General features: G+C 49.7%; 1 protein-coding gene, 8 non-coding genes and 1 pseudogene across 9 annotated transcripts; 5 read left to right on the top strand and 5 right to left on the bottom strand.

Moving 5' to 3' along the window:
* Positions 1 to 20,538: 20,538 nt before the first annotated feature.
* TRNAS-GCU lies at positions 20,539 to 20,620 on the bottom strand. Its single transcript has one exon. It is a non-coding gene; the product is annotated as a tRNA-Ser (tRNA).
* A 7,281-nt stretch (positions 20,621 to 27,901) lies between these two features.
* Positions 27,902 to 29,209, bottom strand: LOC123361113 (uncharacterized protein F54H12.2-like). Its single transcript, XM_045001307.1, has one exon. The coding sequence runs from the start codon at positions 29,207 to 29,209 to the stop codon at positions 27,902 to 27,904; it is 1,308 nt and encodes a 435-aa protein (XP_044857242.1).
* Positions 29,210 to 34,085: 4,876 nt separating this feature from the next.
* On the bottom strand, positions 34,086 to 34,283 carry LOC123361115 (annotated as a pseudogene).
* A 4,532-nt stretch (positions 34,284 to 38,815) lies between these two features.
* Positions 38,816 to 38,888, top strand: TRNAQ-CUG. Its single transcript has one exon. It is a non-coding gene; the product is annotated as a tRNA-Gln (tRNA).
* A 5,561-nt stretch (positions 38,889 to 44,449) lies between these two features.
* On the top strand, positions 44,450 to 44,531 carry TRNAS-GCU. Its single transcript has one exon. It is a non-coding gene; the product is annotated as a tRNA-Ser (tRNA).
* Positions 44,532 to 46,427: 1,896 nt separating this feature from the next.
* On the bottom strand, positions 46,428 to 46,501 carry TRNAT-AGU. The gene has a single exon. It is a non-coding gene; the product is annotated as a tRNA-Thr (tRNA).
* A 4,807-nt stretch (positions 46,502 to 51,308) lies between these two features.
* Positions 51,309 to 51,383, top strand: TRNAT-UGU. The gene has a single exon. It is a non-coding gene; the product is annotated as a tRNA-Thr (tRNA).
* Positions 51,384 to 52,813: 1,430 nt separating this feature from the next.
* TRNAE-UUC lies at positions 52,814 to 52,885 on the top strand. The gene has a single exon. It is a non-coding gene; the product is annotated as a tRNA-Glu (tRNA).
* Positions 52,886 to 56,341: 3,456 nt separating this feature from the next.
* TRNAK-UUU lies at positions 56,342 to 56,414 on the top strand. The gene has a single exon. It is a non-coding gene; the product is annotated as a tRNA-Lys (tRNA).
* A 2,795-nt stretch (positions 56,415 to 59,209) lies between these two features.
* TRNAG-UCC lies at positions 59,210 to 59,281 on the bottom strand. The gene has a single exon. It is a non-coding gene; the product is annotated as a tRNA-Gly (tRNA).
* Positions 59,282 to 67,422: the final 8,141 nt, after the last annotated feature.

The following is a 67,422-nucleotide window of genomic DNA, read 5'->3' as shown; positions in this document are numbered from 1 at the left end:
GTCCTGGGCCCGCTGGGGGGACACTAGCAGGTTTCAGGGGGGCCGCCAAGCAAGGCCACCATTGGACTCGCTGAGGCCCAGGGCAGAAAGCTGAAGTCCCAGCGCATGGGGCTGAAGTCCAGGGCCCTGAGCCCCACCACCCAGGGCTGAAGCCAAAGTCTAAGCAATGTAGATTTGTGGGGCCCCTGTGGCATGGTACCCCGAGAGATGAACCCAGCTGAATGCTGGTTGTTCTGGTGCCACAGGGGTCTCTGGTGGGTGAAAGGCAGAACTGCAGCACTTCTCAGGCAGAACGTATCTTCTTCAAGCCAAAAAAAAGAAATTCTGCGCTGGACGTGAATTCTGTGCGTACACAGCGGTGCAGAATTCCCACAAGTAACTCACACCTGGCACAAACACAACCTGCTCACTCCCATCTCTTCTCTCTCTGTGTCGAGTCCCAGAGCTGCTGCTGTCATTAATGCACACAGGCTTTCACTCCCGTTAGTGCTGGCACGACCCAATCCAGTTACAGGATTGAACCCTTATTTTCCTATCACATGGGACAGTCTCACCTGAGGGGGAGGTGAGATGGGGATGGGGTTCAAAGGGGAAAGTTGTTGTACCCATGTTGGTCCCAGGATATCAAAGAGAGGTATTTTTAATTGGTTCTAAAAGAAATGACCTCACCCACCTTGTCTCTTCAAGAGATCTGAAAGTGGCAGGAGACAAACAGGAAGACACAGCTCAGGAGTCTAAACCAAACATTTCAAACCCCTGGAAGAAACTACATTTCCCTTCTGCCCCGGGTATGTTTGTATCCTATATGAGGGACCACCCCATTCCCCTCACAGCAGCAAAGGGAGACTGCAGCCAGCCCCAGATGGTCTTTCCCCAGCCTGGGATGTGTGTTGTGAGAAAGTGTGTGTGTGGTGTGTGCATGGGCTGGGTACAGCTAGACCCAGCTGCAGACTGGAAAGTCAGGGCAACTCCAGCACAGCTTGGGGGCTATGGGCAGGGGTAGCGGTTTTGGAGCTGGGCCTCTGTCCCCTCCAGGTCCCATGGCAGACGGCTCTGGCAGCATCAAGTGGGTCCATCACTGCAGGGGAAGGTGGGGGGTACTGTCTGCGATTGGGGTGAGGATTGGAGGGGGGTCCATGCTCAAGAATGGAATTCACCTCCCCACCCCTCTGCAGAGCCCAGCAACTAGGGATTTATCCAGTGAAGTGAATTTCACTCTGGGTGACTTTGAGCCGGCCACGGAAAGATCCTTGTGCGTTAGGTTCCACACTGGCCCCAGGAGTTTACTAGTACTCCCTCCCCAGACTGCCGGGGGCAGCCAGGGATCATTAGTGGGTTATGGGAATTAGAAGATGAAAACTCACTAAGAACAATAGATATTTGTGTGTTTTTTATTAAATCCCCAGACACCCACCAATCCCATGTCCGCCTTCCCATGATCTATAAATATCTAAGGGACTCAGCTATTGATCCTACAGTGAGTTCCTGCCCTTCCCCACTCTTCTAAAGCAGCACTTTTAAGAACAGGCCAGGGAAACATGCAAATACTTTGAACCAAATTCCAGAAGCTGCTGAGCATGGAGAAGTTAAAATTGAAACCAAGGTTCCGTCTCTCGCAAGGACCTGGCCCCTAGTGCAAAATTACAGACACTACCGAAACTCCCCAAAATATGAAATGCCACTTCATAACTGATAGAATGTTATTTTTATCTACTGACTTCAGGGAATCACCAAATGATAAAACAAAAACCTAGTGAAGGTGATATTCTGAGGGAAAGATTTCCACGTGTCTTTAACAACATCATTATAATTCTAATCTGGAACTTTAAAACACTGAAATGCCTAATATCGTATCCCTACGGCCAATTGCCAGTGTGTCCACTACAGGCAGAATAAGGTTGGTGCCTTAGCTGTGAATTTCGACATCCCCTAAGCATATTGCAAGTGCTGTAAGGTGGGTTTGATAACAGAAAGAAATAGACAAAATGAATGTTAATTATCAATTGACAGCGATATTTATTTTTAGAAGCCCCCCATTTTTCCTTTTCCCAATGTTATACAATTTCAAAAGTTTCATGAAGCTGTGGGAAGTTATGGGGGTCGTCAGACAACAATTATTTAATAACAGTAACTGTTGAGATTCCAAAAGCAAAATCATAGAACTATTCAAAGAGAAATTGTCAATGTCACACGCAAAATATACAGTGTAAATATCCTTAAATCAAACTGGACTTTCTCCAGAAGCATTTCTGTATATTACCTATAGAAATAGTTTTTCATCTGCGTGTGTACAGTGAAATCAACATTTACTGCAGCTTATTTCATAACAATCCAATCCTTTCAAACGTCATTTAAAGTGATGAAGTACTTGAATTCCTTCACTTTCTGGACTGTAATGCTTCATTTCAGGATAATTAAACCCTCCCTGTGATGTATTTTACTCTCAGTACCGTAACCCCCTCGTGATGTAGCTCCTGTCTGGGAGCTCTGCTGAGGGCAGTAGCATAATCAGAAGGTGACACTCTGACACACTCCCTGAAATCTAAAGAGCCCCAGTGTGAGACAGTGATTAACGCAGGTACCTTAGGGGCTGCAGCGCCAACCCCCTGCCTTGACGAGGGGGGTGAAGAATTGCAGTAGAAATCGGTTAGGCTGGGAGAGGGCACAGCTGATGGGGGACTGGGAGCCGATTTGTCCAACCGGACTGGGTAGAGGCACTTCAATGTATTTTCCCCCATTAAACACGCTGCCATGTATTTAATTTAGAAACTTTTCCTTCACATCTAAACACCTTGGAGCTAAGCTGGGTTGATGCATTTCCCACTGACAGTGGTACAGTTTTAATTAGATGCTTAATCAGATGCTCATGCAACACAAAGCAGTCCAATAATGGGTGAGCTTTCATGAATTAACTTGTCTGTGTGCTGTGCATCGCTTTAAAAAAAAAGATGGTGAGAGCGAGTGTCAAAATTTTAGGCATTAAGAAATGGAAATTAGGTATCAGTTCAGTTCTCATGCGTTTAGCCCTTTGGCCCTCAAAAGTGCATTTGGCTCTTTGGCATTGCTTTATCCGCGCCCACCAGAAAATGCTGTAGGTAACCAGGTCATTAACAGCCGACCTTCACGAGGTATCGTTCTACCAGCTAGGTGCCAAAATTCAAATGGTTCTGTTTGTTTTATCTTTCACTCAGCTTTGCAATTCTTAGATCCCATTTACAAACTGGAACTGAAATAACCAAAGCAAGTTAAGAAGGGAGTGGCATCAGGAACAGGTGGGGGTAAAACAATAAAGGGAAAGAACTGACTATGCAAAAAGGAACATCCCAAACTATCAGACCCCCAGACTCCCGTCCAACTGAACCCACCCCAGCCAGGCATATCAAGCTGGGCCCGTGAAAAATCGCCCAGCCCGTCTGGCAGCGAATGCTGCGTGTTCCAGACGGAGCTATGGTGTGTAGCGTCTGCTCTGCTGACGTGCTGCTTTGGTACGGAAGGCACCACGGCCACAGGGAGCAAGACATGGACTCCTACAAAACAAAATCCCAGATACACCTCAAATGCCACATCCCCTCCCCACCTCCCCACTGTCTGCCATCCCCCCCCCCACCACCACATGGCCATTCTCAGCCATTGCTGACAGTTCCTTCCAGCCTTCAGCACTATAAATAAATAAAACATGGTGTTACAAAACGGTTGATGGTGCCCAGAGAAACCTGGCATTTGATACAGGCATCTGATACAGTTCCACGTGGGAAACTAGTCATTAAAATTGGAGAAGATGGGGATTAATATGAGAACCGAAAGGTCAATAAAGAATTGGTTAAAAGGAAGTCTACAAGAGAGTCATACTGAACGATGAGTTGTCATGCTGGAGGGAGGTTACTAGTGGAGTTCCTCAGAGATCAGTTTTGGGATCAATCTTATTCAACATTTTTATTAGTGACCTTGGCACAAAAAGTGGGAGTCGGACACAAAGCTGGGAGGGATTGCCACTATGGAGGACAAGAAAATCATACCAGAAGAACTGCATGACCTTGAAAGCTGGAGTAACAGAAAATGGGATGAAAATTAATATTGCAAAATTAGGCACTTAGGGACTATTGAAAAGAATTTTTGCAGTGAGCGGGGAACATATCAGTTGGAAGTGATGGCGGAGAAAGACCTAAGTGCATTGGTTTGATCACAGGATAATTATGAGCTGCCAATGTGGTGTGGCCGTGAAATAGGCTAATGCAGTCCTAGGAATGCATCAGGGCGAGGTATTTCCAGTAGACACAGGGAAGGGTTAGTACTTCTGGCCTTAAAGTCTGCGAGTCTATAAACTGTGCCTTGCGTTGCACAGACACTGATGGAGATCAGGACCCCATCGTGCTGCGCACGGCAGAGACCCTGACTGAGATCAGCACCCCCACTAGTGCTGGGCACTGCACAGACAGGGAGGGACAGTCCTTCGCTCAGCTCTGTGAATGGTCTTACAAGGGGGGCTGGTGGAGTCTCTTTCCGTGGAAATTTTTAAGACCAGTGTGACGAAGTGGGGCTCTTCTTAATGTTTCCTCTGAATACTGTGTGGGTGCCTCAGTTTCCCCTAGGCATTTCTTAAGTCTCCAGTGTGCATAAATGGCCGACACTTTGTATCCTAGCAACAAATGGCTGGGGCCCTTCCCCCCTCAAGGGGATGGCTAAAGGTGAACAGAGAGATCAGGTGACCTCCTGCCCGGCAAAGAGACAAAGCCCAGAGGAGGAGGGGCTGGAGGGGGTTTCAGTTTGGGAGCTGGCTGGGGACGAGGCATGAGGGCAGACGTGGGGGTCTGCCTCGCTGGGCCCCAGAATGGACCTGGCTGAGGGGTCCAGTTCTCTGTATCTACAAGCTCAGTTTTAGAACCGTGTTCCTGTCATCCTAAATAAACCTCTGTTTTACTGGCTGGCTAAGAGTCACGTCTGACTGCGAAGTGGTGGAGCAGGACCCTGTGGCTTCCCCAGGACCCCACCTGGGCGGGCTCCGCTGTGGGAAGCGCACGGAGGGGCATATGTTGAATGCTCCAAGGAGAGACCCAGGAGGTGAAGCTGTGGGAGCTTCTTACCCTGGAGACAGTCTGCTCCAAGGGAGAGGAGGCTCCCCAAAGTCCCTGACTGGCTTCGTGAGGAGCAGTTCCAGAGCATCGCCCGGGGACTCCGTGACAAGCAGGTAGGACAAAGCTCTGTCAGAGAGAATCTACACAGACTTGGTCCTGCCTTGGCAGAAGAGAGCTGGACTTGATGACATTCTTGAGGTCCTGTCCAGCCCGACATGTCTCTGATCGCTATGAAATAGATACGTATAAAACACAACGTACAGAGGAAGTGAGCTGTAGCTCACGAAAGCTCATGCTGAAATAAATTTGTTAGTCCTCTAAGGTGCCACACGTACTCCTGTTCTTTTTGCGGATACAGACTAACACGTCTGCTACTCTGAAACATACAGAGTAAAACCCACAACATGTCAGGCAATTCAGGGGAAAAAAAGCAACAAAAACCACAGCATAAAATGCACAATACAAAGGAAAAGAAAACAACACAATGCTAACTAATACATCCTAGGACGAAATTACACAATGAAAAAGAGCTCAGCTCAACCAGCACAACACAGGCACCAAATACACTGAGGCAAAACAATGCACCATAAAACTATGCAACACAAGATGGTGCAGTCACAAATGGCACCATGCAAAACAGCTCAGCAATAGAACAGGACACAGCACAAAACAGAAATATTTCAGTGTAGGCCTGGAAGGGATCTTGAGAGGGCGTCTACTCCAGCCTCCTGTGCTGAGGCAGGACCAAGTATCCCTAGACATTCCCAGACTGGTGTATCTCTAACCTGGTCTTAGAAACCTCCAGTGAAGGAAATGCCACAGCCTCCCTTGGAAGCCAATGCAAGGCAGACACAGCCCAAAACAACCCTGTACACACACACACGCTGGGCTTAGGGTTAAGGGGAGAGGCAAGAATTCAAACAAGTTGGGTTCAGTTCCCAGATCTGCCCCCAAATTCTCCATGCAAACTTCAGCAAATTACTTCAGCTCTTGGAGCTTCAGTTTCCCCATCTGTAAAATGGAGAGTCGCCTCCCACCATTGGCCTATTTAGCCTTTGAGCTTTTGTGGCAAGGCCTCTCTGTCACTGTGGGCACGTTTACACTGCAGTCAGACACCGGCGGCTGGCCCGTGCCCGCTGACTTGGGCACACACGGCTCAGGCTGCAGGGCTGTTTAATGGTGGGAGTAGATGTTCCGGCTGGGGCTGCAGCCCAAGGTCCTGGCACCCTCCCACCTCGCAGGGTCCTACAGCCTGGCTCCAACCTGAGCCCAGACATCTACCCGGCAATTAACCAGCCCCTTCGCCTGAGCCCTGTGAGCCTGAGGCAGCTGCCATGGGCCAGCTGGGGGGGGGGGGGGCTTTAATGGTAGGGAAGAGATACCCTGGGTGTCTTTTCAGGACCTGTCACAATGGGGACCCTGATCTTGGTCAGTGTCTGTGCAGAGCCCTGCACAACAGGGGGCCTGATCTCAGTCGGGGGCTCTGCAACTCCCAGCATTACAGGATCCCGGATTTTGTTTGGGGTCCCTGCAGCACCTGGCAAAATGTGGGGCCAGGAGCTCTGTCAGGGTCTGTGCAGTGCCCAGTACAGTGGTATGACATGATTTGGGTTGGGATCAGTGCAGTGCGAGGCCCAACGGGGACACAGATCTCAGTTGAGGTCTCTGAAGTGCCCAGCACAATGGATGCAGCACTTTGAGTCGCAGTCGTGCACTGCCTGACACAAGGGGGGGGCCGTGATCTCGGTCCAGGTCTCAGTTTTACCTGGCACAACAGTGGGGTCTGATCTCACCTGGGGTCTCTGCAGCACCTGGCAGAACAGGGCCCAGATCTCAGTTGGGGTCTCTGCAGCGCCTGGCAGAACAGGGCCACGCTCAGTACGATAAGAGCCCTGATCTCAGTCACACACCTGGAGAGAAAAGCTGGAAGATTTTTGAGAATTCGATATCAGTATTTCAGAACAGAGGAGAAAATGGGGCACAAACTAAATATTTGCCAATATAAGGGACAAACATTAACATCTGGGGCAATTTTATGTCACCATTCAACCATTTAAGAGAAAAGAGGGGAAATTTGAGGGGATTATACAGTGATATTGAATCAGCAACAGAAATGGGATGGATTCTTCTTTCCTCACATTCCCATGACCAGGAGGGAGCCCTGGGTGATGTGGCTTTGACCGGGGAAAGGAGTGGGGCTGGAGTCAGAAGGTCGCTGGCTGTGGGGTCTGGGAATGTGACGTGTGGGGGGCTGCTGGGTTGGGCAGGGTTGGGGAGGGAAAGTAGCTGGGAGGGGAAACCTGGGGCTGGGCCGTCTCCATGGGGGACACTTGCTCCCCCCCCCCCATCCTGGCCCTTCCCAGGCCCCGTTGCCAGCAGAGAGAGGCCCCCCCCCAGAGGTGTCCCTGTCTCAGGCCCCCCCAGCCTCTGCCCATTCACCCTCCGCCCAGCTCAGGAATCACTCGGGGGAACCATTTCCCACCCGCACAAGGACAAATCCCTGCAGGGGAAATGGGGGGAAACCCCCCAAACCTGAGCTCTGAACTGGCCACTGGCGAAGGGGAGAGAAAATGGGGCACAATCGGGGGGGGGGACAGGGAACTTCTCAGGGGTTGGGGGGGGGGGGTCACCCTGGGGGCTGCTCGTGGCTCTCTAGGGAGAAAGGGGGCGGGGCGGGGAGGCGGGGGGTCCCCACGGGGGGGGCAGCGGTAAATCCGAGGGGATCTGAGCCCCCCCCTTTCGCTCCCCGCTCCTCGGGGGTCACCGGCTCCCCCCCCCGGCCATGTCCGGACTGCACCGACACTTCCCTCCCCGCCCCCTTCCCAGCTCCCCCGGGACCCCCCCGCCCGGTCCCCCGCCGGGACCCCAGTCACCGCCCGGCCCCGGCCCCGGCCCCGCCCTCTGGGGGGGATTAATGGCCCCCGGCACAGACCCCCCCCCCGCTGCCCCGCCCGGGCTCCCAGCTCACAATGGAGCAGCGCGCGGCGCTCACCCAGCAGCTGATCACACTCCGCCCCGCCCCCGATCTGCGCATGCCCAGAGCCGGGAGACACAAAACTCTTCTCTAGCTCCGGGAGAGGCTCCAACAGCCCGCCTCCGTTCGCGGTCCGGCTCCGCCTCCCTCGCCAACGTCACTTCCGGTCCAGGGAAAGTCAGGAACTACATCTCCCAGCCTGCCCCGGGGGCGCTTCCGCCCTCTCCAGCCCAGGGAAGGGAGGGGTCAGCAGCTGGTACTGCGCATGCTCCGTGCGAGCCCCGCTACCACTCATCCTTTCCCCCGGCCCCGCCCCCTCTCCCCGCCGGTGCCTCTTCGCCCCCCCCCCCCCCCCGCCTGTTCCCGGAGAGCGGCAGAGCCGGGGGGGGCTCGTGACCCCCCCGTAATAACCGGCCCCAAACAGCCCCCGGCCCCGGCCCCTCCCGGCAGGAGCGTGTCCGCCCCCCCCCCCCCGCGCTGCCCCCGGCCCCGGCCATGGCCCCGCTGCCGCACACAGGGCCCCTCGCAGGGGGGTTGGGACACGCGGGGAAGCGGGACCCGCCTCAGCCCGGAGGGGGCAGGAGAGGGGCTGGGTCTCCCCAGGGGAAAAGCGGGGGCGGGGGCTGGTGTAGCAGCTCGGCCCCTCCCGCGGTGCCCGGCTCAGCAGAGGGGTCAGCTGGATCCCAGCCGCTGCAGCCACCCCGGCCAGGCAGCTGGGAGCCGGGGAGGGGGGTTTGCAGGGCACGGGAAGGGGCTGGGGCAGCTGGGAGCGGGGGGGCGGGAGGAAGGAGGCAGGAGCCGGGAGAACACGGAACCGGGAGCATCAGCCCCCGGCAGCTCCGGAGAGACCAGACGCTGCTGCCTCCATCGGGAGCTGGGAGCGGAGCAGCTGCTGCTTCCCCAGCCATTAACCCTTCCGTGCCCGGCCGGGGGAGGTGGGGGCTTCTGTGGCTGCAGTGGGGCCAGCTCAGGTGGGGGTAATTGGGGGGTGGCTGGTGGGTTCCTGCTGGAGGGGGAGGGGCAGGAAATACTGAAGAGGTGGCAACTTCTGGGGAGTTAGGTCTGGAGGGGGCAGGGAATCCGCTGGGTGAGGAAAGGGACGGGGACAGAGTGTGACAAACCTGCGGGACTTGTTTAACGTGGGCCTAGATCCTCAGAACAAACACTTGGGTGTTGGGGGAGAAAATTCCCTAATTTGTGAAACAGGAAACAGACAAAGCAACCCCCTGGGCGGGGCTGGGAAAACTGACCAGACTCCCAGTGCTGAACCCCTCAGCCTGCGAGCCAGGGGCTGGTGTGACATGGAAAGGGGGCACCCACCAGGGAGGTGTAGGGAAGGTGTCCTGGCCCCTCACATCCAGCTGCTGGCAGTGGGGAGGGTGTTGGGTTCCTGCCATGGGACTGGATCAGCCTCTGGCTCGTAGCGGTGTGATGGATCTGCTGGCAGAGTCAAGGGGTCTCTCTTTGTTCTCTCACCCTGGTGCCCCCCGGCTGCTCTCGGCAGGGTGGGGATAGGACTCTGCTGACTGTCTCTGTCTCAGAGCTTCCATTTGATTGGTTCCTTTCCTCCATGAACAGTGGGGCAGCAGGTGTTGGACTCTTGCTCTTTCAGGGGCCGGTGACCTTCGAGGAGGTGGCTGTGTATTTCACCAGGGAAGAGGGGGCTCTGCTGGACCCCACTCAGCGAGCCCTCTGTGGAGACGTCATGCAGGAGAACTATGAGACTGTGACCTCGCTGGGTAAGGATTCCCGTCCCCTCCGTTCTTAGAAAGGGAAATGAAGAGTTAAGGTTCATGGCACCCCCACGATGCCACCTCTGCTCTGCCCTGTTTCAGCATCACCCCAACATGCCAGAGAGACACACACTGGCCCTCTCCCCTCCCCGGTGACAGAGCGCTCTGGGAACAGAGCAGTGCAGCAGAAAGTCTCACGACTTCTCTGTGCTAAGATGATATTCGGGTTCGTCTCCGTCATAACAAAGAGAAGCTTCCTCCCCCTGGCCTGCTCTCCAGTGCTGAAACCTCCTGCACACAGACCAGCTGAGACTCGCAGTGTTACCACCTCTTTGCCCTCAGCCTGCGTTTTCCCTTTGAGTCACTGCTTCACTTACCCCTCACTAACCCCACAGATCACTCGAACATACGCCGCCAGGGTGCTGACAACCCCCATGGCAAGAACACGCCCTTGGGCACCTTTGCTGACACAGCCTACAACACTCAGCACAGAACTGAGGGAGAATTGGCCCCTCAAGTTTCACATGCACCTCTCTGCATTGCACAGGCACAGTTCTGCCCAGCTGCTGCAACCCATCCCTCCGTCAGCCAGTCACAGCTCCAGCTGGCCCCGTGCACACAGCTGGAGGCATGCGGATAGATGCTGGGATTCCCACCTGTGAACACAGCACAGACAGTGGCACATTCTCTTAGTCTTTCCTCAGATCGATTATAGGTTCCTAGCTTTGAAGGCCAGATATGACTATTAGGTCATCTACTCTGACGTCCTTTATACCACAGACCATAGAATTAATCCTGTTACTGCTGCACTGAGCTGAATACCTGAGTCCCTGTGGCAGTTTGTTAACCTTTGCACGGCCCACACAGAACCATCCTCAGTGGTTCTTGCCAGCTGCAGGGTTAAGGGTTGGGGGCAAAGTTAAGGTTGCATTGGAGGGGGGGCGTTTATATTAACTTCTCATTTCCTGGTTCGCAGAGGTTTAAGTTTAGTCACCATCTATACCAGAGGTGGGCAAAATACCCTCCTGCCTCCCTTGTTTTCTTTCCCCTTGAGCAGGGTTTCCAGTTTCCAAACCCTACGTGATCTCCCAGCTGGAAGGAGGGGAAGAGCCGTGGATCCTGGATCTCCAGGGTTCAGAGGAAAGCGAGATCCTGAGAAGTCCCTGGACAGGTGAGGAAACATGAAATCAACCCAGAAACTGTCAGTGCCTGAGAGAACCAGCTGGGATTCCCCACACAGACTCTGTGAGCTCAGGACAGTCCCCAGCAGATCTCACTCCTGGCTTCCTACAGATGATGACTGGCAGCTTGGCTGGAGCTCCCTCCCTTCCTACTGAGTGTTTGGATGGGATGTGGGCAGGGCCGGCCTTGGGGAAATGGCACCCTGGGCAAACTTGCATTTTGGTGCCCCTGGCTCCCATGGGCATGGCACCCCCCCTTCCCTCTGTCCCCCATGGGCTCCCCAGGCTCCTCCCCCTCCCGCCCCCCCCAGCCCCTGCACTGTGCCCCCTTCGCTCCTAACTTCTGCCTCCTCCAGCCCCTCCCAACCCCTGCCCCCCCCTGTGCCCCTAAGCCCTGCACTGTGCCCTGTCACCCCAGCCCCTTCCCCTCCCTCATGTGCCCCTAATCCCAGGACTGTGCCCCCTTCACTCATACCCCTGCACCTCCCTCCTGCACCCTGAACCCCTGCATGGTGCATACCCCCTTCACCCCAAACCCTGCCCCCTGCACCTCAACACCTGCCCCTTCCTGAGCCCCCAGCCCCTGCACTGTGCCCCCTTTGCCCCAAATGCCTTCTCCCCCTCCTGCACCCCTAATCCCTACACCCCCCTCAATCCTAACTTCTGTCCCCCGCACCCCAACCCCTGCCCCTCCTGAGCCCCCAGCCCCTGCACTGTGCCCCATTTGCCCCTAACCCCTGCGTCCTCCTGCACCCAAGTGGGGAACCTGACCTAGATGCACAAAGCAGCTGGCATTGCTGCTCGCCCCCCCACTGGACTGCTGCTCCCCCGCCCCACACAGCCCTGGGGGGCTGGGAGAGGGGAGCAAGGAGCCACGTCAAGGCTTCCTGCACCCAGGTCACTTTCCCTGCAGGCTGTGTAAGGGGAGGGCAGGAGAGCAGCTGCTCCTGATGTCTCAGCACAGCCCAGGTGGTGAAGTGACCTGGATGCAGGGAGCCCTGGGGTGGGTGTGTGTGTAGAGGGGAGTGTGTGAAGGACTGTGTGTGTGTGTGTGTGTGTGTGTGTGTGTTGAGGGGAGTGTGTAAAGGACTGTGTGTGTGTGTGTGTGTGTGTGAAGGCAGCATGTGCCTGAGTGAGCGAGCGCGCTGTCTCTTTAAGAAAGCTCTCAGGGTCAGGAGCCTGAACTAGGCTTGTTCAGACACAAGCAGCTGCTGGCAGCTCCGGCCCCAGAGAGGCAGCAGCACACGCAGATTCCCCCTGTCCCGTCACCCCAGCTCAGTGGAAATCGGGTATCCGGGTGGGGGGGAGGGGGACACCCCCCCATCAATCAGCACCTCCCCCCGCAGAGCAGTCAGGAGGATGCTCCCCGTCGGGGGTGGACGGGGGCGACTCTGGGGGTGAACGGGGGGTGGGGGGCCAGGAACAGCAGCAGCTGCACACGTGGAGCAGGGCGGAGGAGGGGCCCCTCCGCTCCGGAGCAGTCACCTGGCTCTGACGGCTGGTCGTCCAACTTCCCCCTGCAGCTCGGCTCTCTCCCACTCCCCCACGCTGCTGATTATCTGCCTCCCGTGCCGCGTTCATCAGCCCAGCGAGCCTCTCGGCAGCAGGTCAGGCGGGAATCCAAACCCTGCGCCCGGCACCCCCTTGGGTGGGGCACCCGTACGGCCCCCCCTAAAGGCTGGTCCTGGGTGTGGAGCAGAATTGATCCCCTCCACTGCCCTCTATGGGGGTGAGTTTGGGGGAATTCAGTCCCCGATTTTTATTTTCTGTGTCCTCAGCACTTACTTGGGTTTGTTCTCTGCCTTTCCATCCCCAATTCTGAGATTTCTCCTCCCTTCTAGCAGGTGATGGGCTGGTGAGGGAGAGCGAGGAGCAGAATCCTCACCAGGAAGATGCTGAGCTCGCCGAAGCGCATGGGGAATTACCGCGAAGAGCCAAAGGGAGTGTGTCCCGCCCCGTGAGCAGGGAAAAGCTGGTGAAAGTTACCCCAGACCAGAGACAGAGCAGGGAAACCACTCAGAGGAGAGAGTGGATGAACCCATTAATTGTCAGGGAACTCACAGGGACCTCAAGGAAACTACATCCCAGGAGAAAATCCTCAGGGAAAAGAGAGAGACGACATGCAGTGAGTGTGGGAAAAGCTTCAATCGTACCTCAGCCCTTAGTAGGCATCAGCGAATACACAGAGGAGACAAACCCTATGAATTCTGTGAGTGCGGGAAAAGTTTCACTCAGAGATCAGCCCTTATCTCTCATCAGACAACGCATACGGGAGAGCGACCCTATGAATCTTGTGAGTGTGGGAAAAGCTTCTCTCGGAGCTCAAACCTTACTATGCATCAGAGGATCCACACAGGAGAGAGACCCTATGAATGCCGTGAGTGCGGGAAACGTTTCACTCACCTCTCCTCCCTTATCTCTCATCAGAGAGTCCACACGGGAGAGAGACCCTATGAATGCAGTGAGTGCGGGAAAACCTTCTCTCGGAACTCAACCCTTATTACACATTACAGAATCCACACAGGGCAGAGACCCTATGAATGCTGCGAGTGTGGGAAAAGCTTCACTCATAGCTCAGGCCTTTCTAAACATCAGAGAATCCGTAAAGGAGATAAACTTCATAAAAACCTTCTCTAGAGCTGTCAGAAGATTTTTTTTTTCTTGAATTCTTTTGACAGTTCCCAGATAGTGACTATTAAGGTATTTGCATCTTTTGCCCATTGTGGTCCCTCAGCTCCCACACATGAGTTGCCCAGTTAAAAGCAGGGCCCAGTGGTGCAATGGGTTAATGCCCAGTACTTACAGAGCAGTGCTGAGTGGAGTCATGGGGGGAGGGATAGCTCAGTGGTTTGAGCATTGGCCTCCTAAACCCAGGGTTGTGAGTTCAATCCTTGAGGAGGCCAGTTAGGGATCTGGGGCAAAAATTGGTCCTGCTAGTGAAGGCAGGAGGCTGGACTCGATGACCTTTCAAGGTCCCTTCCAGCTCTAGGAGATTGGTATATCTCCAATTATTACCTTAGTTTTGAAGCTCACCTGTCTTTGGGGTTATCCTGTGATCCTTTCTATCAACTCCATTGTCCTGCAAGTCATGGGAGTGGATGTCCTTTCTACCAGGAATGTCCGTCACCCCAGGTGAGGGAGATAGGGGGTGTCTTCAACCAGTTACATTGAGATAAAATCTACCTGGGCCTCATCACTATGGTTGCCATGGAGTTAGCTAGCTTGAGCTCACTTTCCTGATGTAAAAAGAGAACTATTCTTGCACTAAAGATATGGGCCATGGAAAGTAGGTGGAGTTATCTTGCACATTTCCTCCTGATCTGACCTAACCACCGTCACATTTCCTTGTCTAAACAAACCTGGAGATTCACATTTGTACTCCTCCTCCCAGTGCAAAGTTATTGTTCGAGTTGCCACATTCCTCTTTGAGGACAGATTTTCTCATTCCCAGTTGTTGTCACATTACCCTGGATTGTGCAGAACAGCAGTTATTTTGACTTTTTTTCTCATTTAAACTATATTTAAATATGATGAAGAGCTGGAGCAGTGTCAGGGAAATAAGTGCCATTTTAGGCTCTGTGACACTGGAAGGAGATGGGGAAGGATGGAATCTCTGAGTCACCCCATCACCCCAGAACTGTTACCTTGTGCCTGAGCCGTGCAGAGTTCACCCCTTCATATTCCTTCACTTCCCAACGTGTCCGGTGAGGTCATGTTCTTGGCTGTCACTTGGGAATGGTGCTTGTACGTCTTTGATCCTAAATCAGTCAGTCTAGCAGGAGGTGAAAGTGTCACAGACTTGGAAGGGGATTTCAAATGGATCCCAAGCACTGTTCAAATCCCCTTTTCCCTCTATTGGCAAAGCCACTTCTGGGAAGGTCAGCTGTTTTTTCCACCCATTATGAAGGTGCTAAAACTTCTGTAAATAACACTAATGAGACAGCTCTGGGTGAAGCAGGTTTCAGTGGATCATTGGAGAATTTCTCATACTGATTCTGAGACATCAGAAGTAACCTAGTCTGGAATTTCACTTTAAATTAAAATGAAAGTGTCTTCTACCTCTCTGTGATATGAGTTTTCCATCTTTCATGAAGGGTCCTTGGTCATATAACTGCATGTTAGTGGTGTTTGACAGATTGTAGCTCAGATTTATTGGGAAATTTCAGCCAAATGACCATCGTTCTTTACTTTAGGATTGTTTTTCCCCTATCCCTGCATGGTGACATGGAGAAAATTCAAATGCAGTTCAGTCAATAGGAGAGAATACTCCAAGCTGCTGGACATATTATCAGAGAAACAGTCTGGTTTTAAACCTCCAGTCTGAAAAGGTGAACAGCAGCAGACCCCAAACCATGTAACCGAAGGAAGTAAGTGCACATGGTCACAGGGTAGTTCGATTGTTTAAGTCAATATTGTCTCAGATGATCCAGGGATAGAATTCCACAGTAAGTGACTTGGAACTAGGCAAAATGCCCAGGTATTTGGTTCCCAAGGTATTTGTGACCCAGTCCCTACAGGAGGTTACTCCTGAAGAGATCTCCTAGCTAATCCCAAGATTTGGGAAATGCTGTCTGTGATGCGGTGTATCAACCTTGAACTGGCACTGCTAGGGTTAACTGCGCCATGTGGGCTGAAGAGGCCACACCCCCTCACCCTCTCTGGGCATGCGCCAACTGGAGACGGAGTATAAAAGGGAGCAGCTCAGCTCAGCCTGGGTGGCCTGAGGAGGAGAACAAACCTGTGTTGTGGGCTCCTGCCAGGAAGCTGCTGGACCCCCAGGCTGCACCATCCAGCCACCCTGAGGCCCCTGCAGACACCCAGTTGACCGCCAAGGATGCGACGCTGGATGCCGGGACATTACCGACTCTGGACGTAAGGGGGGGAAGTGACTCAGGGAACGGGACTGTTGCAGTGAGAGATCAACCCTGGACACAGGAGTATTGGTTCCTCAAGGCCCTGGGTCAGGACCTGGTGGAGTAGGGTGGTCCCAGGTCCCTCTTCCCCACACTGCGCCCACCACTGGATGGAGTCACCACCTGAAGACAAGCTGTCTTGACCCAGGGACAGATTTCTCCTCCCCCCTCCCCCCAAATCCCTGCCTTCTTCCGTACATGGCCACACACCCTGTGACAGGATGTATCAACTCCACGACCCTGTCCATAATGATGTAGATGTGGAGGAAACAGAAGTGGTGTTTTTGTTGAACTCACCATTTGTGAGTGATGGAACTGTGTGTAGGACGAAATCAGTGTTGTATGTGAGATGGCTGCATTTTTAATAGGAACCTCATCTCTGTTATTTTACAGAGATTCTGATCCAGGACTGTATCTAATCTAGGGGTGGGCAAACTACGGCCAGGGGGCCGCATCCGGCCCTTCAGACATTTTAATCCAGCCACTGGGGAGCAGGCTCTAGGGCTTGCCACATTCCAACACTCCAGCCGGGGAGCGGGTCAGGGGCTTGCCCCGCTCCGCATATGCTGTGGCTCCGTGCGGCTCCTGGGAGCACTGGCATGTCCCCCCTCCAGCTCCTACACATAAGGGCAGCCAGGGGGCTCCACACACTGCCCCCACCCCAAGCACCACCTCCACAGTTCACGTTGTCCGGGAACTGCATCCAATGGGAGCTGCCTGGCCATGCCTCCGTGTAGGAGCCAGAGCGGGGACATGCTGCTGCTTCCAGGAGCTGTTTGAGGTAAGCGACAACCGGAGACTGACCCCCTCCCTTGCCCCAGCCTCCCACTCTCCTAACCCCTCAGTCCCAGCCTGGAGCACCCTCCTCCATGCCACAACCTCTCATCCCTCACCCCACCCCAATCCCCTGTCCAAGCCCAGAGCCCTCTCCCCCACCCTGAACTCATTTCTGGCTCCACCCCAGAGCCCACTACCCCAGGCAGAGCCCTCACCCCCTCCCATACCCCAACCCCCAATTTTGTGAGCATTCATGGCCCCATACAATTTCCATACCCAGATGTGGCCCTCGGGCCAAAAAATGTGCCCACCCCGATCTAATCCCTAACCACAACTGTACTCAAGGGTTCACTGGTGGAAAGGGGGATTGAAGGAAAACTGCCATATGTGAGAAAATTCTTTAATTGTTGAGGATTTATTATTACCAATGAAAATGAAATTAAACACGAAGTTACTCTTTAACAGAGAAGAGACTTAATTGTGTGATCAACTGAATTATACTGAAGAAATAAAACTTGGCTTGTTTTTCTTTTTGTCAGTAATGTAGGAAATGGGGGCTAATCCTGAAAAGCTTCTTTGATGTAACTCACCCCCTTTGGCCTAAAAATGTCCGGAGGTAAAACCTCACTCCAAAGGTTGGGGTGGGGGAATGTGTGTGAGAAATAGAGTAGAGGAGAAAACTGACCCAGTATCGATTTGAATGATTTGTACTTCAAATGGAACTTCTTTTGATTAGCTTCAAAGTCAATTTCTACGTAGGTGTGTTAGCAAAAAGAAGGTGATCAGGGAAAGTGTGGGATCCGTATTGAAGGGGGCAGGCAACCTAGTGACAGATGATGGGGATAAAGCTGAAATACTCAATGCTTTTTTTGCCTCGGTCTTCACAGACACGGGCAGCATAGTACGGGGAGGAGGGGAGCAGCCATCAGTGGTGAAAGAACAAATTAAGGACTATTTAGAAAAGCTGGACATGACCAAGTCCTTGGTTCTGGATCTAATGCATCTGAGGGTCCGGAGGGAGTTGGCAGATGTGATTGCAGAGCCATTGATCATTCTCTTTGAAAACTCGTGGTGATTGGGGGAGGTCTCGGATGATTGGGAGAAGGCAAATCTAGTGCCTATATGTCTGCACTGCAATTTTAGTCGTGCAGCCCAAGCCCCATAAGCCTGGGTCAGCTGACCCTGGGTTTGAGACAGGTGCCCTGGGTGTTTTAATCACAGTGTAGACATAAGGTTAGGCTACATCTACAGTGCAATTAAACACTCACAGCTGGCCTATGTCACATTAATCAGGGTCATGCAGCTTGGGCTGTAAAGTTGCAGTGTCCGTGTCTGGGCTCAGGCTCAGTCCCCTGCTCTAGGAGCCCAGAAAGTTGGGAGGGAGTTTAGTAAATGGAAGTGGTGAAACCGCAGTGAATTACCCTGGACTCAATGGCATTTCTCCATTGGTCTGTCTGCTCTGGGGCAGGGACAGTAACACGTCCTGCTGCTTTTGTTATTTCATAGGGTGGTTTAGGATTTTCATTCTCACACACGGTGCACAAAGCAGGACTCAATCCTGGGTGCAAACTAAACCAGCTGCCCATGGATTCTGGCAGCCAGAATGAGCCATTTGGTGTGAGAGCCCAGACCTGCCCCTGTCCCAGAGGGAGGGGGGTCAGCTGTGACAGGCTGGACCACTGACCTATCAGCTCTTAACTCCCAAACTTTCATCAACTCTATTATCAGTGCCTGTGAGCGTAATTTAAACCATACTGGACTGGACCAAAGGTCCATCTAGCTCTCTGTTTTGTCCTCTGACAGTAGCCAATACCAGGTGCTCCAAGAGTTAAACAACAGGGCACTACTGGGAGTTGAACCCAGGATCTCCTGTTTACAAAACAAGTGCTTTAGCCAGCTATGCCATGGTGCCTGCCTGTGGCTAAGGGACACTCTCTGCCCACACATGATTCCGTGCCATCCCCAGCAGGGACTGACAAGCTTTCCATGTGTTTGGATTCTGCAAAGCAGAGAAGCAGGTGAGGTTTTCCTTGCAAGGTGTGTGTGTGTGTGTGTGTGTGTGTGTGTGTGTGTGTGTGTGTGTGTGTGTGTGTGTGTGTGTGTGTGTGTGTGTGTGTGTGTGTGTGTGTGTGTGTGTGTGTGTGTGGGGCCAGGTCTGCACTACAAAGTTATTTCAGCAGAATTATATTGCTCAGTTGTGTGAAAAACACACAACGCTCCCTCGGTCGACACTCTTCTCTGTCCCAACCCACAGCCCCTCCTATTCCCAGTGCCCCTCAATCCCAACCTCGACTGGAGGCCTAGAGCTTTTTGCAGCAAACTTCAAGTGACAAATTGTCAGTGTAAATGCTGCTGTTCATTATATCACCATAAGTGGCCGCCTCCAGTAGCCCACCATACCTGCCGTGAACTCGCCTGCCCTGCATTCCTGCTACAGAGGCTGGGCCCCTCCCCTTTCATAGCTCCAGAAAGTTCTGACAGCTGAGCTGCTGTGTGCACTGGGATTAGGTTGATAGAACTACATTGCTCGGGGGGGGGGGGGGGGGTTACATTTTTTACACCTCTAAGTAATGTAGTTACACCAACCTAATTTTGTAGCGTAGACCTGTCTAAATAATCACTCACACACCTTGGGAGTAAACCTTCCCCTGCTCCTCTGCTTTACAGAATCCAAACACAAGCAAAGCTTGTCAGGGCCCAGTGGGGATTGGCAGAGAGTCAGGTGTGGGCAGACAGGATGCTTTAAGTAACAGCAGGCATCATGGCTTAGATAATTAAACTCCCCTGTTTTGTGAACAGGAGATTCTGGGTTCAACTCCGAGTGATGCTTTGATGAGTGGGTTTTGGGTACCTGGTGTTGGCTACTGTCAGAAGACAAGATTCAGAGCTAGATGGATCTTTGGTCTAGCCCAGAGTGTTTTTTCTTATGGTTTAAATTACACTCGCAGGCACTGATAATAGAGTTACTGAAAGTTTGGGTGTTAAGAGCTGGTAGGTCAGTGGTCCAGTCCCCTCAATGCGGTTTTACCATTTCCACTCGCTAAACTCCCTCCCACCCTTCTGGGCTCCTGGAGCAGGGGACTGAGCCTGAGCCCAGACACGGACACTGCAACTTTACTCCAGACTAAGCCGCATGGCCCTGATTAATCTGACACGGGCCAGATGAGGGTGTTTCATTGCACTGGAGACTCCCAAGGACTATCCCAGGAACCGTGTACAATGCAGGCTTCACCGAGATAGCACAGAGACAATGGACACTGCTTGACTCACATCGTAGCAAAGGAGCTTCCTAGCAAGTTGGAGGAAACTATGAAAGAGGGGAAGAGACATCATGAGTTGGCCTCTCTCCGCCACAATTCAGTAGCTGGAAACACACCTGGAGGTCAAAGACTGAACTGAACTGATTCAGAAATCAGAACAGAATAATAACAATAATACTTTCAAACCAAAGTCCCCAACCAGACTAGTATTGGTTTTTCAGCAGAAAATTTTCAGTTTGGGGAATTTTGTTTTCTCAGTCAGACCTTGCCAAGGGAAGCAGGGAGAAAATGTTGGAGTTGCCTCCTTCAGAACAGCTTGGCCTAGACACAAGCTCTGGTTCACTGCTCTGGTCTTGCTCGGGTTGAGGGTATTTTAATAATTTGGGCAGGTCCCAGGGTGTTTGGGGGTGATGATGAGGATGTTACCTTTTGAGATAAAAACTAAGAAATACAACACTAGAGAATTTTTTTTAAGAAATCTGGGATTTAGACATTTTTTTTAAAGCAGGGGGGGAGTTCTGAGTTTCTGAGAAGGTTTTTGTTTGCAAGAAGCAACATTGTTTGATCTGTCATTGTACCAAAGGGGGAGATGATTGTCTACAAAGGAGGGGTGATGACTAAATGCATCTGATGAGGATGGGATTCGAACCCATGCATGCAGAACACAATGGATTAGCAGTCCACCACCTTAACCACTCGGCCACCTCATCTGAGCTAGCAAAAAAGAGACAGGAGGAGAAATCTTAGGCCAGCAGAGCTAGGGACAATAAGGAGTTTTTAAATACTAAGCGGAAGCAGAGGCTGAATGAGCTCCCCCCTCACATCTAGTGAGGAGCTGGGGGAAAGACTTCAGGAACAGACCATGTTTGCACAGACACACCTACTCTGCCTAGCTATGCAGCATGATGGAGCCACTTTCCCAAAATGACCAGTTTTGGCTGGTGGCGGGTTACAAATCACTTTAGGATTGAATGGAATGAAATGTTATTATCCTTCCTGCATGAGTGAAGGGCAGCAGAACATACCTAGTCGGTCCTGATGGAGGGGTAGGTGGGTGGGTGAGGAATTGCTTTTATTGGACTTTATAGAAGTGATTGAGAACATCACCCTAAACCAGTGGTCCCCAAACATTTCACACTGTGCCCTCTTAGCCATGGCTGTGGCCCCTCGGAAGCCGCAGTCAAGAACCAAGGTTGGGAGTGGAGCTGTTGCTTGCTGGGGAGAGGGGTGCAGACAGGGGTAAGGGGGGTCGAGGCCGAGCTGGGAGCCAGAGGCCCAGGCTGAGGGTGGGGTTGGGGAAGAGCTGGGGCAGAGTGCTGCTCCCTCCATGGGGGCTGGCTCAGGCCCTGAAGTGCCCCCATGAATGTTCCTCTGTGTCCCCCTAGGAGTCATGCCCCACATTTTGGGAACCACTGAACCCTACTCGCTAAGCAGGGGCTAGTGATGCCAAAGCCCAGGGAAAGGGAGAACAAGCGCAGGGCCCCTAGCACTGGAGCCATGTGAGGGGCTGCAGGAGCGGGGCAATGGCTGGTGGCCAAGGGAGTTAAGGGCAAAGGGGGCACAGGAGGGGGCAGGAGTTGGGGTGAAGGAGGCGCAAGGGTTGGGAGTGCAGGAGCTAGTGGTAAAGGGGGAGTGGGGATCGTCCAGGGGCAATGGGGAAGTGCCAAAGTACAAGCTTTGCCCAGGGCACCATTTTCCCTAATGCTGGTCTGAGCAAACAATTGGAACTGACCCTTCAGTGAGACCAGAACCATCATGTAGAAAAGCCCCTTTGTTAAGTGGTGGTGGCTGAGGGCTTAGGGAGATGGGTTAGAAAACAACGGGCGTCTTTCTGTAGCAGTTTGATTCTTGCCTGCTAGATAAGGCTGGCGTGTGGTGTCTCCATGGCTGTACTTTCAGTGTCTGATCATCCACAGTGCCACTGGGAGCCAAGTCTAGACATATTCAGAGGCTCTATGCCAGGGTTTCTCAAACTTCCTTTCACTGTAACCCCCTTCTGCCAAAAAAAACCTTACTACATGGCCCTGGAAAGAGGGACCAAGCCCCTCCACACTGAGCAGAGGCAGAGGAGACAAAGCCTGAGCCCTGCCCCAGTTAGGGGAGGGCAAAACCAGAGCTTGAGGGATTCAGCCTTGGGTGGTGGGGCTCAGACTTTTGGTTTCAGCCCCAGGCACCAACAAGTCTAACGCCAGCCCTGGCGACCCCATTAAAACAGGGTTATGACCCACTTTGGGGTCCTGACACACAGTTTGAGAACCACTGCTCTATGCTGATGGGAGAGAGTTTTCCTGGGGGTGTAGTTAATCCACTTCCCAAGAGGTGGCAGCTATGTCAGTGGGAGAAGCTATATCGGTGGGTGCGCAAGCTGTGGTGTTTACCACATTTAAGAAGTTTAATCAAACCCCATTTTTAAAACCACCTGTGGTCTGGGAATGGCAAAGGACCTCGATGAAGCAGGGTTTGTCCTTCAAAGTCCTGGACATCACGATTCCATACTCCTGGTGTCATGGGGGTATATCTCAGTGTTACAATGCTTGACTGTGGTTAATGTAGTCCTCAGTTCAAACCCCCGTGTTCTCTTATAACCCTCTTTCTTTTTTTTTAAAAAAGTTAAACATTTTCATTTCCATTCTCCATTATGTTCAGGGGCTCCTCTATACAGGAGTGCTTGATATCAATGTAAATACTCAACATTTCCCTGTCCAAATGCATAAAAACCTAGCAAAGCTGTCCATCAGCTGAAATCAGTTCCAATCCTCTAAGTGTCTAGTTTATGTTTTCATCAGTTAAACAAAGGTATCATACGAATGTACATTTGCAGATCCCTCTTCTTCAGGAGCTATGTTATGCAGAAGAACAAGAACCACATCCAGTTGCAGTTCAGGAATCTGATGACCAAAGAGCCACGAAGTGTTCTGAGGGCTGGAGAAAAATGCCTTCTAGTGAGCTATTGAACGATCTCAACCTGTTTAGCTTATCAAAAGAAGATTGAAAGGTGACTTCATTGAAGTGTTGAAGGGCCTTAATGGAGAGAAAAGATGGGGTATGAAAGGGCTCTTTAATCGAGCAGAGAAAGGCATAACAAGACCCAATGGCTGGAAGGTGAAAAGAGACAAATTCATATTACAACTAAAGCACAAATATTCAACAGCGAGGATGATTCACCACAGGAACAATCTCCCAAGGAAAGTGGTGGATTCGCCATGTCCTGATGTCATTTCATAAAGACTAGCTACCTTTCTGGAATGTGTTTGCCCCAAAAGTAGCTATTGTGTCATACAGGAGGCCTGTGATATGCAGGGCATCAGGTTAGATGCTCTAATGGTCTCTTCTGGCCATAAAGTCGACTAATTTCTGAAAAACTGAGTGTAGCATTGGGAGCAGCATCTGATGTTTTCCTGTCTAGCCGGCTTGCTTCCTAGAACGAACGCTCCTTGAGTGGGGTGATCCACAGGGAGTAACTCAAACCTCCAAAGTGCCTGGCCAGGGGCAGGACATTAGCACAGCAAGGGAGGGGTCTGGCAGTGACATCACAAAGACTTTTTGCAGGACCTCAGACTATTGGTCAAAGGTGGTGGGGAGGTGGTGACCTCACAGAGAGATGCTGACATCAGCCAGGCAGGACAGAGGCGAGGGGCCAGGGAAACCTCAGAGAGCCCTGTGGCTTTGCTTCAGCAAGTCTCCTTTTCCAGGTCTCTCTTTGAGGACTGAGAGAGTATTCGGGTTCACGGACGTGAGTGCCAGGAGGAACCTTTTTCGAGTTTTCTCCTTCCCTTTTCCTGATTTTACTAGAAAACAGCCATCCCTGTTTAGAAGGTTGAAGCCTCGAGGTTTGAAACCTGTTCAGTCTGATCCATCTGGTGACAGTTGAATTCTAGGCATGGAAAACACGAGCTTAAGGAGGCAGAATTTTATTCCGCACCTGGGATTTTGTCCCATAGAATCAGTGGGGACATTAGGGTTTGTCCTTTTTGTTTCACCTTTTCCTCCATCCCTCCCTCCCTCCTTTCTCTTTGTCTCTTGCTTCTTTTGTCCTTTCACCTGTTCCCCTCCCAACACCAGGAGCAGTGTGTGTGTGTGTGTGTGTGTGTATGTGTGTGTTGCGGGGGAGTGCTCTGCAGCTCCCACTGTGGGAGGTCCACCCAAAAATGTGGGGCTGAAATAGTGCTCGAGCAGTGATCCCCACCAGTGACCTGGTCCATCCTTTGGGCTCTCTGGTGAGAACCCTCAGCCTCCCGTCCTGTCTCTACCCTGATTGGCTGAGCAGGGGGTTATTGACACGGAGGAGATTCAGGTCCTTGTTGTTCTCTTTTAAAACCAAGGAAATAAGTCAGAACCAGCTAGGACACCGCAGCTGCACGACCACTCTTGCAGGTATCGTTGCCGCCTCTGCTTGAGTGTAACGTGCTCAGACAGCATGGGCGTGCAGCTGCGGTGTCCTAGCTGTAGACTGTGTTGTCGATCCAAAGAGTGTTTAGACAGACATGTCGACTGTGCGTCAAAAAACCAAGTTGAATGCCTGTCTAAAACTTTATGTGATAAGTGTCAGTCTTACGTGAACAAGCGGCATAAGTGTAAAGGGAGACGATGTAAGCAGTGTCAGGGTTCGATCGTTGGTGATGTAGACAGTCACTTTTGCTTTATGGATAGCCTTAGAAAGCCTGAATCCTCAGAAAAGTATGTCTTTTATGATTTCGAATGCATGCAGGAGACTGGGGTGCACACTCCCAATTACATTTTTGCTACGTCCTTAAAGCCCGAAAAATCCTGGGAATTTAAGGGCAATGAGTGTCTGTCTGTCTTTGTTAAGACCTTCATCGGCAAAGAGTTTCGGGACTACACGTTCCTAGCGCACAATTCCAAAGGTTATGATGCGTATTTCATCGTTAGGCAGTTACTGAAGGAAAAGATGTGCATAGAACTAATTACTCAGGGTAGTAAACTAATGTGCGTGGAAGTGAAGGCCCTGGGGATTCATTTTATAGTTTTATAGACTCTTTAAACTTCTTGCCCATGAAGCTTAGCAAGCTACCGCAGGCAATGGGGTTTGAAGGGTGCAAAGGGTATTTTCCCCATTTTTTTTACACTTTAGAAAATCAAAATTATGTGGGGCCTATGCCCGGTGTGGCACACTATGGTGTAGAAAGCATGATGCCCGGAGAAAAAGCAGAGTTTCTCGACTGGTATCAGGACCACAGTTCTGAGGTGTTTGACTTGCAGAAAGAGCTCGCGTATTACTGTCAGCAGGATGTCAAAATTTTGAGACAGGCTTGTATCCTATACAGAGGAGAGATTATGAAAATGACGGAGAAGGGAAATGTAGTAGAGAGAGAACCTGGTAAATTCACCGAGATAAAACTGTGCATAGATCCATTCCAGTACATAACACTGGCATCCGTTTGCATGGCTATGTACAGGTTTATGTTTTTGGAGCCTAACACGGTAGCTCTTCTCCCTCCAGACAACTATCACAGGCAGAAAAAGAGATATTCGACCCCATCTATTCAGTGGCTGTTGTATACCTCCCACAAAGAAAATATACAGATACGGCATGCTTTACAGGGTGGGGAACTACAGGTAGGCCCCTACTTTTTAGACGGTTATGCCGATGTTGATGGGGTACGCACAGCCTTTGAGTTTAATGGATGTTTTTTCCACGGCTGTGTCACCTGTTATTGTGAAAAAGCACAAAATCCTATGACGGGGACATCTTTTGGGTTTCTTTATTACAAGACGCAGCTCAAGGCTGACTATCTGAAACGATTTGGTTTTGTAGTGAGGACTCTTTGGGAGCACGAGTGGGAGGTAATGAAAGAAACAGACAGGGAGTTGGCAGACTTTTTAAACCGAGCCCAGTTACCCCAACCTCTTGTGCCTAGGGAAAAAAGAGTCGCACGATTAACCTAAACACAAAGTACATGGTTCTGTTCAAAAACCCCAGGGACAAATTACAAATCACCACACTCGCTCGGCAAATGTACCCCGGCAAAGCTCAATTCTTTCTAGAAGCTTTTGAGGATGCTACCAAAAGACCTTATGGCTACCTGGTGGTGGATTTAAATGCTTCCACACCAGAAGCTTATAGACTAAGAACCGGTCTTTTCCCTCCAGACTGGCCGGTGGTTTATACTTTAAAAAAAACAGCAGCTGGGTATAAAAAGAGATGACTTATCGGCAGGCCCCTTTTTAACAGCTGGGGCTGCTGACTGAAAACATGTCTAGCTGCGTGAAGAGAAACCTGGGCCTTTTAAAATTACTTAGCAAATCGTCCCCGCAGCAAAGGAGGGCTATACTGTGTTCAGCCTCTGACGATCTAGTAGCGGCCATTTCAGAAATAGCGCTCAATACCTTAAAAGGAAACGTACCTTTGACACAGAATCAAGTGCGTGTGTTAAAAAAGAAACGCACGCTTATAAAAACTTTGTGTAATAAGAGCGTTTCGCTTAAAAGAAAAAAGCTTCTGGTAAAGCAGTCTGGGGGGTTTATCGGGCCTCTGTTAAGTTTTGCTATCCCTCTGATAACAGGGCTTTTAACTAATCGATAATGGAGTATGCAGAAAAAATGTACCTGGTGCCCAGCCACCAGTTGGAGCAATTAAGGGCTCCCCCTCCGGCAGAGGAAAATATCAGAACAACAGCGACTCGCTTACTGGACGCTGAAATGAAGTCTGTTCTTCAAAGAACTGACCTGGCCGAATACGAAAAGGCTAAACTTTACAGCGCCATGCTTCAAAGGTACCTAACGTACGTGAAGCAAAGCGATGTGGATAAAGGGAAAATAAGTCTGTTTCTACCGGAACAGGAACAAAGCGTAACTGCCAAACCCCCAGAAACACCAAAGAACTCAGACTCTGTTGCTCAGGAGGTGCTGGATAACGTGAATAAGCGTTTAAAAAAAAATGCAATAGTATTGCTAAATAAACTGGGCCAGGATAAAAATCTCTCTTCATGGGACGATAAAGGGTCTTTTGTGCACAAAGGCTCTGTGGTTAATGGTTCTAACATGCTTGACTTAGTCAGGGCCGTCACCCAAACGCGCTCTGTACCTAGCAAACGTGTACCTAAAGGATGGGACGTGTTTATGAATGCCATGGCGGAACTGAACGTACCCTCTTCCGTCATGGGCAATGCGGCCAACAGAGACCTTTTGGAACGCCTCAAGACCTCGACCGCTGACACCGGGGCGGATCAAGAATCCGTGACCCCTTTTTTGCCCTATAAAAAAAAAATTGGCTAAAAGAGCCCAGTGGCTCAGTGTGTAATGTTTTTTTTTCACATTCTAAAATTTTTAAAACTTGTAATGTTTTGCTTTAAATAAAACATTTCTATACTTTTTAAAAAAAAATCTGTGAATTTTTCTCAATTGGTCATTTAAAAAACAAAAAAAACCCCACCAAACATCAATTTCTTTAAACCCCACACTTGGGGTGTTTTATTGGGTAACACGGCTATAAAAATCATTACAAGATACACACGTCTGGGCTTGTTGAAACATGTTTTGAGCAAGGCTAGGCATGCCCAAGAATTTAAATTTACTCTTTACAAAATTCATTACCATCCGGTCATTTTGCACTAAGTCATTAGAATACAATTTTAAAAGCCGTTCAAAAGATAAACCCTTGCTACGATGATGTAAGAAAAACACGCAGTGATAGCCACAGGCGACGGAGCGGGGGTCTTGTAATTGTCTATTGTGAAACACCAGGTCTGTGGCATTTTTGTTTAAAAATTTCATAATGCTTTTAGGAAACAACACGCTGTTCGGGGGTTGCCCATATGAGTCAAAAAACTCTCCACGGTTACGCTCCGCCAGATACAGGGCGAGCCAGTGTTCACCCAGTTGGTTGTGCGGATGCGTGTTCACCACCAAACCTAGGGGTCTCTGAGACAGCTTGCCTCCAGGGAGCCAATCACAAGGGAACACATCTAAGAAATTCTTTTTCGTGTAAGGATCCGTTGATAAGACACGTGAGAGCTGCACGGTGTCCATGTTCACATGTAGTCAAACAGAACGTTTCTTCTCTGATTTATCTCTATGACATTGTCAAAAACCCCATACACGATCATATTAACGGTGACTGTCAAAGCCTTTCCAAAACGTATTTCTGCTCTCAGGTTCCCAGTTTTAATTAGGGAATAATGATCTGCACATTCCTGGTCGGGAGACAGGTCAAAGGCAAACAAGGTGTAACCCTGTGCAAACTCCTCCCGGTCAATTAACAAAGAACGATCTTTCATGTGTTTACCAGCTGTCTGTACCAGATTCATGTATTCTCTCACGCAGCGTCCTGCCTCGAAGTCCGGTTGCAGAGGCTTGGTCGGTACCTGTTCACCATCCACATACAAGGCCACAAAATTTATATCGTAATGTTTAAAATGAAAGGGATTTTTAGTGTAACTTCCGCTAAAGGCATCGTTATCCACAAACCCTAGGACGAGCATTTTGGGTAACTGTCCCAAAAACAGGTTCTCCTGGTTACTGACCCTGCTGCCCGCAGGGATGCTAAACACTTTCATTCCCACACGGTCCACGGGGTATTTAGCATTAGAGGCAAGCAGGGCCTCCGCGTGCCCCAGACGGACACCCGGGGCCACCCGTACTTTCTTCACAAAAAGGGACGCTGATACAATGCGCAGTTTAAAGCCTTCAGCCGCGCTGCCCATTAAACAGAAAGCGTCTTTACTGCGCGTCAGTTTAATTTTCACATCCACTCCGTTTAACAAAAGTTTTTCTTGAAAAAACAGGTCACTGTGTAGATGGCCCAGCAGCTCTACCGTTCTGCTTTCGGCCGTCAGCTTTGCACGCCTCACAAACCCTAGATTCCTTCCATCCAACTCTGTTTTTTCATGTTGTCCAGCAGTGTCTTTGTAAAACAGACCGGCAGAAATTTGCGTGGCGAGGGTGTCATCGCTGTAATTGAGCACTGATTCTATAAAGGCCCTGTAAGGATAACAATTGTTGCTTTGGCTTACAAGGCGGTCTCCCAGCGTAACATCCAACTGGCTGAAAATAGAGGCCACAGGGTAATTCACCAGGCCCACTTCGGCGTCCGCAGCAAGTTCAGTTCCGTCTCCTTTTACAATCTTGCAACACAGGTAAAGCAGCGTGTTGTTTAAATCCATATAATCTATGCCATTCCCTGCTATAAAAAAGTCAATGGGGGCAGACTCCGTAACGGCCGATAGAGGTGGCACCTCAATGTAAATGCTTTTTTCGATGCTGGTCTGCGTAGGGGCTATTTGAAACAAGTCTAGTTCGGATTTGGCGCACTCTTCAGACCCGCAGTGAACAAAAGCCATATCGATTAAAATATGTCTCTTTTAGCAGGCAGCGCGCGTCTCCTCTTTTTCCCAGGCTTCCTCTTGGACTTTTGTTTATGGCTGGCCCTGCGTGTCAAAGCCCTTCTTTTAAAGGGTTTCGGGGGACCTGTGCCTCGCGGGTATGACGTATTTCTCTTTCTCTTCCTCCTGTTAATGTACATCAGCCCCGCTCCTTCCTGTGAAGCTGTATTCCCCACCTTCTCCAGAACAGCCCGGGAGACATGACCTACCACGTCTTTAGCTATGTTTTGAGCGGCAGTTTTTACGTGGGGTTTAATAATCTCTAGCCCTGTCCTCAAAAGCGGTACAGCTTTTCGAAAGAGGCTACGAAATATTCCACCCACACCAGCCCCGTACATCACGGGGGCCCCATGATATCCAGGAAGGGCATATCCAGCCTGGGCTTTGTAATAGTTCCTGTAGATGGTGGGGTCACCATAACTTTTTACGATCGCCATAATAGTGTTTTGCTTTCTTTCTTTTTAGAAACCTCGCTCTCTCCGCGGTCACAAATGCAGCTTGACGATCACCTTGCCAAAGCGAAATGAAACGCCTCTGTTCTGATCTGTCTTTATTTCAATGGTAATGGTGTCGATGTGGTGTTTACTGACAGGGACGTAATGAGGTTTATCGTAGGTGATGGTAACAAACTCATTGTTCCTTCCTCGGACAGGGACGCAGCGTAACAGGGGAACAGAAAAGTCCCCCACAAACTGGTACTCTACGATATCCGTGTACAGATACAAGGAGTTAAAACCCCCTGTGATGTCTGCCGAGAAGGAAAATTTTTGGACGTTGCGTTTGGGGCCCAAACCCAGAATGTTAGCTAGCTCCCCGCCAGTAGAAAACCCGTACATAACATTGGTAGATTTAAGTCTCACTTTTCTGCCCACAGGGTCGTAGTTCATGACCACCTCAGGTGGTCCGGGGTGACGAGCCACGGCGCTGTTCATATGCTCCAGTAATTCAGGTATGGTCGAGTAATAACCTCGTCGTAGGATAAAATTCCACGTCGTATCTCCAAAGGTGATTTCAAAAGGGGTGTCTTCATTGATAGTATTCCAGCTGTGCGGGTATTGTATTTCCACTAACCCCACCTCCCAGGCACCAGGGAGATCCAAGGGCTTAATTAGCTGTATTGTAAAGTTCGAGATGGTGTTTTGGGGAAAAACTGCAGAGCTGGCATTGCTGGGCAAAGTGATGTAAAACCCGCCATCGCTCATTATTATTTATTTTTCTTCTCTCTGTCTTTGCAGGAGGAATTTTTTTTTTTCTGTTTCGTGTCTAAATGTCACAGAGCTGAGAAGCTTCCACCCAGCTGTTAAACTTATCAGGCCAACCCAACCATTTCACCAGTAGCTGTTTTTTTCTCCCTTTTCCTTTCTCCGCTAGAATTTTTTCAATCCTGTAAATCCTGTCTCGTTTGGGGTTTACTTTTTGTAATTCTTCAGGGTAAAAAGATCCAGTCACTACCTCACCCTCATAATCTTTTAATCGGTAGACAGGTCTTTGGCTCCTGGTTAAGGCTTCATCCACTATGAATATCTCATCGGTAAACATCTGTTCATAACCTTTTTCAAAAGCGCCTTTGGTTTTAGATAGTCTCACGTGGTCACCTTTTCTAAAAGGGGCAACAACCCGTTTTATTTTAAAACCATCTCCGTAAACCGTTTTCCATACCTTCAGAGAATTTGAAGGGTTAACATCAAGGGGTCTGGTACGTATAGTTCTGTGAAAGCTCTGGTTGTAACTCTTTATAAAGTCAGGTAAGACGTCAATGTAGCGAAAGGTGTTATGGGCTGTAAAATATCTCCACATCCTAGTTTTTAAAGTTCTGTTAAATCGCTCCACAACCCCTGCTTTGACTTCATTATTAGTAACAAAATGGTGAACCCCATGCCGCTTTAACAATCCACTTAAAGGTTTGTTTAAAAATTCTTTCCCCCGATCGGTTTGTAATTTTTGAGGCACGCGACCTTCGCTGAAAATAGCTTTAAAGGCCTTGGATACTTCACCACCCGTCTTGTCTTTTAGGCCTAATGCCCAGGCATATTTGGATAGAATGTCTATCACTGTTAAGATATACTTAAAACCGCTGTTGTGTTTGGAGAACCGGTGCATATCCACCAAATCTGCCTGCCACTGCGCATCCACATCTGAAACAATGGTCTTGTTTCTTTTAAAATGTATTCGAGCCGGTTTGTGTAAAGTGTAAGCATCCTGGTCTGAAAGCCAAGCTGTTACTTGTCTTCTATTTAAAGTTTTACTATGCTTTCTAGCCTCTCGAAAAAGAGGGTTCACTCCGCCAAAGCTCCCAACTTCCCTGGGATTGTAATATATTTTCTTTAAAAGAGCCGTCGGCGTAGACATGACTGCTACTGGTACCGTCTTTTACTACCACAAGTATGGAAATGGACACGCTCATATTGACACATTTAAATAAATTTTATTAATTGCCTGGTTTAACATAATCTTTTTTTTTTTTTGTTTGTTTTGTTTTTACAGACGGCTGTAAAATGGACGCCATCACCCCCTGGTAAGTCTGAGCTGGTTCATTCTTCCATTTTGTTTTTACAGACGGCTGTAAAATGGACGCCATCACCCCCTGGTAAGTCTGAGCTGGTTGATTCTTCCATTTTGTTTTTACAGACGGCTGTAAAATGGACGCCATCACCCCTGGTAAGTCTGAGCTGGTTCATTCTTCCATTTTGTTTTTACAGACGCCTGTAAAATCGCCACCATCACCCCCCCTGGTAAGTCTAAGCTGGTTCATTCTTTTACTACCACAAGTATGAAAAATGGACACGCACGCTCATATTGACACATTTAAATAAAAATTTTATTAATTGCCTGGTTTAACATAATCTTTTTGTTTTGTTTTGTTTTTACAGACGGCTGTAAAATGGACGCCATCACCCCCTGGTAAGTCTGAGCTGGTTCATTCTTCCATTTTGTCCTTTTTTTTTTTTTTTTTTTGGCTTAAAATCTGTGAAAAGGACATGAGCAAAAACAGCTGATGTTCGATCTATTTACTCCCACCGGGTTACTGATACGCAAGTTCTTTAAGGCGTCTAGAAAGGCATCGTCGAGCTGTTGAGAGATTTTCAGAAAAAGAAACAGTATAAGTACACCAACTGCTTGGTTGTTTTTGTTTTTTTTTAAATTTACACAAACCCCATTCCTAGCCTCATTACCCCCTCTTCTACCGTCGTTTCTTAATCATTCATTTACCTGAGCGCCGTCTTTTCCGTTTGCCTTGTCCACCGGTGACTCCTCCGAGCGGCGATCAGGCTCTGAGGGGGTGGACAAAGAGAGGCCATCAGGCTCCTCGGGGTGCCTCACGAAGGTGTCGGGTTTGGGTTCCGACGTATCCATCAACGGCTGGGCCAAAGGGCTCCCCTCGGTCACTCCCTCCTCCTCCTCAGAACTGTTGCTGACGTAGCGCCTGCGCCACATAAGTATGGTGCTTGGGTCTAAAACAAAGTCCGAAGTTCTGCCGGGGGTGGTGAAGGAGTCCATGTTTCCTCTCGGCAGCCTTTCCACGCTTTTCTAAAACACGTGTGCTTGGTAAGAAATGGCCTCCTCTGTCCGGCGCTGGGACTTATGGGGTAATGGTGCTGCACTCGGATTGGCGGAGGGCCTTGGGAGGAGCTCTTAGAGGGGTCACCCCGATTGGTCAAAATCTCCTCTCGGGGTGGTCCTGTCGGGACAAAACGCCTCCTGATTGGTAGAGGGGGGTGGGAGGAGTTCTTAGAGGGGTCACACGACCCACTTCCGGGCCGCTCACCCCAACCCAGAAGTCACCCTCATTGGGCAAAATCTCCTCTCGGGGTGGTCCTTCCGGGACGAAACCCCTCCTGATTGGTAGAGGGGGGTGGGAGGAGTTCTTAGAGGGGTCACATGACCCACCTCGCTTCCGGTCATGTGGCCACCCCCGGAAGTCACCCTGATTGGGCAAATCTCTTCTCGGGGTGGTCCTTCCGGGACGAAACCCCTCCTGATTGGTAGAGGGGGGTGGGAGGAGTTCGTAGAGGGGTCACATGACCCACCTCACTTCCGGTCATGTGGCCATCTTGACCCCGGAAGTAATACCCCCATAGGGTGGGACTTCCGGTGACAGGTGGGAGGGACTACAGGGGTCAAGGGGCGGGGTTAGGGGCGGGGTTAGGGTTTGATTGATGGTAGGGCCCTTATACTACTTACCTCCACTTATCCCCTCGCTTCATTTCAGGGCCCCCATTCTCTCCACCACTGTAGAGACTGTGTGCGCCCCTATTTGCCTCTTCTCCCCCAGTCCTCCCTCCTTCCCAAGTCAAGCTCTCCCAGTCCCCTTACCTGCCAGGGGTTCCCTGGGTCCCATTTTCTCCTCCCCCACTTCCACCTTACGGCCTGTACTAAGGGCTCAGAGAGGCTCTGAGAAAGTTGCATACCAACGAACTGGCAGAGCATTAGGGGTAGAAATAGGGGCTACTCGAAACGGGGGAGAGGGTGGAGAAAAGTAGAAAATGTGGAAAGTGGAGAGAACTTGCAGAATTAATATCCCTGAGCCTATTACTTTAAACTAGAACGAGGGAGCACAAAAGAGAGGGACACTGCATAAAAAGGTGGACTTAGAAGTTCAAGCAATTAGAGGTTCAATTAAGCAACTGTTTAAATAAAAAGTGTTGTATTTTTACACTGCATTTTCTTCTCTCATGCTATTAGAAAACTCACTGAAAAATACCCACATCCTCCCACAATACAGAAGCAATAATATTAGTTACAATCACTACATCCCTTCTCTAAATATACACATCAGAAACAGAAGTTAAACACCAACTTCAAACAATGTTTTTAATGTAGTTTATACAGACTAACCACTCAGTCTGTGTTCTTTCCCTTCTACCCCCCAGAGGGAAGAAAGAAAAATCATCAATAACAGACAACAACTGCATCAAAGCAATACTGCTTACTTGCTTTACAGTCAGGAAAAAGCACTTTAACTCATCCTCGTAGTTAGGGAGACCAAGCACTTTGTGTTAAAACAACCTCCCACGGCTATAGTCTAACGCAGGGGTCCCCAACCTTTTCAGGACCAGGGACCGGTCATGCCTGCGGAGGGAGCGCTCGTCCCGCGGCTCAGCTGGACCGCCCACAGGCGTGCCTGCGGGAGGTCCACTGGCTCTGGTTGAGCTGCCGCAGGCATGACTGCGGACGGTTCGCTGGTCGCGCGGCTCAGCTGGACCGCCCGCAGGCACGCCTGCGGCAGCTCAACCCGAGCCGTTGGACCTCCCGCAGGCGTGCCTGCGGGCGCTCCAGCTGAGCCGCGCGACCAGCGAACCGTCCACAGTCATGCCTGCGGGAGGTCCACCGGAGCCCCGGGAGCAGCGGACCTCCCGCAGGCATGACTGCGGTGGGAGCGCTCGTCCCGCGGCTCGGGTAGACCTCCCGCAGGCACGCCTGCGGGAGGTCCACTGGGTCGGTTCGCGGCCCGGTTTGTAAGAGGCCGCGGCCCGGTACCGGGCCGCGGACCGGGGGTTGGGGACCCCTGGTCTAACGTCTAGAGTGCCTATATTTAGTGGTTACAGTGTGTAATTTAATATATCAAATCTCCCTATGATCACAGAGACAGCGAGACTGACAAACAGCACACTGTATGCATGTCTCATTGTGGCACCTAACATATGAAGAAACTTTTTAAAATGCCCAAGTTAGCCTCTGTTACAAATAAACGTCTTCCCGAATTTCACCAATCACTTCTTCTAACTAACAGAGGAACACCCCTTCAGCCAGTCAGATATTTCTTCCATAGCTCGCTCTCATAGAGGCAGGACTAACAAACTGGAACTGGCTCCGTAGGAATGACACATCGGAACAGTTACACACAAGCAGGAGGCATTGCAAGAGCCCAAGGTGCCGACGTGCTTCAGAAGAGATGTACACAGTAAGCAATCCGCTCTTAAAGCCATGATGTCTGTTCCCCAGAGATCCCCGTTAGGCCTGCTCTACACTACGCGTTTATACCAAATTTAGCAGTGTTAAACCGAATTAACCCTGCACCCTTCCACACACTGAAGCCCTTTACCCCCAATTGGGGCTATTGCAGATTACGTATTCCTTACGCCACCTGATCTTAAACCGGCAGCCCAGCTCCCAATGGGGTCCAATCCCCAAACAGATCCCTTTTACCCTGTAGAAGCTGTAAAATCCTGTGACCGGGGCAGCTGCCTAGCAGCCTGGGCAGCTGCCTGCCAGCGTGAGAGTGTGTAAGGCACTAATCCAGATAGTGGCGGCTGGGTGGCAAGGGGGTGAAAAGCCAGCCGAGTGATGCAGCGGAAGCATGCTGGGCCCATAACCCAGCAGTCAGTGGATCAAAGCCATCCTCTGCTACGTGTGTGCTCATTTCTTTTCCCTCTGGGCCTTCAAGCCAGGCAGTGACCAGCAGAGCACCAAGAGCCTAGGCCATGAGGCAAGAGGTGGCTGAGGCGAAGCGGCCTGCCAGGGAGCTCCCCGGCACCTCTGGCTGCCTGGGCTGAAGGCAAGAGGCAGGCCTGGGCGTGGTGAGGGCCTCCTGTCCTGGAATGAGGCTGCAGTGCTTCCTGGTCCCCTTTTCCCACCCACACCGGCAGGCGGCTGCTGTGGGAGAACACGAGGGAGGCTCTGGGGGCGCTAGGCAGCGCTGTGTGTGTGGCTGCCAGGGGAAAGAGCCGAGGCTCCCGACTCGACCTGCCATTGACTCGCATGACTCTGCGCGCCATCAGCCGGGGCGGGCCAGGCCGCGGACGTGACTCAGGCTTGGGCCGCATGGCCGCGCTTTCCTGACGAGGCATGAGACAGGCCAAGAGCTTTGCACAGCATACAGGGAAGTGGGAGGGAGGCATCTTTGATCTGGTGTGTCTCCTCCGCTTCTCCCTTGCTGCTTGGGTGGAGGCAGGAAGGGAGCAAAATGTTCCCGGCTGAAGGTTTTGCGCTCGGCCTTGAGGATTAAGCCTGAGCCTCCGGCACGGCTGCTGGCAGATGGGTTTCTGAATGGCATCCAGCCTGCTCTTCGGGCCACCAGCTGAAAGCACTGAGGCCAAGAGGGATGGTTTTGAGGCGGCAAAAGGGGGCCTTCGAGGCTCCCAGCAGGTCTTGTGGAGCAAGAGAGTACCACAAGCTTATTGCTAATCCCTAGGGGGGGCTCAAACCACCATCCTTTTGGTTAACAGCCAAAAGCACTAATCCAATGCACCACAGAGACACATATGGATAAGGCTGTCTTGAGTGCAAAAGTCGTTGGCGGCTTGCACAGCGCCAAGAGTTTAACCTGTGAGGCAGGAGGCAGCTGATGCCTGCAGCAGAGCTCCCAGAAGTTATTAAGGGACAGAGACTCCTCAATGCCCTTAGTAACAAGGGTTTGGGGTTCACAGAGGCCAGTAAGGGGGTCACTATGTTGGCCCTATATCCCTGGGTGTCAGGTCGCTGTGCCACTTTGATCTAGAGCTCTGATCCCACCAACCAATCAGCAGCCCACAGCCTCCCCCTGGGTCTGCCCCACCTGGTTCCTCCTTACAGGCCGACCTTACCCCCCTTCCAGCCCCGGATTCGCCCCCTAATCATCCTACTGCCACTTAGAGCCACAGCCGTGGAGGTGCTGAAGGAGGAAGGGGTGACTCTAGGGTGGGGTTCTTCTCTAAAGATGGCTGGCAGAAAGGTGGTGCTCAGCTCTGTCAGCGACCTACCCAGTTGCCTCGCTGACAGGGGATGCAGACATTTCTGTAAGGTGCATTAAGGGACCATTTGGCTTTGAAGCAAATGCGAGGAATGTGCATTTATGAGAGGGAATTTCCATCTCTTCATTAGTTGTGCATCAGGTGTTACCAGATTTGCTCCTTACTTTGGGGTATGCTCATTTATTCGGGTTACTTTTCTGGAGAAGGGGATTCTGTAATTCTGTCAATGTGCTGCTTGTGTCACTTTGTGTGTTCATATGGAGCTCTACTCCTCCCTTCTACAAGTCCCCCCCCCCCAATGGAGCTATCCTGCAGGACCTAGGTTCCCTAGGGCTGGGTTTCTCCAGCCCAAGAACCGGATGAACACACCCACACACCCACACACACATTAACAGAGCAAGTCTGAGCGGACCGGGTCAGTCAGCACTGTCAAGCTGACCCCTTATATGTCCCTGGACTCACTGGGCTGGATGAAGCAGCACTTTCAAGCTGACTCTCCTTACATGCCCCTGGGCTCCATGGACTGGGTCAAGCAGCACTTTCAAGCTGTTACCCTTATGGGCCCCAGATTCAGCACGTCCCTATCCCCACTCTCACATCACCATTGTACTGGCAGTAACTTACTTGATGAGCAAACCCCACAGTATTCTGGGCACTGCAGGGATCTTTAGCTTAGGTAAAAGAAGCGTTGCTGCAGAGTGAATGGGGGAAAGCTAAAAACACAAAAGGGTAAGGTTCAGCAAGAGAGAGAGAAGCAACCAGCTTAACCATACAAGTTATTTATTGAATACTGGTGATAACTACACAAGGAGGCTAAACCAACATAACATACATTATTAAAGGATAATACCTAAGGTAGACAGGAAAAATGAAAAGAGAGAGAGAAAGGGGATCTCACCACTCCCTGAAGCCTGAACTGGTCGGGGTTCCCAGATGATGCTGGTAGTTGAGGGTCCTGAGGGCAGGAGGCAGGCAGAGTCCCCAGCACAATCAGTCAGGAGAGTATGGGCTTGCTGGCTGTACCTTGAACTCACCCACCGTATACCCCGCATTGGGGACATGACAGACTGTGTATATGTATATGCCGTCCAATACCAAAACGCTAACATCCCCCTACAACCTGTATGTTACCCCCAATGACTCAATAACTGACGCCTCAAACACTTTGTATCATCTATTTTTAAATATTCTCTAATAAACTGATGCAGAGTTTGGATCTAAGCATCAGAACCCTGACTGGAGGATGAGTAGGGATTTTTGTAGAGAAAATACAATTGTTCAAGGGAGAACAATATATTTATTTATAGGTAAGGCTGATAACTCAAGGGTTTTCTTTAGACTAGACAAAAGGAGCTGATCACTAAGGACATGAGAACATAAGAACTCTTGGCTATGGGTGGTGTTTTCTTCCAGGGAGCTCACAATGCCACTAGGCAGCTTCACTATTTGGATATCAGTTAGGGATTCATTACTAGAATTGGTCTGGTAATTGCTGAGCTGGGTGTGTGCAGACATAGGTTCATTAGCATCTGGAGCAGAGATTCCCATGATGCAGTGCTTCCCTGCTTTTTCTGGTCCCAGAATTCAGTGTGGTTCTTGGCTTTCCATTCCGTATGCAATTTGAGATGTCTTCCTGTTCCATCTTTCATGCAGATGAGGCTAGGGGAGTTGTCTCTGCTCTCCATTCTGTATGCTAATGGGGATGTCTTAATCTTGTCACCCTTGTCAGGAGGGGTCTAGGTGTGTCTCCCAACACCCTTCCCTGCTCTCTGCATGTTTTTTTCTCTGATGGGTTTTGGTTTAAGCAGACGCTGGGGGGGGGGTGTCTTTCATGAGTCAGGCTGGATACTGCACCCTGGTTCCACAAGAACACAGAGATGGCTGGTGTCACAGGGCCCTGGTGGCCTAATGGATAAGGCATTGGCTTCTGAAGCCAGAGATTGTGGGTTCAAGTCCCATCTCGGGTGAAAAACTACTTTCTTCCTGTGTATTGCAAGGAAACCTTGCTCTTTCTTTCACTAAAAAAGCTGGGAGATGTTTGAACACAAAAGTCCTGGATCTTGGGAACAATCACCAAGGATATTATAAGGCTCAGTCTGGTGACCTAATGGATGCAACCACATCCCCCTATCCCAGGACAGTCCCATCTGAGAAGCAGAATCCATAGAGGGACATTCCCCTCCTGCCCTGACAGGCGGGCTGTGCAGATGATGGTGGAGGGCAGCAGGAGAGGAGGTTGCATTAGCACTGCCTGGGCTGTATCTGCCCAAGGATAAATGGAGGGGGTCATGCAGCCTGTGCCTGACACTCCACAGTGCTACATTCACTCCAGGAACAAGTCAAATCCTGCACCAAGGGTGGTGAATTCCCATGTGAGCACACAGTGCCCCTGCACACACATCAACTGCAGCAAAAAAGACACAAACTGGTTTGGTTCCAGGTTGCCTTTATTTCCAAAGGTACTGACGTGTGATCTTGCTTACTTTTTCCATGGGCAGAAACACAATGGAGGAGAATCTCACATCCCTGAGCTGCCAGGTGACAGTGGCAGGAAGAAAACGCACTGCAATGAAATTTAAAAAACACTCATAAATAATTTAACAATGAGAAGTAATTAAATACAAAAAATCCAATCGACACACATTCCAGTGGCTTATTCCCACCCCAGAGAGTGAGGAGCAGGGAGTGTGTGAAAGGCGGGTGGTTAAGTCTGAGGGAGCATATTCATATTTTAGCAGCTCATCACTGGGTCACACCGAGGGTCAGAAGGATGGATGGGACCCAGCAGTCCTTCTTTCCAGGCCCCTTCGCTAACCACTGCTGCACACTCCCTCCCACAGCTGGCAATTACAAGCAGCCCTCATGGCCGCTCCCCCTGCCTTTGAGAGGGAGTGTGCTCCGCTGGAGTGACTGGGCCAGGGGATTGGGAGTCAGGACTCCTGAGTTCCATTGCTGGGATTTAATACTTTCCCACTAGTGGAAAGTGCTGGGAGAATCCCCCAGCCAAAGCTGCTCTGACAGTGCTAAGCAGCATCTGACCATTCCAGGGCGGAGCGCACTGCCCAGGAGGAGGAGGGTTTGGCTCTGGGGTTTCACTTCAGCCCAGTCTAGAGAGAGGAGCCCAGCCATGGAGTTTGGCTCAAAAAGACCAATTCTCCAATTTGTTAAGGGTGTTTTGAATTCCAATCCTGTGCTCCAAAGTGCTTGGTGTCAGCTGCAAATTTTAGAAGCCTGCTCTCCACTCCATTTTCCAAATCAGTCATGAAACTACTGACTAGTACCGGCCCCCGGACTGATCCCTGCCGGACCCACTAGGTGCACCCTCTCCGTTGGACAGCCAGACATGGAGAAGGGCTCTTGGAGTCTGGGCTTTCAACCAGCTCTGCACCCACATGACACTGATTGCAGCTAGACCGCATTTCCCTCGTTTGCTTGTGAGAATGTCCTAGATCCCATCTACTGTTTACCCACCTCCACTAGGCCCGGAACCCTGCCGAAGAAGGAAAGAGGATTAGTTTGGAATCATTTGTTCTTGACAAATCCATGCTCACTAGTCCTAAGAACCAAAGTGTCCTGTAGGTGCTGCTGACACACTGATTATTTATAATGTATTCCAGTATCTCTCCAGCTATGGAAGTGAGGCTAGCTAGTCTGTAAGTCCCAGGGGTCTCTTTGTTCCCCTTTTAAAGATAGGTCCTGTCTTGTTCATGGATGGGAAGATGTTCTTTTTCAGGGATCTCAGACGAGAACTGGGGCACAACACCTGGTTTGTTAAGGCAACAAAAACAGAGGCAGGAACCTCTTCTCTCCTGCTGGCAAAGGACCCCAGGTACCTAAGAGACAGGGACTCACATCCCTGAATGGGCTTTAAAAACAGGCAGTGGTTAAAAAGTTTGGCCCCAACCATTTCTTGTTTCCGCAGACTAGACATTTTAGCAAACTTTAGAATTCCTTGGTGCTAAACACCGTGAAACTCCCCTTTCTCCTTCACAGAGGGTTTTAACGCCCCTTATCTCACTCAGGCTCACGACTGCCCAGAGTTCAAGAATTGTCCCTGTTCCCATTGGACAGATGGGGAGGAACCTGAGGTACAGAGAAGAGAAGTGACCTACCCAAGGGCCTACACAGCAAGGCGGTGGCAGAGCCAGAAAGAGAAGCCACCGGTCCTAACTCCTCTTCTAACAAACAGCAAAACCCTCCAGAGTCAGGGATAGCGCCCAGGAATCAAGGTGGTGGGGAAATTTCATTTAAACCGTTTCTGTCAGAAAATCCCCTTCAGACTAAACCAGTTTGTTTCTCGAAGTCAAAACAAGTGGGATGAAAGTTCTTTGCAAAAATATTTTGTTGCAAAACAAAAGCATCTCCTGTTTGTCAGTGTGTTAAATTGTCTCATCACACACAAAGAGGAGACACTTAGATCACAAACATGAGATAAGATGCTTCAGTCTGAGCTAAGTAACTGCTGCTCTTAACAATTTCAAAATAAAAAAACAACAACAGACTATTTCAGCTATTCTATTATTTCATAATCTGCTCTGAGTAAACATGAAAGGACACCTCATATTATGCACTAATCCTACTGACACTCTTGAATGGATCCCCATCCTCCACCCACCATGAGGTAGGTAGGAACGGATCACTATTATCCCTACTGGAAAGAGGGAGAAGCTAAGGCTGAGAAAGGAGAATTCACTTGTCTTAGGTCACACAGCCAGCACAGTGGCAGAGTTGGGAATAGGACCCAAGAGCCCTGATTTTCAAACTAACCATCAGATCTTGAATTTCAGACATTGAATGATCTGAATAAAGTGCTCTCAGATGAGCTCCAGACCAACAACAGTGCACAGTAATTATTCAGCAAGTATTTGAGGAGAACTGCAATGTTAGAGAGAATCATGAACTCCTCAGAGACAAATAATGCAGCGAAGCAGCAAAATTCATCAAACATATAAGTGGTTATGACTTATTTCCTTGGTCTTAAAAGAGAACAACAAGGACCTGAGTCTCCTCCCTGTCAATAACCCCCTGCTCAGCCAATCAGGGTAGAGACTGAGGACGGGAGGCTGAGGGTTCTTACCAGAGAGCCCAAAGGATGGCCAAGGTCACCGGTGGGGATCACTGCCCGAGCACTATTTCAGCCCCACATTTTTGGGTGGACCTCCCACAGTGGGAGCTGCAGAGCACTCCTCCACAACACACACACACACAGAGACACACACACCTTGCTCCTGATGTTGGGAGGGGAACAGGAGAAAGGACAAAAGAAACAAGAGAGGAAGAGAAAGGAGGGAGGGATGGATGGAGGAAAAGGTGAAACAAAAAGGACAAACCCTAATGTCCCCAGTGATTCTATGGGACAAAATCCCAGGTGCAGAATATAATTCTGCCTCCTTAAGCTCGTGGTTTCCATGCCTAGAATTCAACTGTCACCAGATGGATCAGACTGAACAGGTTTCAAACCTCGAGGAGGCTCTTACCTTCTAAACAGGGATGGCTGTTTTCTAGTAAATTCAGGAAAAGGGAAGGAGAAAACGAAAAAGAGGTTCCTCCTGGCGCTCACTTCTGTGAACCCGAATACTCTCTCAGTCCTCAAAGAGAGACCTGGAGAAGGAGACTTGCTGAAGCAAAGCCACAGGGGTCTCTGAGGTTTCCCTGGCCCCTCGTCCCTGTCCTGCCTGCCTGATGTCAGCATCTCTCTGTGAAGTCACCACCTCCCCACCACCTTTGACCAATAGTCTGAGGTTCTGCAAAAGGCCTTTGTGATGTCACTGCCACACCCCTCCCTTGCTGTGCTAATGTCCTGCCCCTGGCCAGGCACTTTGGAGGTTTGAGCTACTCCCTGTGGATCACCCCACTCAAGGAGCGTTCGTTCTAGGAAGCAAGCTGGCTAGACAGGAAAACATCAGATGCTGCTCTCAATGTTACACTCGGTTTTTCAGAAATGAGTCGACTTTATGGCCAGGAGAGACCATTAGAGCATCTAATCTGACCCCCTGCATATCACAGGCCTCCTGTATGACACAAGAGCTACTTTTGGGGCAAACACATTCCAGAAAGGCATCTAGTCTTCATTAAATGACATCAGGAGATGGAGAATCCACTACTTTTCTTGGTAGCTTGTTCCTGTGGTGAATCATCCTCGCTGTTGAATATTTGTGCCTTAGTTGTAATATGAATTTGTCTCTTTTCACCTTCCAGCCATTGGATCTTGTTATGCCTTTCTCTGCTAGATTAAAGAGTCCTCTAATATCCAATATTCTCTCTCCATTAAGGCCCTTCAACATTTCAGTGAGGTCAACTTTCAATCTTCTTTTGATAAGTTAAACAGGTTGAGCTCTTCCAATAGCTCACTGGAAGGCATTTTTCTCCAGCCCTCAGAACATTTGCCCCCCACCTCCCTGGTGGCCCTGCCACTGGGCACGGGGCTTTCTTAGGCGTGGGGCCCAATTCGGGGGAATTGGTGGAATTGGCCTAAAGCTGGCCCTGTTTGGGGCAGGGGGCGGTGTAAGGCTTTCCCAGGTGTCCTGCTAAGGTGACTCACTACAGGAAGCTCCTGGCATGGAACAGGGGGGCTGAAGGGTCCAAGGTCAGTCCCAGGACGTGCTGAAGGCAAGGAGGTTTCCCCCAGTGAGAGCGTCCCCTGGGCGGTGTCACACTGATGAGGACTCTGCCTGGGTTTGGTTCAGAGCTGTTCCAGAGCACTGAGCCTGTGTCAGGCCCCAGCATGTGACCTGCAAGCTCCACTCTGGCAAAGCTCCCTGTCCCTGGGCTTTGGCATCACTAGCCCCTGCTTAGTGACTAGGGGTCAGTTTAGGGGAGTGATTCCCAAAATGTGGGACATGGCTCCTAGGGGGGCACAGAGGAATGGTCATGGGGGCACCTCAGGGTTGAGCCAGCCCCCATGGAGGGCAAGGAGGGAGCAGCACTCAGCCCCACTCTGTCCCAGCTCTTCGCCCACCCCACCCTCAGCCTGAGCCTGAGCCCCCGGCCCAGCCGCGACCCCCTTACCTGTGTCTGCACCCCTCTCCCCAGCAAGCCACAGCCCCACTCCCAGCCCTGGTTCTCGACCACGGCTTCCGGGGGGCTTTAGCCATTGCTAAGAGGGCACAGTGTGAAAAGTTTGGGGACCACTGGTTTAGGGTGACGTCCTCAATTGCTTCTATGCAGTCCAATAAAAGCTATTCCTCACCCACCTACCCCCGCATCAGGACCGACTAGGTATGTTCTGCTGCCCTTCACTCATGCAGGAAGGATAATAACATTTCATTCCACTCAATCCTAAAGTGATTTGTAACCCGCCATCAGCCAAAACTGGTCATTCTGGGAAAGTGGTTCCATCATGCTGCATAGCTAGGCAGAGTAGGTGTGTCTGTGCAAACACGGTCTGTTCCTGAAGTCTTTCCCCCAGCTCCCGATGTGATGGGGGAGCTCATTCAGCCCCTGCGTCCACTTAGTGTTTCAAAATTCCTTATTGTCCCTAGCTCTGCTGGCCTTAGATTTCTCCTCCTGTCTATCCTTTAGCAGTTTTGATGAGGTGGCTGAGTGGTTAAGGTGATGGACTGCTAATCCATTGTGCTCTGCACGCATAGGTTTGAATCCCATCCTCATCAAATGCTTTTAGTCTTCACCCCTCCTTTATAGACAACCATCTCCCCCATTGGTACAATAACAGACCCAACAATGTTGCTTCTTCCAAACAAAAACCTTCTCAGGAACTCAGAACTCCCTTGCTTTAAATTAAATGTCTAAATCCCAGATTTCTTAAAAAAAAAAAGAAATTCTCTAGTGCTGTATTTCTTAGTTTTTATCTCAAAAGGTAACATCCTCATCATCTCCCCCAAACACCCTGGGACCTGCCGAAATAATTAAAATACCCGCGTCCTGAGCAAGGCCAGAACAGTGAACCAGAGCTAGTGTCTAGGCCAAGCTGTTCTGAAGGAGGCAACTCAAACATTTTCTCCCTGCTTCCCTTGGCAAGGTCTGACTGAGAAAACAAAATCCCCCAGACTGAAAATTTTCTGCTGAAACACCCATACTAGTCTGTTTGGGGACTTTGATATGAATGTATTATTATTATTCTCTTCTGATTTATCTCAGTTTAGTGTTTGTCCTCCAGGTGTGTTTACAGATATTGAGTCGTGGGGGAGAGAGGCCAATTCATAATGTCTCTACCCCCCTTTCATAGTTTCTTCCAACTTGCTAGGAAGCTCCTTTGCTACCATGTGAGTCAAGCAGTGTCCATTGTCGCTGTGCTATCTCGGAGAAGCCTGCATTGTACATGGTTCCTGGGATAGTCCTTGGGAGTGTGGATCCCTTCAATGGGCCAGCAGCAAGTCCGGCTCCTCCCTTGTCGCACCTGAAAGTCTGGTGGGGGGCATTTCCCCACCTTATAACATATCTCAGTAACACACACAGAGCAAAACTTCATAACTTCCCAACCAATGCGAGCACACACAATCCAACAAGATATTAATGTACAACAGATCAAGATTTTTGAAATGATACCTCACAAGGCAGACTTTGTACAAACCGTGTCATCATTATATGAGAGTGGTGAATATGGGGCTTCCAAGGCGCTGCTTTGAGTAGAGCGTGCCACACCTGAGCTTACATTGCAATGGAGACGTACCCTTAGAGTCCATCTCTCCTGGGATAAATACGGCAGCAAGGCTGGCCTGGGTCATCTGACTTGGGTTCATGGAGCTAAAGCTGAGGGGCTAAAAACTGTGGTGCAGATATTTGTGTTCACATTGAAGCCTGGGTGATCTCCAGGGCCTGCAGACATCAAATGATGAAGAATTCTGCACACAGAGAGGACCCTGCTAGTGGAAAATGCCTTTGGAAAAGCCCCTTCTGTCACCAGCTGTGGTCGTACAGTGCTCAGTGCTCTGCGTTGTGGCCTCAAGAGCCATGGATGCAAGTTGAGTTACGATGACCTTTTCCTTGTCCACGTTTCTTAGGTGCCTCCTTCCGACACTTGTCAGAAAAAAACGACCGGTTTCTTTTGGAAGCATCTGCACTGCAAGGCAAAGGCAGTCTTCTCTGTTTCCTCAAAAGATTGACCAAAAGGTGGGAAGAGCAAACACATTTGTTAAGGCACCACTGGGTGCTGCATCCCTAACCTCCACTTTACCTGGCAGGTGCCTGGCCCAGCTTAGCCACAGTGCTGCTCTCTGGGACTTTTCTCCCAGCTGCTCCATTTTTCATCACTGACAATCAAAAGGAAGGTGACATGACCTCTGTGTGTGGACATCCCCAGTGAATCACAAGGACGTGTGGCACAGGCTCTCGTGTTGCAGCAATTGCAGTCGAAGCAACCGCCATGCCAATGCCAGTCACAGCAGCCTTTTCATCAGCTCCAGGCTTGTGATTTGATTCTTTCCAATGCTTCTCTCCAAAGAAGCCTTTTCCTTAGCAAGCAATTACTTGGATATCAAGGGAGGTCTCTTCTGTTTCCTAGAAAGACACAGGAAAATGTGAGCAGAGGAGACGAAAGCCATGCAACAAGGCACCACTGGGAGTTGAACCCAGGATCTCCTGTTTACTAGACAGGTGCTTTAGCCAGCTAAGCCATGGTGCCTGCCTCACAAAAAGGTTTACAACTGTTCCATTTGATGGTCCAGGACAACACCTGCAAATTCCAAATTACAGACGTTCCCCATTTCCCTCAAGACTTGCAGACCTTGAGGTGTCTGGCTCTCCGTGCACAGAAAGCCACAGCTGAGTTGACAGAGGGCTTCTAACATGTGCTTCTCCCACCAGCCACTGTGATCATATAGTGGTTAGTGATCTGTGTTTCAGTCGCAGCAACCTCGGCTCAGTTCTGAGTCATGGTAACCTTTCCTTCAGCTCTAGATTTCTCATTTGCCGCTTTCCAAGTGTGGTAGGGTGGCTGCCCCAAACAAGCAGGAGAAAAATTAAGGCAGCCTTGCAGAGGCTGCGCAGAACCCAGCCTATCAGGAAAGGGCTTATTGGGAGAGCCAATCAGGAGAAGGCTTGCTGGAGCAGCCCATATATAAAGGGCTGCTCAGCACAGCAAGAGTCAGTCACTCCTTGGAGTTTGAGGAGGGAGGATTGGCTGCCCTGAAGGAAGGAGAAGGGAGGGCACCATGATCAGAGTAGAGCTGGGTGGGTAAGGGGAGCATGAGTGACCTCCTGGCTGACTACTGCCAGACTGAGGCCCTGATACAAAGGCGGAGGAAGGTGCTAGGTCTGTGGGGAAGTGGTCCAGGGAAACAGATGGCGGGGGTTGGAGGTGCACCCCTTTTGCCTCAATTGCCACTGACACAGGTGGATACACCCTGGACTGCAGCTGGCCACTGAGGCAAGTGTCTGGCTAGAGGACAGCTGCCCCCTGGAAGGGGGGAGAGACCTGAGTGGGGCACAGCCAGAGGGCTGTGTCCATAAGAGGACACTGAAGTCCTGAGAGCGACATGGGTCCTAATGATAGAACAGATGGCAGCCAGACGCCACTAGATGAAGGCGCACCGGGGGACCAGAGCTAATTGCCAGGACGGCCAACAGGAGGCACTGCAGTGGTGAGACATGCCCCATGGCACCAAGACTCAGCCGCAAGGAAGACTCTCTCTGTTTTGAACCACCACTTAGAAGGATTCTGCTGACAAGTCTTTTCTTTTTAAGAGAAGAGACACAAAAAAGGAGCCAACAGAGACATTAGGTTCAGCAAGGAAGAACTGTCAGGCCAAGCCAGGATTTCCTGGTTACTAGGAAGGCTCTTCAGCCAGCTCTTCCCAAAGATCACTATCTAGAGGCCTTTTAACAGTCACTGCAGATGTTCACCACAAAAGAGACAAAGAGATGCCGAAATAGAGCTCTCCACTGCCTGCTGCCATCACGCTACCAGGAGTTCTGTGCACAGAGAGGCCCCTGCTGGTGGAAAAAAGCTTTGGTAGAGACTCTTCTGACAACAGCTGCAGTCATATAGCATTTAGCGCTCTGTGTTGTGGCTTCAGCATCCACAGATGCAAGTTCAGTTGGGGGATGTTTTTCTTGTCTCCACATTTGTCTAGTGGCTCCTTTCAACACTTGTCACCAAAAAGACCTGTTTCTTTTGCAAGCAATGTACAGCTAGGCAAAGGCAGTCTTCTCCATTTCCTCAAAAGATCACCAAGCTGTGGGGAGAAGAGACACATTCAGCCAGGCACCACTGGGTGCTGGATGCTGAATCTCCTCTTTATTCAGCAGGTGTCTGTGAAGGACATAAATCTACACCGTGTAGAGGTCAAGAATAGGAGTTTATTACACACAGCGCTGGCGGAGTCTCACCTTGCTTATTAGGCTCAGAGACACTGCCAGTCAATTGATTACGATAGAATATATAGGTTTTCCATGGGTTGGAGAAAGTGACGGGCTAGGCACTTCCACACCCCGGGATAGGTTTTGCAGCAAGACAAGATAGCACAGTATCCACTGGTTAACAGGTTACATAATGTCTCCGCACATGGTCTCAAGTTAGCAAGTGAACATTTAATTAATACTTTGATAAAATGTTATTAGTATAAAATATGTTGAATTCTGATTTGAGGTCCACAGCAATGGAGCAACTCTTTTGATTGTCCAACAGGTACATTCCTAGAGATTAAAGCAAAGAAACAGTGAAAGTATATGGCAATAAAGATTGTTTTCTGTGTGTCTAAAGGCAAGGCATTGGTCCCTGGGAAGGGAGGTGGAAGGATGCCATATCTTATACTGAAATGTGCCTACTTCTCATAAACTCAAGGTTGCATCTGTGGGAAGAACATCTCCCTACAGAAGAGACTAACACAATAGGAAAAGGGATTCTTTGTTCAATCTGCAACTCTGAATAAGACACAATTATTTAGTTCTTCGCTCCAACACCTGGCAATTTGCTGACCAGGCCTATCTTAGCAAGCAAGGCTTTCTGTTTACCCAGCTTTCTCTTAGCTGGTCACTATTTGCTAGGCCTCTGGTCCCTTGATCATGCTCTGGACTTTGGGTCTGGAAAAGAGCTGGCACAATCTATAGACCAGGTTGTTATATAAAATGCACATGGATTTGAACCCTTCACATACAGTAATAGCAAAGTTCTTGGTTCTGGCTTGTAGCAGTGAGAGGATAAACTGCAGGTTCAAATCAAGTCTCTGGAGTCCATCCACAGCTGGGCTGGGTCATTCAGTCCTTTGTAGAGAGCTTCAGTTTGTAGCAAAGTCCCTCCAGAGGTACGAAGCAGGACTGAAGACAAGATAAAGACGAGGCATCAGCGTTTTATAATCTCTTGCCATGTGGTCTTTGCTTTCTTTGTCCCAAGGACACTCTATCCAGCACGTGGCATAGAAAAACCTTAGAGTTCTGTCCATAGGTAGGTCCCTGCATACCTTGCTGAGTCACAAGGCGAATCTGCCTTCTCTCAATGGGTCAGTTGTACAGCTCATGGTCCTTAATGAGCCATCAAGCAGGCTAGGCAGAACTGACACCAACTTGTCTGGCTGGGGTGTTCCCCGGAAGCATAGCACAAGTTTGAAATACGGGCAGCATAGAGCCAATATTCACAACGTCAACTACAAAAAAGATATACATCTAGAGATAGCATCATTATAATCAGCCAATCAGAACCTCTCCATACACTCCTTAGACAACAACCTTTCTACCATATTGGCTGCAAATATAGAACAGCGGTCGCAACGGTGATCTATAGAGTTACAGATTATGTTAATAACATCACAGGAGGTGACACAGCATCAGTGAGACTGATACTGGAATAGTGCCTCCAGTTTTGGTGTCCTCATTTGAAAAAGATGTTGTGAAATTGGAGCTGGGGCAGCAAAGAGCCACCAAATGTTCTGAGGGCTGGAGAAAAATCCCTTCTAGTGAGCTACTGAAACAGCTCAACCTGTTCAGCTTATCAAAAGAAGATTGAAAGGTGACTTCATTGAAGTGTTGAAGGGCCTTAATGGAGAGAAAAGATTGGGTATTAAAGGGCTCTTTAATCTAGCAGAGAAAAGCATAACAAGACCCAATGGCTGGAAGGTGAAAAAAGACAAATTCAAATTACAAAAAGGCACAAAAACTCAACAGTGAGGATGAGTCACCTCAGGAACAAGCTACCAAGGAAAGTGGTGGATTCTCCATCTCCTGATGTCATTCAATGAAGACTAGATGCCTCTCTGGAATGTGTTTGCCCCAAAAGTAGCTCTTGTGTCATACAGGAGGCCTGTGATATGCAGGGGGTCAGATTAGATGCTCTAATGGTCTCTTCTGGCCATAAAGTCGACTAATTTCTGAAAAACTGAGTGTAGCATTGGGAGCAGCATCTGATGTTTTACTGTCTAACCGGCTTGCTTCCTAGAACGAACGCTCCTTGAGTGGGGTGATCCACAGGGAGTAGCTCAAACCTCCAAAGTGCTGGCCAGGGGCAGGACATTAGCACAGCAAGGGAGGGGTGTGGCAGTGACATCACAAAGCCTTTTGCAGGACCTCAGACTATTGGTCAAAGGTGGTGGGGAGATGGTGACCTCACAGAGAGATGCTGACATCAGCCAGGCAGGACAGGGGCGAGGGGCCAGGGAAACCTCAGAGACCCCTGTGGCTTTGCTCCAGCCAGTCTCCTTCTCCAGGTCTCTCTTTGAGGACTGAGAGAGTATTTGGGTTCAGGTACGTGAGCGCCAGGGGGAACCTCTTTCGAGTTTTCTCCTTCCCTTTTAGTGATTTTACTAGAAAACAGCCGTCCCTGTTTAGAAGGTAAGAGCCTCCTCGAGGGAAGGGGTGTCATGGGCGTGTCACAGTTCCGATGCCAGTGGCCCCCCTACACTGTAAGGAAGCTCCTGCCGCCCTGCTCTGTGTTTGAAGTGCGGGAGAGAGCAGCATCCATGGCAGTGATTTGCTCCTGGCTGCCAGAGCAGAGCAGCAGGCTCATCTGTCAGAACTTCCCAGAGCGATGAAAGGGGTGGGGGCCCATGGCTCTGTAGCAGGAATGCAGGGCAGGCGAGTTCACGGCGGGCATTGTGGGATACTGGAGGAGGCCAGTTATGGTGCTATAATGAACAGCAGCGTCTACTCTGTCATTTAAGTTTGCTGCAAAAAGCTCTAGCCCTCTCATTGAAGTCGTTTTATTTTGTTAGCAAAACAGGGCAGTTTTGTCGCAAGACATGGCATTGCAGTGTGTGCACCAGCCACAAGCTGCTGATCAAGGTAGCGTTGTGTGTTTTTCACACACCTGAGCAATATAATTCTGCTGAAACAACTTTGTAGTGCAGACCTGGCCAAAGATTTACTCACACACAACTTGTAAGGAAAACGTCACCTGCTCCTCTGCTTTGCAGAATCCAAACACAAGCAAAGCTTGTCAGGCCCCAGTGGTGATGGCAGGGAGTCAGGTGTGGGCAGACACAGTGTTACAGTTACCCACAGGCACCATGGCTTAGCTGGCTAAAGCATCTGTTTTTGTAAACAGGAGATCCTGGGTTCAACTCCCAGTGGTGCCATGTTGACTGGTTGTTGGGGCACCTGCTATTAGCTACTGTCAGAAGACAAGATTCAGAGCTAGATGGACCTTTGGTCTAGACCAGTGTGGTTTTTCTTATGGTTTAAATAACACTCACAGGCACTGATAATAGAGTTACTGAAAGTTTTGGAATTAGGAGCAGGTAGGTCAGTGGTCCAGTCCCCACACAGATGTCCCCCTCCCTATGGGACAGGGGCAGGTCTGAGCTCTCACCCAAATGCTCATTGTGGCTGCCAGAATCTGTGAGCAGCTTGTTTAGTTTACGCCAAAGGTTGAGTCCTGCATTGTGCACCGTGTGTGAGAATGAAAATCCTGAACCGCCCTTTGAAATAACGAAAGCAGCAGGACGTGTTATTGTCCCTGCCCCAAAGCAGACAGACCAATGGAGAAATGCCGTCGAGTCCAAGGTAATACTCCCCTGCCATTTTACCTTTTTTGCTGGCTAAACTCCTTCTTATCTGCCCGGCCCAGGCTGTCCTCTGCCTCAGCTGCTGCTCCCGGCCTGCTCTAGAGTCAAACACGCAGGGCCCCCAGGGGAACAGAGGCTGGGACAGGGCAGCAGCCTGGGCTGGGCTGGGAAGATGCTGGGAGTTCTCGTTCCCTGAGAACTGGCCTGGCTCCCTTCTCAACAGCGAACAAATCAATTCCACGTCCCCTCCCCAGAAAAACCAGCCTGGAGCCAAGGGCAGCAGGGGCCGATTCCCTCCAGTTCCCACCGAGGCAGGAGAGAAGCCAGGGTGTTTCTAGCAGAGCTTATGGAACTGACGTGGGGAAACCAGCCTTTAATAACAGGCAGTTCCAGTTTAAGCTCAGTGTTTTTAACAATTTCTACAACATGAAATAACCCTTCAATCGTAGTGTCACCATCCATAACATTGCTTCAGCCTCCTAAGTGCCCAACTAAACATCTCTTCAAATCCAAGGGAGTGGAGATCAGTCAATGTTCAGAGTCATCCCCCATAAAAGAACCATGTTGTGGTACATAGTGGCCCTACCATGTGGCCATGGCCTTTCCCTCCTCTTCCAGAGTCAGAACGTGATCAGCTCACACTGAGGGGGAGCAACACCCCTCCCTTGGTCTCTGTGCCAGAGCTCCTATCAGCTCAGTGTCCTTCCCACAAGAGTGGGCCGCTGAGAGGGTTGCGATGGGGTAAATGAAGGCAGAGGAGGATTGTTCCTCATGGGTTTTCTTTGTGTGGCTCTGTGATCCTGCTGGAGGAAGCTGAAGCATGATTTGAGTTTGTTTCAGTGGCTTGGGTTGGGCTGAGGTTGTGACCCTGAGCACAGGGATTCCTTCACTTCCTGCTCTTAGCCCCTCAGGGAATGGACAATGGAGCAGCTTCAGAAATTGGACGGAAAGTAGCCTAAGAAAGTGTAACATAAGTGAGAAAAAAAAGCAGTTTCATCACCTCTTTGGTGGTCCAGTGGTTAGGATTTGGCACCTTCACTGCCAAGGTCTGGGTTCAATTCCCAGTCAGGGAAAAGTGACTTTAAACCAAAACTGCTTGTGTTATTCTTCACTTACAACATAAACAAATCCATTGTATTTTCCTGATTCCTCCATCTTCCCAGTGTCTCCATGGCAGGGCTGGCTCCAGGCACCAGCACAGCAAGCAGGTCCCTGGGGCAGTCAATGGAAAGGGGAGGCTTCAGCAGCAATTCGTCCCTCTCAGAGGGAAGGACTTGAGGCCAAAAGTGGCAGAGGTAGAGCTGCAGTTGATTGCAGCTTTTTTATTTTTTTTTCCACTTGGGGCGGCAAAAACGCTGGAACTGGCCCTGCTCCATGGAAGACAATTTGTTAAATCCCAGATGAGTGGAGTTATATCAGTTCTCAGCCTGAGTCCTTAGGTCTTAATCCTGAGGATATTGTCTCATCATGGGGCCATTTCCTGCCTCTCTTTCATACAGAAGCACAATTTTCCTTGCACAGACACAGGAACAGCAAGATCTTTCTCTGTTCCTTGTGTAAAGCAAGGGGCCAAATTCCATGGAAACAATGGACAAGCAGGGGGCCCTGGGCACATCCAGCCCTGGCCGTGAGATGTTCCCTCCCCTCTTTCTTTATGCCCCTGTTGTTATTTCATGGATTGTCTGGGATGGGGGAAAAGCTGAGTTCACTCCAGGTGGAGGGGAAAAAGGACCCTGAAAATCTCAGGCCCCAACCCCTGCTACCAGGATCACCGAGGTGCTGGGAATCTGCATGGGAAAGGGACTGTGTGAATTGTCAAGGTGGGGAATGAATAACAATCTACAACTAGATCCACCTCATTAACCACCGACACAGGCTAATCCTGCTGCCGATAGAAGGGAAACTGGGAGTGATTCTTTGCTGTTCAGCCATGGAAACAGTGACCCAATTGCACCGCAGTGAATGTGCTGGGGAAAGCTGGACTTCACAGGCAGGTGGCAATAGCAGATCCTAGAAACACCTGGAGCTTCCCACAGCACTTCTGCCACCAGGGTCAGGTGTTGAGCGACTCACAGCGCCCCTCCCCTCCCATTACCTTCCAGCAGGAGGTAGCAGCACCCCTCACCCAATGCTGTGGAAAGGCCTGAGTGTATCTCTGCACCCTGAGCCCAGGGCACCCACTCTCTCTGCCCCACACATCGAATCTGGCCCTACTGCAAAGTGACCCCTAAGAACCAGCAGCCTCCAGAACCACAGGATTGGCCTCAGAGCAGGGAATGTGTCCCCCATGCTGCTGTTAGGCCACTGGATGCTCTGGAAACAGGAGGGCTCTGAGTGTAACCTATATAGGACAGCTCTGAGTGTAAGCTGCAGCCCCTCTGGGAATGTAGCTTAGTGCTAGAGCACATGCTTTGCATGTATGAGGCCCTGGGTTCAATCTGCAGCATTTCTAAGTTTTTTTTCACCCTGCTGCTTTGCTCATGCCCAGAGGGGATGTGGCCCAGCAATCTCCCTGCAGGAGTTTTAATCCTGCTCAGTGAGGGGCAAGTGCCAATTGCATGGAAGGTCGGGGGGCGGTTTCTGTTCCTAAGTCACCTTGGTACATGTAAGATTCCCACCCGCTGTGCTGCTTGGGACAAGGGTAGATGAGAAGGGCGAATCCTCCAGCGCTGGAGGGAAAGGTCTCATCTGCTCAGACTGAGAAGCAAGGAAACAGAGGGGCAGTCAGTGCTCAGAGAGGAGAGAGGTCAGTGATTTACACCCACCAGGGGACACTGTCTTTTTGAGTATCACAGGGGCAGCTGTGTTAGTCTGGATCTGTAAAAAGCGACAGAGTCCTGTGGCACCTTACAGACTAACAGACGTATTGGAGCATGAGTTTTCGTGGGTGAATCCCCACTTCGTCAGATGAATGGAGTGGGAATTCTGTGCCTGGCTAGACAACTACAAAAGCAGTTTCTCCTCCCTTGATGCTCACACCTCAGCTGCTAGAAGAGGCCTCATCCTCCCTGATTGAACTAACCTCCTTATCTCTAGACTGATTCTTGCCTGAATATTTATACCTGCCTCTGGAAATTTCCACGACATTCATCTGATGAAGTGGGGATTCACCCACGAAAACTCATGCTCCAATACGTCTGTTAGTCTGTAAGGTGCCACAGGACTCTTTGTCTTTTTGAGGCGAGTGCAGCTGGCTTGGGATGGTGCTGACGATGGGTAGAAAAAAGGCTGGAGTCAATGACAGACGAGACCACAGAAGGGGAAGGGGAATGGCAGCCCCACAGAAGGTCCTGGGTGCACAGATGCCCCAGTTATTGCACCCTGGCCTGTCACAGAGAGAGAAAAGACACAGAGGGACCCAGCCCCCTACAGTGATCCCATGGACAAGAACCTGGTTGGGAGTGGGGTGGAGGTTCCCGCTGGGCAAAGGGGAGCTGAAATCCCCCAGTGTCCTGGAATTTAAGCAATGGAAGCTTCAAACCCTGCACGGGTGTGGGCTGAGGTGCATCAGCAGAAGGTTGGGCTGGACAGGGGCGGCAGGTTTGTATAATTTTTGGTGGTGCCCAGAATGGGACTAAGTCCTGCCCCACACCCCACACACACCTGCCTACGGCTCTGGGGGAGAGTTTGGGTGTGGGAGGGAGAGGGGCTGGGCTCTGGGAGAGAGTTTGGGTGCAGGGTCTGGGCTCAGTCAGGGGGTTGGGGTGCAGGAGTGTGTGCAGCTGTGGGAAGAACAACTTGGGATTGCTTGGGGAAGCCACCTTTAAAAACACAAGTGTAACATGCTAGTTACATTTTAATAAGACCAAATTAAATGGTGCAGGACAGAGCCATCTCCAGTCTATTGTCCTGGTCAATGGGAGCCATCAAGAGGCCAAACCACTGTTAATGGCCCACACTTTGCATCATTACAACAGGACCTCAGAGTTATAGTTCATATTTCTAGTTTCAGATACAGGAATGATCGGTTCATACAAATAGGATGAACACACACAGTAGATTATAAGCTTTGTAATGATACCTTACAAGAGACCTTTTGCATGAAGCATAGTCCAGTCACTTTATATTCACACTCATTAGCATATTTTCATAAAATCAGATGGAGTGCAATGGCACAGCAGGGACAGGGTTTTACTGCGGCACCTGGGAGCAGTTGAGTTGCATGTTCAGGCTGTGGTATGAGTTCCTCCAGGTTTCTCGTAAGCACACAGGGACCTTAGCAGGTGCTCTCGATACAGGAATGGCCCCGACACGATAAAGTGATGGGAATTGAATTTTCCTTTTTTATTTCTGTATTTCCAATGACATTTCTGTTTGTGATTTCGTTTTGTTTTGTATAACTGTGTTTTCTCCTGGATTTGATATTTAACAAAAAAAAGAATACGGCCTCAAGGCACCAGATGGAGGAGCAGGCTGGGGCTAGGACTGCTAAGAGAGCGAGAGTAGCAGGTTTTCTGTATTGTTTCCTGCCCTAATTTTTCTTGACTAGTTTCTGTTCTGTACAAAATTTGCCAATCTTTTACATGTGAGGCTGGCTAGCTCAGTTGGTAGAGCTTCAGACTTTTAATCTGAAGGTCCAGGGTTCAAGTCCCTGATTAGACAAAGAAACACTTTCCCTTTGCAACACCCCTAAAGAGTTTCAGAAGGACTTTCCTTGACTTTAGTCTTTCCTTTTCAGGACATGGCCTTTCCTAGGAAGGGCCCTTTACTGCCTCGGACTGAAGGTGCTACTGCCTCACCTGTCCACTGGCCTCTCAGTCTGGAGGAAGAAAGGCCTCTGGGCCTGCACCAAAGTGCTGGGTGCTGACTTTTTGAGCAAATGCAGGGCTGGCCAGAGAGGCATGTTCCCACTGAGTCCTCCCTGCCAGAAAAAATTGTCCCGACAAACAAGGGCGGCTCCAGGCCCCAGCACGCGAAGCGCTTGCTTGGGACAGCAAGCCGCGGGGGGTGCTCTGCCGGTCACTGCGAGGGTGGCAGGCAGGCTGCCTTCGGCAGCATGCCTGCGAAGGGTCCGCTGGTCCTGCGACTTCGGCGGACCTCCCGCAGGCAAGCCGCCGAAGGCAACCTGCCTGCCGTGCTTGGGGCGGCAAAATGCCTAGAGCTGCCCATGCCCACAGAGTTCTCCCTGCTGGAAGTCTACAGTAATCACCAGGTGCTCTGCTGGTCCCATGGTGTAAGGGCAGCGCTCAGGACTTTGAATCCTGCAATCTGAGGTGAAGTCTCAGTGGGATCTGAGAACAATTCCTGTGCCACAAACCCTGCTGGGTCTTCCAAGGCTTTGTCTTGCTTTCTCAAAGGCCATGAAAGCCACTACAAAAGGGTTTTTTCTCCTGCTGCTAATAGCTCACCTTAACTGATCACTCTCGTTATAGTGTGTATGGCAACACCCAATTTTTCATGTTGTGTGTGTAATATATCTATATCTATATCTATCTTTCTGCTGTATTTTCCACTGCATGCATCCAGTGAAGTTGGTTTTAGCCCAGGAAAGCTTATGCTCAAATAAATTTGTTAGTTTCTAAGCTGCCACAAGTACTCCTTGTTCTTTTTGCAGATAAATGAATGGAGGTTAAGTCCATGAATGGCTATTAGCCAGGATGGGTAAGGAATGGTGTCCCTAGCCTCTGTTTGTCAGAGGGTGGAGATGGATGGCAGGAGAGAGATGACTTGATCATTAACTGTTAGGTTCACTCCGTATGGGGTACCTGGCATTGGCGGCTGTTAGCAGATAGGATGTGGGGTTGGATGGACCTTTGGTCTGACCCAGTATGGCCATTCTTATGTCCTTATGAAGGAAGGGGCAGAGCATTGCAACAATGTTTCCGTAGTGTAGTGGTTATCATGTTTGCCTAATGCACAAAAGGTCCTTGGTTTAAAACCAGGCAGAAATATGCTGGCTTACTTTTCCCAGCTCCTCCTGGCCTGTCCCTGCTGTTATAGGAGCAGCAGTGATTTCTATGCTCAGAAGGTCTGTTATACTTCCCCTGCTCCCACTTTTGTCTCCTCTCCCTCTCTGAATGCCTGTGAAGTGGCTTTTCCCCTCCCGCTCGCTCGTGGGATGAATGGGCTGGTTGAAGAGCAGAAGAGCTTCCAGGTAGACAAGGTGTCTCGGACGCTAATTAGGCAGCGATCACACACCCAGAGCATGGACACTGACCAAGGTGGAGTGTGACCAGCCACATGCAGCCAAGTCATCTCTAGTCACAGGCCATGAGGTGCAGGCCCTTAAAAGGGGAAGGGGCCCTGTGCTCAGGAGAGCACTCACAAGCTTGTACGTCCAGTGAATGCCCTTTGCCCGGACCGCCTGGCCAGTGGTTCTCTGCGTTGTATTTCATTGTGCCTCAGGAAGACTTACCTTCATTGCACCGTCCATAGCTGCCCTGTGGGACACTTACCTTGCAGAATCCTGACATCTCCAGTGCCGTGCCTGTCCTGGGAGTGTGAGTATGCGAGTGTGACACCCCCCCCCGTCCCCCGTTTCTTCTTTTGAGCTTAGCTGTCATTATAACAAATGTGCTGCTTTCTGCCAAACTCTGGTGGGTCATTAGTCCTCCCTACACTTACTGACCCAATTTTGAAGAAGGATGGTTCTGGGTGAAAGGAAGACAAGCAAAGCTCTGGGAGGAAATTTGGGAGCAGGGTGCTGGCTCTGTGCTGGGGGCGGGGTTTGGGGTGCAGGAGGGGTGGCTCTTACCCCGGGCACTGCAGCTCCCAAAGTGCCTGGTACACACAACCCTGCGGCAGCAGCTCCTAGGTGGGCGGGGCCAAGGGGTCTCTGTGCGCTGCTGCCTGCAGGCGCCGCCCCCAGAGCTCCCATTGGCTGCAGTTCCTGGCCAATAGGAGCTGCAGAGTTGGTACTTGGGGCAGGGGCAGCGCATGGAGACACTCCCCCCGCCCCAGGGGATGCTGGGACATGCCGGCCATTTCTGGGAGTGGCACGGAGGGACGGAGGCAGAGTGGGCAGGGAGCCACCTCAGTGCTGCTGGCACATCTCTGCACACCCATGGGGGGAGGGGAGCAGAGGGCTTCCATGCACTGCCTGGGGTAGGGGGAGTGCACAGAGCTGCCTCCCCTCCCGCGTCTATTACAGGAGTGGGTGGGTGGGGTCTTTTGGCCTGCAAGGTGCAGCAGGTCAGACTAGATGATCACACTGGTCCTGTCTGACCATAAAGGCTCTGAGTCTAAAAGGGAGAGGGAAGTAAAGGGAAAAAAATAAAAAATAAACCAAATATTGTAATACCAGGATGACTCCACCTGCTCATTGTATAGTCCTGCCCCTTTCTTCCTCCACTGGGTGTTTAATGACCTGCAGCACATTGATTCTCTCCTTCCATTGATAAACTGATACAATGTGACTGAAATTAAATCAATTCCCAGCAGCAAAAACATCATATCTCTGCATTGGCTGGGAATTGAACCCAGGTTAATTACTTGGAAGGCAGCTATGCTCACCACTATACCACCAATGCATCTGGCAAAAGGGCTGCTTATGCTTGCCCAATGAGGCTAGACCAGAATTGAGGCGTTTTACTACCTGTTAAAATGTACTGGAGTCTCATCACTAAAAAAAAAACCTACTTCTGTCTTCACCTGGGTTTGAACCATCAGCCTCTCAATTAGGTCACCAAAGTGGTTAATCACAGACACAGGTAACTACCCTACTTCCCAAGTTTGTCTATGAAGCATCTACAGGGGTACACCTGGCTAGTGAGGGAGGTGCACTGCTGGGGTTATGAGCTCAGGCCTCACCCAAAGCATCGGTTTTCATTAGCCATGGAGCTTCCCCCACTCACTTTGTCTAATTCACATGGAAAGTGCCATACGAGGGTGATGAGAGTAAATTCTAAACTCTGAAATGTGGAGGTGGCCCAGAGATTGGGATAAGGGATTTGAAGAGAAAAAACTCTAAGGATATAAAACCAGACAGTCTCCAGGGGCAGGTACAGTACAACGCCTCAACAGGGAGCCATTTGGGGGAGGGGGTTTCACTTCCTCTGTTCAATGTCCTGAGAGGTATTTTAAGATGAAGATAACACCATGGCTAACAGCTGACTGGCACGTCCTGGGTTAAAGAAAGGAAGGGACTTGGGATAATAGTCGGAAGATTTGTGTTACCGTCACTGTCTGACCCCCCTTCAGTGCAGAGGTTTGTACTTTGTTGGGTGGAACACACAGACTCCTGGAGAGCAGCGGCAGCTGTTTCCATGGCAGAGAGCCTGGCACTTAGGAGACTTTCTTGACTTGCTGTTTTGAAGCAATTCAATAAAATAACAGTGGAGCTACAATGTCCAGTCCAAAAGTTCAGCCCCCCCCCCGGTGCAAAAATGCTATTTGAGGATCTAAACAGGAGGCTTCCGGCGCTAGGACACCTGACCAGAGAGCTCAATGAGGGGCGTAAGAGCTGCTGACTCTCAGGGTCCTGGATTAAATCCACTTGCAGGGGGAAGTGTTTTGATTTACTTGATGGATAATGAGCACCAGCTACCAGGGGAGAAGCCCTAACAACCTGCTGCCACTCCAGCTGCTGCCCCGGCGGGGGGGGGGGGGAGCCCCATGGGGCCTGCTGCTGCTCCAGCCACCCCAGGAGTGCTGCCAGGGGCCACCGAGCTGCGGCTGCTCCTGCTGCCCGCGGAACCACAGGAGGGAGATGATTTTTTGACAGTGACGGACGCCTCATCCTAAAGGCCTTTGTCTGCCCCCTTCTAGTGACTGTTTGGTACAGGAATGCAGCCCTCACTCCTGAGTCCCTCCTGGGGAAAAATGTTTCTGTGCAAAACACCAACGCTTTTAACAGAAAGGAAGAAAAGGAAATGGCCACACGATGGGACTAGGACATAAGGAATGAAACACAAGATGCTTCTCCCATGTGCATTGACTTTGAACCTTGTTGTTTGCGGTGTTGTCTCTCATGTCCTGGGACCAACATGGATACAACAAGGGGGAGGAGGTCACATAATATCTTTTAAAGGACCAAGGAAGGAAGTATTATTTACTCCTTCTCATAACACAAGAACTAGGAGGGGTCACCAAATGAAATGAATAAGCTGCAGGTTTGAAATGAACACACTTCCCTCAATCTGCTGGCAATGCTTCTACTAACGCAGCCCAATCTGCTGTTAGCCTTCTTGGCAACAAGGGGACTGTTGACTCATATCCAGCTTCTCATCCACTGTAATCCCCAGCTCCTTTTCTGAAGAACTGCTGCTTAGCCAGTCGGTCCCCAGGCTGTAACAGTGCAGGGGATTCTTCCTTCCTAAGTGCAGGACTCTGCACTTCTCCTTGTTGAACCTCCTCAGATTTCTTTTGGCCCAATCCTCCAATTTGTCTAGGTCACTCTGGACCAAACCCTGTCCTCCAGCGCTTGGATTCTTTACATGCTTTCACAGAGTGAAGAGCACATGTTCCATGATTTCATATGGCAGAGTGTTATGCTATAGGGAGCTTTCCCTGTGTGAATTTGACAGGTGAATCAACATAGAGACATATTGTGACCCTTCTCAGGGAGCTGAGGGCTGCGAGTTTCCTTGTTGCCACCTTCCACTAGGAAGAGGGAGTTTTGCATTTGGCAGCTGGATGTTAGTGACCAAACTCACCCAACCCGTCAGGCACTCAAGGACCCTCCTCTGAACTACAGCAGCCACCCTGAGTTCCTTCAATGTGTCCCCCTCTGGGGTACAGCCCGGGTCACCAGATACTCAGAGAAATCCCAGATTCTCTCTGCCCAAAGCAATGGTATATCCCAGGTTACTAGTTTTACTGTGGACCACGGCTACTGTATCTCACACAGCACTTGAGTATAGTTATCAAACAAGCAGAAATTTATTTAACAACCGATAGAGATTTAAACCAACAAATGTGAGTGATGGAAACCAACTGTTACCAACTAAACAAAATCAGAAAATGCAACCTACACTTTTTAATAGTTACCTTTCCTATGTAAGTAGAGTCTCACCTCCCACTTCAGTCAATTTCACTGATTGCTAGTCCCTAGGCGCCACGGCCCTGCCTTTCATGAAGCGCCACTGGTCATTAGGAATCTCCTTGGTGAATGGACACAGAGTGTTTTTCTCCACCCTGCTATGAACTGAATCAGTCTTTTGTCTTTATTCACAGAAAGGATGATCTCCTCATTCTCATATTGTCCTTGTCACTTCCACAGGGTTTCGATGTCTATAATTTGTCTTTGATGGTTTTCCATTGGCTTTTCTGGGTTGTTGCAGAGGCTGACAATGGAGCAATACATCACATAACTGGCTAGCAAGGGACAGGTGCCAATTCCCTCCCACTGGAATGGGCCGTCCCCACCAAGACCTATGATTGGGGTGACTCACTTTCACAACAATACCATATGGGTATAATTTTCCATGTACTTACATTACTCCTTAACCATGCCTCGGACACACCTCTCGCAGTGATTCGGAGTATCAATAATTTACAAGCTCTCAGTAGAGATCTCACTGCTATGCTTCCTGGATAAATATCATAAAAGCAGTGTATTAGCTGTGGGGAGTTTGTCAGGTCTGACACAGGAGCTGCTTGTGAAGAATAGTGACCCCTTTGCCAATTGGCACCAATGAGCTTTTGTCACAGATGCACTGAGCTATACAGTCACCCCCTGATAGAACAGAAAGGCCAGCACAAAAACAGAGAGAGGAACAATAAGATACTAAAATGACAATGGCTGGAACTCTCCATTTCTCTCAGTCTTTGCATTCATGGGCACTAAGAGCTGTAGCTACAGTTGAGGAACCAGGTGAGCGGACAGCTGGCTCAGCCCTCCATACCAGTAACTTTCTCACATATAGGGAGGTGGGTCAAAATTGGAATTGATGTTAAGGCTGTGTCTACACTTCGAACACCGGAAATATTCTTCTGACAACCCAACACTGCCTACACTGGGGCTCAGGTCACTAACTACTTATCTCAGTGGAGAGGACTTTTCACACCCCTGAGAGATGTGGCTATGCCAACACAGCTTTTCTACATCGACCAGCCTTTAGCTGGCTTATTGACCTGAAAGACAATGGATTTCAGTCTTTTTCTTTATATTGATGGTTGATGAGTGCAGCTGTCCTACCTGCTGGACACATCCTGTGACAGATGTCAGGCCTTTCCTTTGCAAATTAGAGAAGTGGGGAAGACAGTGATCCTTACAGTCTAAGTTGGTAAAAATTTATACAACTTGTCACCTCGAGTAGCTTTCCTTTGAATAGAAATTGACTTAGAAACTAAACAAAATAAATTCTATTTGAAAACACAAAATACTAAAATCTATACTGGGCCAATATTCTCTTATACACACTTTCTCACACACATTCTCCCACCCCAACCTTTGGAGTGAGGTTTTCTACCAGAACTCTTTATACTACAGGGGGTAAATTAAATCAAATTAACTATTCAAGATTAGCCACCATTTCCTGTACGACTAACAAAACAAAAAAAAAACAACTTTAAGTTTTCCAAAATACTTCAGATTATCACACATTTAGTCTCTTCTTCTTTAACCAATAACTTCACCAATAATCTCATTTTAATAGATGATAAAAACATATTCAAAGATCACAAATTCTTATCATATATGTTAGTTTTCTTCTAATGCCCATTGCCAACAACTGAACCTTGGCTCAAGATGTGGTTTATCCCAACCACTTCTGTGAGTTCATATATCTCAGGATCTTCTACAGTATGTGTTGGTGGAAGGGGTCTCCTATGTGGGAATCTTGGCATCATGAGGAAAAATACCTCTCGTGTCACACTTTTAATCTTTCAAAGTGAGAGAAGATAGAGAAGTGATGTAAATGCATAAAACACAAGAGAGAAGTGTCTGGTCTACACTAAAGACATTTATCGGTTAAGTATATTACTCCGATGTGTGAAAAATCCACACCACTGAGCAATGTAGTTACACAGCCCTAACCCCCTGTGTAGATAGCGATACATCAGCAGCAGAACTTCTCCTGCCAAAAGAGACACTGCCGCTTGCGAGGGTTGAACTAATCAAGTCCGATGAGAGAAATGTCTCCCATTGGCTGAAAGCATCTGTAATAGCAGCGCTACAGCAGCGCAGCTACATTGGTGCAGCTGCACCAACATCAGCTTTATTGTGTAGCCAGAGCATCAGACACAAAACCATAGAATCAGAACTCAACATGCGAGTATCCAGAAGTCTGAAATTGGAGCCTGATACATTCATTGCCTCATTGGTCACCATCATTTCTACAGCCTTGAAGTCCTTGTTACCCAATCAGGCAGCCAGTTTGGGATCCAAGGGGAAGGAATGTCCTTTGAAGCTCTCTCTCTTTGGATCCAAATGGTGAAGGATGATTGTTCTCAGTGTAACCTGGCATCCTTTGGAACTGTAATCAGTGACACTGAACTAGGAAATGGAGCTGTACAAACAATTTTCCTTGGGTCATTGGTCACCATAGCTTCCTTTACTGGAGTGGAAACCAAGAACTGGGTGTGGACTCTTTCAGCCCCAGCTCTTTCCAAATCCTTGGCCTTGGGTAGGGTAAATTTACACTTCTCCGAAGTAGAATCCTTTACAAAACCACTCCAAATCTCAGCAGTGTTAGTGAGGCTTACCAAAACATGGAGGCTTACCAAAACATGCCCAGCTTTTCTTTAATTTGGTGGCACAGTTCCAGGCAAGGGACTGGATAAAGGGCTGGATCACAAAACTGATTTGATTCGATATACATTTTTAGCACCTACAAAGGATAAATTCAACAAAACTCCACTTCTATTTCCTCAGCATCTGCATCATGAAGGGCAGCATCTCCGATACAATAAGATTAGCTAGGAAAGATCTTCTGTAGGGCCTGGGTTACAAAGGCTTTGGAACCAAATACCTGGGCATTGTGCCTAGTTCAAAAAGCACTTACCATGGAATTTTCTCCCCAGATCATCTGGGACAATATTGACTTAAACAATTGAACTACACAGTGATCATATGCACTTCCTTCAGTTAGTTGGGGTTCTACTGTTGATCACCATTTCTGAGTAGAGATTTTAAATCACTGCTGTTCCTTTGTTAGCCTGTCCAGTAAATTGGAGAGTTCTCTAATGCTGACAGAACTGCACCTCAACCTTTTCCATGACATCATGCAGGGATGGGGAAAAAGCAAAGCTGAAGTGAGAAATGATGACTTTAACAAATAGTCATTTGTCTTAAATTCTCCAATAAATCTGAGCTACATCCTATCAAACTGAACTAATATCCAACTGAGTGACCAAACAGCCTAAGGGAAAGATAGAAACCCACATCACAGAGAGCTAGAATACACGGCAATGAAAGTGTGAAGTGAATTTCCAGAGCAGGTCACATCTGATTATTCAGAATCAGGACAAGAGATTCTCCCATCACATTCTCCTCTGATCCATTCAAACATACTTCACTCAGCACTGTCTCAATAGCCAGTTATGTTATTTACAAAATTTTTAGTATCCGAGCATTGCCATAATGGGGGACAAAAGCACTCACCTTGCCAGAAGTGGCTTTACCAATAGATGGAACCTGGGATTTAAACTCCCAATGAGCACACTGTTTGGGATCCATTTGAATTCCCCTTCCAGGTCTTTGCCACTTTCATCTCCAGTCAGAGTGACTCTGAGATAAGATTAAAGAAGTCAAAGCATCATCTCCAAGCACAGACAGCTGAGAACTCTTCCTCACAGGACACTTTGAGAAGTGGATGGATAGAATGGGATGAAGATAACCTCTGCATGGCTCAGACAAAAGGTAACAGTTCTGCAGTGATGGGGAAGGAGGGAATCTCTGAGTCTCCCCATCTCCTTCCAGTGTCAGAGGCTGAAATGACACTTTTTTTCCTGCTCCTGCTCCTCTTCATTTAAATATAATTTGAAAAATTCCCATTATATCTGCTCTTCAGCACAACCCAGAGCAACGTGAGAACAAGTGGCAATGATACAATCTGTATCACTGGTGACTAACAATAATTTTGAAATAGGAAGAATAGTATAAATGTGATGCTCCCTGGTTCCTGATAGGAAGGGCACACTCGAATTACTCATGGGATAATGGAGTTGATAGAAAGGACAAATGGGTCCATCTCAAAACAGGGCAAACTGCAAAAGGCAAAAATGGGCCACTCATCTGGTCAAACTGAGGGATAACCATGCTGCAAACAGTTCAAACAGCTTTAAAAGTTACTATGTGGGAATCAGGAAAATTATTAGAGAAAAAAAAGTATTGATAGCCCTAGAGGTGTTTATGTTGTTGATCTCCCTTGCAGATTCTCTGATGACTAACATGGGCTAAGTGCCCACAGAAGGTTTTCCCGCACTCACTGCATTTATAGGGCCTCTTCCCTGTGTGGATTTTCTGATGTTTAGAAAGGCTTGAGCTGCTACTGACGTTTTTCCCACACTCACTGCATTCATAGGGCCTCTTCCCTGTGTGGATTCTCTGATGTTGATAAAGGCCTGAGCTGCGATTGAAGGTTTTCCCACATTCACGGCATTCATAGGGCCTCTCCCCTGTGTGAATTCTCTGATGTTCGGAAAGGGCTGAGCTGTTAGTGAAGCATTTTCTACACTCACAGCATTCATAGGGCCTCTCCCCTGTGTGGATTCTCTGATGTTTAGAAAGGCCTGAACTGCTAGTGAAGCTTTTCCCACACTCACTGCATTCATAGGGTCTCTCCCCTGTGTGGATTCTCCGATGTTGATAAAGGCCTGAGCTGCAAGTGAAGCATTTTCCACACACACTGCATTCATAGGGCCTCTCCCCTGTGTGGATTCTCTGATGGGTAAGAAGGTTTGAGCTGCGATTGAAGGTTTTCCCACACTCACTGCATTCATAGGGCCTCTCCCCTGTGTGAATTCTCTGATGTTCGGAAAGGGCTGAGCTGTTAGTGAAGCATTTTCCACACTCACTGCATTCATAGGGCCTCTCCCCTGTGTGGATTCTCTGATGTTTAGTAAGGCCTGAGCTGCTAGTGACGCTTTTCCCACACTCATTGCATTCATAGGGCCTCTCCCCTGTGTGGATTCTCTGATGTTGATAAAGGCCCGAGCTGCTAGGGAAGCTTTTCCCACACTCACTGCATTCATAGGGCCTCTGCCCTGTGTGGATTCTTTGATGCCTAATAAGGTGCGCACTGCGATTGAAGGTTTTCCCGCACTCACTGCATTCATAGGGCCTCTCCCCTGTGTGGATTCTCTGATGTTGATAAAGGCCCGAGCTGCTAGGGAAGCTTTTCCCACACTCACTGCATTCATAGGGCCTCTCCCCTGTGTGGATTCTGAGATGCTTTATAAGGATGGAGTAATCACATACGTTTTTCCCAAACTCAGTGCATGTATTTTTTCTCTTTCCGCTGAGGATTTCCTGTTGTGTTGTGATTTCCTTGAGGTCCTTCTGAGTTTCCTGACAGGAAATACATTTACCCACTTTCTCCTCTGGCTGCTTTCTCTGCTCTCTTTCTGCTTTGTGCAGAATGTGATGGGATTTTCCCTGCTCATGACTCCTGGACACATTCCTTTTCGATCTTTGCGATAATTCTCTGTGTTTAGCCACTTGCTCAACATTTTCTTGCTGAGAATTCTGCTCCTCTTTCTCACATACCATTGTGTCACCTGCTGTGAT

This window comes from Mauremys mutica, unplaced genomic scaffold (genome assembly GCF_020497125.1).
Source record: "Mauremys mutica isolate MM-2020 ecotype Southern unplaced genomic scaffold, ASM2049712v1 Super-Scaffold_100365, whole genome shotgun sequence".
In the NCBI taxonomy this organism is placed as follows: Eukaryota; Metazoa; Chordata; order Testudines; family Geoemydidae; genus Mauremys; species Mauremys mutica.
This window is presented reverse-complemented; position numbering and strand designations above follow the sequence as displayed.

Bases quoted from the DNA above. Each gene is read 5' to 3' on its own strand.
- LOC123361113 (XM_045001307.1), bottom strand. From the start codon at position 29,209: ATGGCTTTTGTTCACTGCGGGTCTGAAGAGTGCGCCAAATCCGAACTA.